The sequence below is a fragment of the Fringilla coelebs genome (genome assembly GCF_963513975.1).
Source record: "Fringilla coelebs genome assembly, chromosome: 4".
NCBI lineage: Eukaryota > Metazoa > Chordata > Aves > Passeriformes > Fringillidae > Fringilla > Fringilla coelebs.
The window spans coordinates 45,166,079-45,238,167 of record NC_140032.1 but is presented as its reverse complement, the minus strand read 5'-3'; positions in this window follow the sequence as shown (position 1 = coordinate 45,238,167).

The window sequence follows — 72,089 nt, the reverse complement described above, 5'->3', positions numbered from 1 at the left end:
GTGACAGGAAGGGGCCCAAGTGTGTTTTCACACTAATTCCCATATACTGGAACTTCCTAGAATTTTCCCTCACAAAGATGCATTAGGAAGCAGATGAGTAGCATGCAGCCCCTAGAGAAGCAATGTTAATTGTGTGGCAAAGTCATGTCTGAAATGGTTTTACAGCAGTGGTTGTAGTCGTGTGTTCCTCAGCAGCCTGCAGCAGACACGTGGCTCTGTGTATCCCTCCCAGCTTCATCCGTGATGAGCTGCAGTTTAACTTGGCAGCCACCTCCTCATCTTGGTGTTCCTCAATAAGTGCAGTGCTGTGGGACCACAGACAGCATGAAAACACAACAAAAATATCACTCTGTGATTTTTGCCTAATGTGTCTTTCTATTTCCTCCTCCTGGCAAGCAGAGGAAACTTAATTGACTATTTCATACCGCTGTCCCTTTCTCCTTGACCCCAGATGTTGCTTGCTGGCATCTCCAGCATCCCTTCATAAATGACAGTAAAAACACCTGATGTGGCAAGTGGGTGCTTTATGAAGAGTGATATGCCATCAATCATAATTAACCCCTGTGTCCCTGTCACTGGCTGGGGCAGGCCCCATCACATCTGGTTTCCTCTTTGAAAATACTTTGGTTTATATAGGTTTCACTGAAAACAACCAAGAGACTTATCTTCAGGCAACAGGAGCTGGTAAAAAATGAATTATTTGTCACTCAGAAGGATGCCCTGGCTGTGGAAACCATTAAGCACATTTGTAAGGTTTCATTAGTCCTGTTTGCCCCCTCCCCATGCTCGGCGTTATTTGCTTTTTGGTTTGGTTAGCAGCCCAGCATCTGCTCTCCGAGCCTTTTGCTAAACACTTCGGGGGGTGCAAAGCACCTGAGTCCCACACCAGCATGATTTTACAGCTGTTCACAAAAGCAGGGTCATTCCCATTGCTTCTTGAATTAAATGCCACACCATGAGCATTTCAGACCTGGCATCTGTTTATGCACAAATAAATATTAGCCCAGTAAGTGCAGAACACATTGATGCTCTGCATTAGTGCAGAGCTGCTGTGGGGTTTGTATCACCAGGCTGGAAAGCACTGGAGACTTTTGCTGCTGATTATTGGCTCTTGAGGCAGAAAATGGCTTGCAGATCCACTGGGTAAGTGGGATTGAGATTGTCCTTTGTGCTCTCTGGTCAGGGTTCTTTTGGCTCCTTTGCTCCTGCTTGCCCAGCAGTACAGCAGCTCCTCCTTTTGTGCCCTTAAGCATTAAATCAGGCCCTGCACATTCTAATTTTCAGCTACAGATTATTGCTTCATTTTTTTTAACAGCATAGCCCCCTACTGTATCCCATTGTTACTATGGTAATAGATGGGCTTGACAGCAGTCACTGATGCTATAGGGGATAGTTAGAGTGTATTGTGGGACGCTTAACTTCACTCGGGAGATACTACATTATATATTGGTATTATGGGGGAGATCAGCTAGAGGGCCACGACACAGCATGTATAGGACAACCAGGGATTCAGGCCCAGCCAGCATGGGAAAGGCTGGTCCTGCTTGACCAACTTGATCTGCTTGTATGGAAAAGTTACCCATTTGGTGGATGAGGGAAATGCTATGAATGTTGTCTGCAGCAAAGTCTTTGACACTGTTTCCCCTGGCATTCTCCTGGAGAAACTGTCTGGTCATGGCTTGGAAAGGTGCATTGTTCCCTGGGTGAAAAAACAGCTGGATGAATGAGCCCAGAGGGTGTCAGTGAATGGATTTAAATCCAGGAGGCAGATAATGACTAGTGGGGTTCCCCAGGGCTCATTTCTGAGGTCAGCCTTGCTTAAAATCTTTACCAATGATTGCAACAAGGGGATTGAGGGCACTCTCAGCCAGTCCACAGATGACACCAAGGTGTGTGAGAGTGTTGATCTGCTGGAGGTCAGTAAGGCTCTGCAGAGGGATCTGCACAGGCTGCATCCATGGGCTGAGACCAGTTGTATGAGGTGCAAAAAGGCAAAGTGCTGCATCCGGCACTTGGGTCACAACAACCCCAGGCATTGCTCCAGGCTAAGGAAATAGTGGCTGGAAAGCTGCCTGGCAGAAAAAGACGTGGGGTGGTGGTTGACTGCCATCTGAACATGAGCCAGCAGTGTGCCCATGTGGCAATGCATCCAAGGCCAGCTGTATCCTGGCTTGTGTCAAAAATAGTGCGGGGCCAGCAGAATCAGGGCAGTGATTGTCCCACTGTACGTGGCACTGGTGGGGACACACCTCAAATCCTGTGTGTAGTTCTGGGCTGCTAACTACAAGAAAGACATTGAGGTGCTGGAGTGTGTCCAGAGAAGAGCAGCAGGGCTGGTGGAGCATTTCAGGCACAAATCCTATGAGGATTGGCTGAGGGAGCTGGGGTTGTTTAGCCTGGAGAAAAGGAGCGACCTTACTGCTCTCCTCAAGCACCTAAAAAGAGGATGTAGCCAGGTAGGAGTCAATATCTTCGCCCAGGTAAAAAGTGACAAGGGGAGAGGAAATTACCTCAAGTTCCACCTGTGTAAGTTTAGGTTGGATGTTAGGAAAAATTTCTTCAAGGAAAGGGTGGTCAGGCATGGGAGCAGGCTGCCCAGGGAAGCAGTAGACTCACCATCTCTGGAGGTATTTAAAAGACACGCAGATGTGGCACTTAGGGCCATGGTTTAGTGATGACCATGGTGGTGCTGAGTTAATGGTTGGACTCAATAGTAGAGGTATTTTTTACCCCTAATGATTCTATGATTGTAGTAACCTCTCTTTTGCTTCTTTCCCTGCCCTTCAGATGGATGAGGAGGCAAGCAGGATACAGTTTTGGGTCTTAGATAGTACTCTGTGAATTATTACAGTGAAATTCATAGAAATGGTGGTGTAAGGGGCTGCTCAGCAGGAGTTATTGATATTGGACTCTGACCTTGAAGCATTTAGAACATAACTGATCCTGGCACAGCTAAGGAATTGCAGTGTGCTTGGGGATTTAAATCCTATTAAATATAGAGCCCAAGCAACCTTTGAAAACACCATGTGGAAGTCCAAATTGCATTGGGCCCCAAACACTTTTGCTTGCTCTCAGGCAAGAAGCAGGAGCCTGTAGCATTATTCTCTTGTAGCATTGAATAATGCTTGTAGCATTATTCTCTTGCTTGACTATATGCAGGTTTCTAAACTGGAATGATGTTTTCTAATCTAGTGTCTCCCTTCAAACTATCAAGACTATTGCATTCTCCTAATCTGCCTTACTAGCTCAAGTCTGTTGGAGTTCTTAATGCATTTTTTTAAAAATTCTTGCCTACTTCAAACGTGTGCACTTCTCTCTGTCCTTCCAAATAGCGTTTTGTCTGTACTGAGAGTTAAACTGGTGGCTCTCGTGGACTTGACATGGTAATAAATCTAAAAATGTCCAGTTAACAGAGCTAAACACCTCATTTGAGGAAAAATGAAGCAACATTTTTCCCTGAGCTGTAAAATATGTTGAGTGGTTTCATTTCCTTTGTATGGAACATTAGGGCTTGGCACAATCCTCACTCACTCCAAAAGAGCATAAAAGTTGCCTCCCATGTGTTAGCTCAGTCGCCTCGCTGCCAGGTAGCCGCTGCACACTCTGCACTGCCTGGCTTGCTTCTAGCAGTAACATGTGTGGTTTTCCTTCTCACTAAAGAGAAAAGAAAACAGGACTGTTCTGGGATTCAGTTGCAGGCTGTAAAATTGAAATTAGCAGTCAAGACACAGCCGTCGCTACCTACAAAGGACCACCTGCACCACTGATGCTTCTCTTTCAGGCATGTCCCTCAGTCTGTCAGGGTCCAAACGTGAAACACACTCTGTGGACAAGTCTTAAAATTATGGATGGATGAATGAAATTTGAGTGGGGACAGTGAAGTGCCAAGAGATCAGATTTTAAAAAATTAAATGGGTTTCCTAATGGCTCTGTCTGGGACTCTTTATTTTTGATACGGATAGCTTTCAGTGGAGACGTGTGGGAAAGAGAGATATTATTTGGGAAGAGTCTTACTCATTTCATAATTATTGTGGCTGAAGTCCCATAAAATAAACTCTTCTTTTCAGGGGCTAAAGGAGAAGGATGCAAGAGGAATGTTGCAGGCCTCAAATATTTCTGCTATCTTTGCTGTTTAATTTCTAAAGACAGCAGTTAAAAATCTCTTAGGATCCAGCTTTTTGAGGTTTACTACATAGAATATCCTAATGAAGTTTGGCTCTCATTTAACTCTATTTCAGCTCTATAAATACACAGATATAGACTACAATAAATTAGAATATTGATTAAATGCATATCTATATTTTTTCACCATTCTGTTAAGGATTTGCAGTCTTTTGAGTCTTATATTGAATCTTTTTCTGCTGGATCTTTTGTAGTCTTAAATGAGCACCTATTTATGTTTTCTAGTCTTTTTCATCTGATTTCTGTAAGTCAGTTCAAGTTTATGGATTTTACTGCATCCCTTTACTTCCATTGGAGACAACAATTGCAAATAAATACAAGAATAAACATATCCAGCCCCTCACATCTGTGTATAAACACGTATCTGTCACAGTTCTCCTAATTCACCTTTTTCAGTTTATTCTTCATGCTCCAAAAACAACTAAATCTTTGCTTCAAACCACTTTCATTCTTCCTGAATGCAATCTCCTTGGTCATTTCCTTTAGGTCACGACCTTCCTTTTCATATCACCAAGATGAAACCAAACGCATAGCTCCTTGTGTATCTCCAAGTTTTTTACATTGACTATATATGGATTACTTGAAGTTGTCAGGTGTGGAGGCACCTAAAGCAACAACATTTTAAGCACTGCTCAGCCTCTGGCACTAAGTACCTGGTCTGTCTGTGAGCAGTCAGCAGTAGAAGATGGTGCCAGGGGCCCTAACAGGCTGCATTTGCTGTTGAGTTACTGCATGAGGTGCTGTGTGTTGCACATTTCCTTAGCAAAGCTGCAGCAGAGCACCAGGAAGGAAAGCTTCCGATTTGTCTTGATTATAGCAATTGATAATAATAATAATAATAATAATAACAAGTGGATTCTAATTATCATGGATGCTATCATTTCCCACCTGTAATGATGGGAGATGCTTAGACACCTGGGAGAAAGTACTGGAAGACAAGTGGGAGAGGTCTTTGAATTGCTTGTTCACGTCTTGCTGCCTGAAGCAAGGAGAGCTGAAAGGTGCCAGCTCATGGACAGGTATGTTGAGAGTATTTTGCATTCAGCCCTTATTCAAATATCTGTGGAAAAATACATCCCTTTAAAATACACAGTGGTTTAAATGTCAGTAATAACCAGCCCCCCTGATTTTTTAACCTTTGCAATAGCAGTTGCTACTTATAAGGAATTTCTGTGTTGATACAATTATTCCAAATGCTCTGAATGCATAATTTTCAACAGAAATGAAAGTAAGAGGAGTATATATTTAAAGTTTGCATGAGACTTAACTCTGTAACAGGTCTCCTACTTTCTACTACCCCGATGGTTCTCTTTAGACAGCAGGTCTATTCTGTTGGTCCTATCCTTGTCCCATCATGGACACTATGTCCTCACTGCCTACTTGCTTGCCTTGCATACCTAGCTCAGAACAGAAAAAAAAGGACTAATTGTTGGGCTTATTACAGTTTCTTAGTGCTGTGGTTGTCCCATGTGCAAATGGAGAAGAAAACACTGAACTCAAGCTGATTAATTTTCCCTGTGACATGAATTAAAATTCTGGGCTAGTCTGGGCTATCAGGGTTAGTAGTAACAGAAGTAGGAGGGACTGATTTGCTCTAAGGTATCAAGACAGTTCCCTGTTTCACTTGTATTTGAGCCTTCCACCCTGGCAAACTGGCAGGAACCTATTTTACAGAGGTGGGAAAACACTAATCCACAAAACATGTAGTGGTCTTTTAGTTCCTGCTTGAAGTCACCTGGGAATTAGTTCAGATCAAGGTGAAAGTGATTTTCCCCACAAATGTCTGGCAACCTGGGGAACCATAGCATCAGTTTCCATTAAGTGGTCTATGACCTTGCATAAATATCACTGCTTGTCCTCAGTTGTGGGTCTGCAGATCCACAGAGCTGGACTGTTACACAATTATGCAGAGAATGACTTCTGCTGAAGGAAATATGCTCCAATATAATCTGTTTTCAAATTAAGCAGAAAAATTCGCAAGTTCTTGTCTCAAAATATGAAGATGAGAAAGCACAGAAAAACCCAAAGACTTCTGGTTTTCAAAAATATTTCTCCCTATTTTTAAACTCTCAGGTGTCATTCATTTAACATTTTCAAATATTGCTTTGCCCTAAGGAGAACTGGCGCCTTAAAAGCAAACTGGCTCTCTGCTGAGAGCTAGTATTTTTCAAAAATTGCATAACTCTGTGAGTAAAATGGTTAAGGCTTGTACCGTGGCCTTGCACAACCCTCTCGTATCCCTCACAAGGGCTGCAAAGCTCTGCTGGACTAAGTGTGCTGAAGACCTGCCATCTGTGGTGTTAGCAGCATTCATTGCAAACCACAGTGCTGATAAGGGCTGCCACTTCTGCTGCTTTCTGGGCAGATCACTAAAATTCACTAAACTTCAGTCCCATTGATTTTTACTAGAAGGGTGCAGGCACCACCTACGTTTTCGTATTAAACCATCTTGGCTACTTCCCACTGCCACAGGTTGCAATAATGTCTTTTCCTGTCTTAAGGCTTTTGCTTCTGTTGACAGGCTGTAATTTAGGTTGGCATGCAATAATTCTGTCACTGAGTCCTTTGGTGAAATAAAGTTATTTTTAATAGTAACTTCTTTGCAAAATAACACAAAGAAAGGATTTATTACCATTTCACTGCTGTGTTCTCAAAATCTTGCCCCTTCTCATCCATTCTGCTAAATTTGTTTGGACTTTGGCTTCTTGAGCAAGTGATGAACTTGGAAGGTACTGGGTTTCCTTTGTAATTATGTTCTCACCCTGCTGATCTCAAGTGCTCAGTAATTGAGTGAAAAATCATAGCTTTGGCATAGCACTCTTTGTTTTCCAGAATAATTTTCTTAGTCTTTGGATGTCTTATTTTAATTTTGCTTCTTCTTCTTCTTTTTTACTTTTTTATTTGTGTTTGAATTTTGATGGCATCTTGTATTTTTCATTTCCAGAGTACCGAGATTTTTATTTTGAACAAAAATTGAGATTCTGACATTTGGAGTTGAGCCACTGAAGAAATCCCCTAAAATTTACTCCTAGGAAAATCAAGGATTGACAGCTGTCCTATCACTGGTGTTGCTGTAGCTTATATTAATGTTTTACCTACATTCTTCTTTAATGTAGTTCATGGGTGATATGTTGCTTTCAATTATTTATATTGCAGACTTCATTCCCCAACTCTTGTTAGTTCACTTTGAGGTAGAGCCCAGTGAAAGGTCTGGAGGTCTTTCTGAGAAATCAATACCTCTGTGATTTAAACTGTAGCAATTAAACAAGGGCAATTAAAAGATCAAGCAGCCAGCTTGGTCCATCTCTACGCAGCGCTCTTTTGTCTTGTAAAAGTGAGGTAGTTCATGCACGCAGTGATTAAAAGTCACAGCAAGGTGTCTCTTACTGGAAAGTGTCCTTTCCAGCTGCAGGGTACCATGGTAGCTCAGACATCTCGATGCAACATGTGGTCTCTCTTAATCTGGACTTGAGCCATTTGGCTTGTGCATGCTCTCCCTTGCTGAGCCGCTGCAAATTTGTCTGGTTTAAATTAAAATGATGTTTGATGTATTCACAGTTGCGTATAACCACTTACTGTAAGCAGACTTGGGAGTGCACAGGTCTGTGACCCTTCTCCATAGTCTCCTTTTGCTTCAAGCAGCACTGAGGTCACATCTTTCCCACCTGTGCTGTGTCACAGGACACATTGCTTGGCCAAGTGGCCCACGTGGGCAGGCAGCTTTGGAGCGGGATACATTGCCAGGAGGGACAGTAATGGTAGAGGAGGGTGTGTTTGCAGGCTGTGATGCGGGATCCACCCTTTGTTGAGGGGCTTGTCACAGGCTTTGGCTTCTCTCTAATTGGGATCATACTGATTGGTTGCTAAAATGATGCTCCCAACAGGCCAGAGTGAGTTTTCCTAAAGAGAAGACTGAATCACGTCTCTCAGCATGGTAGTCTGGCTGATGTGAAATAAAAGGTATGTTTGTCAGTTTAGTGTCACGCTTCCTCCCTCACCTCCTGCTGGGGAGTAGGGCTGATATGATTAGAAGCAGCTCAGACATGCCTTTTGGATTGCCTGCAGCAATACTAGCAGGGACTTTGTTTTTTGTTTTCCATTTTTAAAGCTGGGCTTGGTTTCTTCCAGTTTGGCTTTTCTGTCGCTCTTCTGAAGATTGCTCAGCTCACTGAATACATACAGCTATAAAAGCATTGCTTAAAATAGCCTCAGATTTCTGTCTTAGGTCACAAACCAAGGAGCGAAAATATTTAGTCAGATGTACCCTGTGTGTTTAAGCAAAAGACAGCAATATTTGCAAATAATCCTAAAAAAAAATAAAATAGGGACTTCTCTGGAAAGTCAGAAAATTACTTTCTCTGGAAAGTAATTTTCTGACTTTCAGCTGGGAGCCTGCAGAAGTTGATTAATGGTTGTGATTGCACTGACAGTCAGGAAGGGTGCAGCTTGGAAGGGTAAAATCTGCAGCAACATTTGCAAGTTTGATGCCATGTTTTGTGTCAGTACACACCGTTTATGCTGTGCACACCTTCACTTTCAGATGTGCACAAGGGAAAATTGGTTCAATACTTTCCATATAGATGATATTATGGCCTCTGTGAAACACAGAAAAGTAAAATACTTTAAGCCATGCAAAAGCCTAAATATCTCAGACCTTTGTGGGTGAGCCAGTGATTAGCTGAAAGTTCAGTTATTCTGAAGTTGGCAAATAAATTTTCAACCACCTCTCTGCAGCCTAATTTGGGAAATTCAAGCCATCAGCTCTAGGATATTGAGCCCTGGTATTGTGATTTCTGAAAACTTGGGCTGGGAAAAACATTCCAGGTCTGACTTACTCCAAGCCTGTGTGATCATCAGTCCTGCTATGTGTGCTGGATTGTATCACAAGCACTTCACTAGATGGCAACCAGTCCCTCTGCAGTATCATCTCCTTTTGCCCCTGGAGCTGCATCCCAGCTTAAGAGTTGTCTGGATTTATGAGCACTTTATGCAGACCACACTGAAAATCTCTGTAGCGTCTGAACCTCCATTAGCTTCCTTCAGCAGGCTCCATGGTATAGAGGGAAATTTTGGGTTCCCTGCTTCCCTCTAGAAGTGCTTTATTCTTGCCTGCAAAGCCCCTGTCTAGGCAGTGTGCCATTGTCTTCAGCCTGCAATAAACTGCCACTGGCTGATGGTGCAGTGGGCATCGAGTTTAAAGGTACTGGTATTATGAAAAATGTTGTGTGATGCTAAATTAGCTCTGCCAAGGATTGATATGACTTCTATCCCATTTTTTAAATACATATAAAAGTGTCTGTGCTGTAGAACTGCCTCCTTTGGCAGATTTATGTGCACATTTGGGAATAATGGTGCCGTATGATGATTATAAAACTATATAAAGCATCCTTTATTGTTCATTACCATTGCTCTATATTAACTCACCATTATCTCCTGATGCATCGCGATCGCCCCTCCACATGGGAGTCTGAACAATCTGATCTCGTTTGGACACTAGATGTTTTGGGGAGGAATGTACTCTCACTTGTTTCCATGCAGAGGCAATGGCTTGTCTTCTTTCTATCAGCCTGCAGAGTTTCCCACAAACACTGGAAATGAGTGGTAGGAGGTTTTCTATGGGCTGTGGGCAACTTATCTATAACCCATGTTTGCAGGTATGCTGATGTGCCCCCAGGCAGTCAGCAGGGCAGTGGGATTCCTCAGTACAAGCAGCCTGGTCAGCTCAAAACCTCCTCAGGAACTTGGGACTCAGGGACTGAACAGATGCCAGAGCCAAAGAAAATGCTCTTCCTGAGAGGAATCAGTAATGGTGTAACTTCTAAACCTAAGGGGCTTCAACAACAAACTGTTGCCAAATCTTCAGCACCTCTTAGCATGTTGCATACCAATAGAGGGGCACTTGAAAAAAAAACTGTCAGAATTACATTAGCAGGAGCTGAGCTCTTTTGGATACCTGGCCCAACTGGTGTGAATTAAACAGCCAAAAAATCCAGCCCTGAGAACCCTTTGTTTTTTTTGACATGAGGCTATTCCCAGAGATGGGCCTGAAAATAACTTTCATTGCCTTCAGAAGGATTGGGATAATGCCATTAGCACCCCAGCTGCTTTTCCTCCTGTTGGTGAACACGTATATGTGGGAATTGCCCGCTGATTTTTTGAACATCAAACTTGCATCAATTAAATATCACAGCGTACTGGGATCGCTCCTTCACTGCTTGCGACTTTTGTTTGCATATAAGACATCTGGCTCTGTGAATGCAGCATCAGTTTGATTTTTTTTTTTTTTTAGTTGCTTCTTTCTCTTTGAGGGAAACAACTTCCATCTTCAATGCCTTCCCCCGAAAGCAAGAGCACACATCTATGTCTCATAGCCATGCGTGCAATGGCATTCTGATTGCATTTTGTGTGGCTGGCTGATGATAACATTTTATTGAATTGGTGCATAGATTAAATCCCTCCGACCAGGACAATTAAATACAAAAAAATGTGTATGCCATTTACAAGGACACTATTTAATCAGCAATAGACAAGAAAATGAGTCATCAGCTCAGAAACAAACCCAGTCTTTATATAAATTCAATTGTACTTGTGCCAGCTGTTTGCAGCAAAAAAATATCATTTTTCATAGATATGGCAATTTCAACTGGGCCCAGTTGAATTTGACCGAAAGCAGAACCTTCAGGGCATTTTAGAGACCTCACATCACTGTTTATTGATGGCAGCTGTGGAAAATAACTAAGCAGTGGCAAAGGCCAAGTCACTGTGGGAGCACCGAGGGTGCTAAGCAACATGAGGCTTGAGAATAAGGCACACAAACATCGCATCTCACTATGAATTCAGTTTGCAGGTATGCATGGCTGCCAATAGCTGCCATGCTCTGGTCCTGGCATCCTGAGTACAGTGACCTTGCCCACTCCATGGGGCAGAGACTGTGAGAGACAGATGTTTTAGGTGGAGGTATGGCTGGAGCCCAGTGAAACTAATTTTTTTTTATACATTCTGTTCCCGTTAAGGACGACATAGAGAGCACTGGGCACTCAGCTGCATTTTTGGCAGTCATTAGTATTAATCAAACCCAAGACATAGAGATAAATTATTAAGAGTAGTCAGAAATGAATAGCAGAGGGAGGTCTGCTGGGACAGCAGCAGTCTGGAGATGTTCCAGTTGTTTTCAAGTTTACTATAACCTCTTTGGCAGAGAAAGCAAGATGGATGTTTCAGGCTGACAGGTTTAGTTGCACAAGATGACACTCCAGCCTGGTTGGAGACAAAAGCAGGAGGAAGTTTCTCATTGAAACTTTGCTCCTGTGTTCAGGGTATCTAAGAATTGCAAGTGAGTATGCATACCCATGAACAGCATCTTCCTATCTGCTGGAGATTTTCCCCAAAATCACGACTTGTCAATCAATTCCTTTTAAATCCATTCAATCTGCTCATCTGGTTCCAGACTTCAATGATTGAAGTTCCTCACGGTCCTAAGCACAGAAGTCAGAGCAGGATGCAATCTTTGTGGCAGCAACCTTAGGACTTTTCCAAAATTAGTATTACATTAACTTGACAGGGTCATTTGCCCTCATAAACCCATGTTAACTGAGGTTAATTATTTCAGCCTTTTATTCCTTACTAAACCATTTCCTCTCACCTGCCCAAACTAATTTTGACTGACAGTCCTCTACATACCATTCCCTTTAACAATTTTTAGTTCTTATTCCTGTATTTATTTTATTCTGGCCCCGTGAGATCTGGATGTGTTCCAAGCTGAAAAATCAATGCTGATTTTGCTGAGTGCCCCTTGGCCACCTCTTTCTAAAAATCTTGGCTATGAAGTAGACTACTGCTCTTAATATGTCTGACTTGAGTAAATGAACTGGTTCAGCCTAGATGGGAATGAGTAACATTAGTTTCACCTTCCTAGACATTTGCCTCAATGAATGGCTCAAGGAAGTTTCAGTGTGGATCAGCTAATGACACTGAAATCAGCCACTCTGCTAAAAAGACAGGAAAATGAATTTACGTCCTCAAGGAGACCTTGTGCATCTGTGTACAGCTCAGTAAAGAGGATATGCACACATTTACTTAGAGGAAATGCTCAATCACCGTGCTCTACAAGCAGGAGCACAAATGACAACAGGCAAACAAGTGACACGTGTGAGGGTATTGAGTACAGCAGTGCTTTTCCTGGCATGGTGGCAATGTCTCTTTTTTACCTTTTCAGCCTTCTGAGCAGAGATGCGTTTTCAAAAAGTGCAAGAGGTAACATCCAGGGCAGTTTAATGTGGTGTTGAATCAAAGATAGGGGAGCGTGGGGAGAAAAAAATTTTAAGCACGCTTTTAGGAGAGAAAACTAAAAATGCAGCATGCAGCTCGTGGAGAGAGACATCAGCTGATTCTCTCTCTGAGGGTCTATCTGCAGCCCAGTGTGGGAATGCAATTTGGGTAGATGTGCCTGAGATCCCACTGCATGCACAGTTTGGGAACTCATGGTCACAGAGCTGCAGAGACCAGCACTTAGTGTGCTGGTCAAAACAGAAATGGTCCTTCTTTGGCTTCAGCTATTTGCATGCCAGCTAGACTTGTCTCGTGACCTTGAAACCCGAAGAAAATGTGTTTCTATTGTCATCAATCATTCTTCTGCAAATGCAGGCTCTACTGAACACTAGGACAGCAGCAGGAAGGCAATATTCTCCAGTCTGTAAGAGTGACTTGCCTTGCTTGGCCAGCTGGCACGCTTAGTGTGTGAAGGAGAAATAACAGGTAGATCAGCAGCTCAAAGATGCCCACAGTAGGTGATATAAAATAGGGAAGTACTTTAGCAGTACTGGCTCTACAAAGTCCCCTTGTAACCTGCTGCACAGCAGCAAGCTGCCAGTGCTCTTCTTGTGGTTACAAGAGGCTCATTAAGTAGGGATCTGCCTCTCTCCCACAACCTCAACCTCCCTGGTTGTAGAAAAAGCTGGTTTTTTAAAAGTGATGAGATGTACTCAGTGTCACCTCGCTTTGTCTCCATCCTCACCATTGAAGTCCCCTTGTGTCACAGGGTGCACGCACTGAAAATAGGCTGGAAGGAAGTAGGTGACACAAGGGGGAATGCAGATTTATTTTTTTTTTTTGTCCAAGAAGGACATTTAGATGTGGTTTTTCTTAATGACTTTATTTGATGGCTGGCACACTCAGTTGTTATCCAAAAATCAGTGGAGCCTTGGTTTAAAGCTGGGGAAAAACTATGGCAAATCAAATCCCTTCTACAGAAGTTGTGTTATAAGTTCAGTCATAGCCTAGCTACAGCTGTCTGCAGGTACTCAAAATATTACAGGTGTAGCTGTTGCAAAAGAATATCTCTGACATCAGGCTTTGATTGGGGGTGAATGTTACATTATTTTTTTCCACAATACTAGTAGCATATTTCAGAGAATGGAGGTGCTCTCTCTAGGAAAAAAAAAAGAGACACAAAGAAAAGTAGCAGACAGAGCAATGTATGTTCCTGTCTGAGGGCAAATAGGTCGCATTTGAGACGTCAAGGGGGACTTGGGAGATTTATGTTCAAGCTTCCCTGAGAGCAACTTTTTGTGTGTCCGGGAGCGGCTCCTTTAACCTCCCTGTGTTGCAGTGACCTGTTTGTAAACCGCAGACATTTTTTGCTTAATTTGGGCTTGATGATGCCAGCAGATTTTTTTCATGTGACCTTGGCAGGAATTGCTCGTATCCTCAGGCTGTGGGGTCTTCAGGAAGGACTGGAAATGTACAATTGACTTAAGTATGTCCTACACGTATTTGCACAGTATCTTGTAAGGTGTGATCCTGATGCTACTATGTGGGCTTTTTAAGTACTGCCAGAACACGTGTCATGGTTAGTAAAACATGATAGATAAGCTCTCCTGCCTCAGTTTTAGTGTTGCTGGAAAACTGAAGTATGAATTGGTAAGTAACATGTCTCTCTGTATATGTATGAATGCAGGTGTAGCTCTGTGCTAAGTGAGTAGAAAGCTGTCACTGTCCTGGGAAGTTAGGAAGCAGGAAGCTGTTCACAGGACAACTATTATAAGACACAGAAATGTTTGTGTTGGAAGTAGCCAGGCATTTCCTAATAGGCTGTGCTAAATTCCTAGGCAGGGGAATGATAATGTGTACTTGCTTTGACAAGTTCATGCGTGCCTATGCAATAACTGCCAGAATAGTATTTTATCCCCATCTAAAAGATAAAAGCTTTGCTTTTGTTGTTGGAGAAGGCCTGGTTGAAAATTGTGTAGGAGCTTTTCTTTTTCCTCTTGCTCTGCCCGTGAGTGTGTGTGAGAGAGAGAGTTGCTATGGTGAACAAAGGCTAGGAAGAAGTCTGATTTTTGCCCACAAAACTATAATCTTATTCCTCCTGATACTGTCTCTTTTCTGAAATATATATATACATATGTATATATTTATATGAAATATATATATGCATGCAGTCACGCACCTTCATGTGCACAGAGCTGCTTTGGAAAAAGGGATATGGGACTTGTCACCGTGTAAAGCGACAGGCTTCTAGAGCCACAGAGATATTTTTTTGTGAATGGCTCAGCTGGTGACATTACTTGGCTATGTTTCCAATTTAAGCAAAGCAATCTTGGGAGGACTGGATGAATCAGAAAAAGACTTCCAGATTATTAGCATTTTAATAGCAAAATGAGGCCGATGGTCCCCCTCCCCCTGCAATGCTCATGTGGAGGTGCAGTAGAAACATGTATGAAGAACTGGAAGCTGTAATATTAAACCCATCCTCCTTAGCCACTGCAAACTGAAAAATGAGCAGGGACAGTTTTCTATTTAATAACCTGTATTTCTTTGCTTAATGTTTTGTTAAAGTAGAAACAGTGAGAAAAGTTTGAGCTCAATGATTTTATTAAGGACAGAGAAGGTTTCAGCTTTGTGTTAATTTTGCCACAGCCAAATTTATTTTAGGGCTTAAGCCTGTGGACTGCAGCACATTGCTGCCTTTGCAGTGAGCTTGTGGGAATGTTTTAACCCAACTTCATATCAGGGCTGGAGAAGTTAATATGAGTGCATATTGTTTTCCACTGGGGACTGACAGTAAGATGAAAGGAAAAGGGGAGCATTTCAATGGCATTTTAAAACTTCATTTTGAAATACAGGTGACTTCAGAATATACTGTCTCTAGTTTAAGTGGTGTTTTTCAATGCACTGCTTCAAAATGACTTCTTGTTTCAATCTGTGTCTCTCAAACAGTATCATTTGGCTCTATAAACTCAGAACTGACATAACTTCGTTTTCACAGAATAAATTGTCACCAGATAGACCAGATAAATGTGGTTTAAGTAAGGAATTCCTGCACATCTGTCTCTCCATTGCCTGGGTTATTCCCCGTTTTTTTAGGATGCACATCCAATTTCTCTTCTCACATGATGTTTAGACATTTAAAAAAATATTGGAGTGCCTGGCCCCTTTTGACCAAAATACTCAAAAGTGGTGACACTGGCATCAGAATAGGGCAGATACTTGCTAAAATCCCAACATTTTCCAGCACTTTCTGACACGGGTAACACAGGTCCATATGGAGAGCCTGGCTGGCAAATCTCTTCATCTATACTGTCACAGTATATCTTACTCTTGAATACAACAGGGCGAAGTGTTCTCAGTGGTCATTAAACATTATTGCTGTAATCTTTGTTCTATGGTTTTGTGGCTTTATTATTTTACAAAGGTCAGCATTAATTTAGCAATTTTCTTGCCTTTGTTCCAGTAAAAACATTACAATATCCATTTGTTCCTTACAGTTTATTATTCCAAGCCTGGTGTCTGCTGATCAATGCTTAATGGAAATACTGCAAAATATGATTTCCCACCTGTCTGTGTGAGTTTAGTACTTACAGCAGTTTTGACTAATTTCTTAATCTGCTCTCTCCATAATTACAGCTGTGCCTAAGTGTAATGTGTAGTCAAGGTAAAAACAAAGGAGCTCTTCTGATATCCTGCTAGTTTTCACTTTTAAAGCGAAGGACAACCGGAAGATGAGGATTTTTTACTTTTGCAAGCATTTCAAATTATATTTCCTCAAAATATATTTAGTTAGCTGGGCTTAGCTCTGAGCTCAGTCATTGCCTAAGTATCCTTGAGCAAATCAGTGATGCTGAGGTCTCCACCTGGTGAGGACAGAATCCTTTTTTAAGGGCTGGCAGTGGGATAAATACCACTGATGAGTGCTGCATACTGAACACTGTGGTGACAGAGTCCAGCAGAAGTGCTCAAGTACTGAGGCATCTGTCTCTTTCTTTGTCATGCCAGGTTCACCCTGCTTTGGCACCCGGAGTCTTAGCAGGGCTTTCAGAATTAGCTTTGACCTTTTAGGTGGCTTGCTTCCATCTAATGAGCATGGCAGCTTCTTTAATGAACATCAGAGCCGGGTGCCGACTCAGCTAATTTGATTGCGTTTTATGCATTAATCAAAACCCTCACAGTAATCTGACCTTGACTAGGACATAATGATACTGAGTGCTGGTCTGCACTTCCCTTTCAGTGCTGTGCTGGGGTGTTGCAGGGAAGAAGGTCCTCTGGGCCAAAGCCCAACCTGCCCTCTGACCCTTTCTGTAACATATATTCCCTGGGAGTCTTTGCCCCCTGCTTTATTCACAAAGGCACAGTGCCTCTTTCTTCTTCACCTGCAGGTGTCAGACCCCAATAGTCTATCTATCTCCCACCCCATCTTTTAGGTCACCATGTTGTGAAACTTAAAAAAAAAATCCCATGGAAAACAAAGTTCTCTTGGAAACTATAGGAGTGCTCCAAAGGGAGGGTTGCTCCCTCATTTGTGACATTAATAATGGAGAAAATTGCCCACAGGCTTCTAGCAAGGCAGCTAGATACCTTTCATAAAATATGAACTCCAGAAAGGACTTTAGAAGATGATGACAGACAGTAATTAATGTAACAATTACCAAGGTATCGATTCATGATGTCTTAAAGTTTTTGTTGCCATTGAACCAACTAATAACTTATCTTGACAGAAGTAATGTTGGTTCAGCGTTTCCATCAAGCATCCAGGCTCTGCTCAATCTATCAATCAACTGGCCTTGGACCTCAACCATCTCCCACCTGGCAAAAAGTGCACAAGTGCTTCTCTTTGGCTTTCCCACATCCAAAGAGGGCTTCAATGGCTTTATTACAGTAACAGCCAACATGGAACAGAGGTGGAAAGCTCAGCACCTCTTTACATGACCCCATCAAGGGCAGAGACCACCAGAAGTCTAAAGGATGTCTTGTAGATTGCTGTGCATTATCCACATAAAGAAATCCATCATAAAAAATGCTTTTGGGGTGAAGCCACATACCCATGAACATACCCACACATCAGCCTAGCAAATAATTTTCAAATCAATCCTGCTGTTTATTGTCAGATGACCTCACCACAAGGTAGTCGCGAGTTCAGATGAATTAGATCCTAAAAGGAGCCGGTTTTGTTTTCTTGATTATGAAAGAAGATGGACTTTAGTCCATCTACAGCTGTTGGTGCTGTGACTGTCAGAATTTTGTTGCAATTCTGTCCATATCAGTCCACCAGTCTCATGTGTTTCCCATTCGTGGAGGTCGACAGTGGATTTAGGGCTCCCAACATTCGTGTAATTTTTTTTTTTTTTGGTGTGTGTATAATTTCTAACCAGGAGGGCAAAGCCAGGGGTAAGTTTAGTGACCTGCCTAAAACTGCATAGTGACTTAAACCTGAATTGTACCCATCTTTCCATTTTGAATAAAGAATTTAAGGCTGGGCTCAGAAAAAAACAAGAACTCGGTGGACTTGGAGGAAGCTCTTTGACCTTGGGGAAAACTTTGATTTTGGATAGCTGTGTTTAGAGTCCTGAAAGCTTCCCATCAGAGCTAGGGACTTCAGCTTTAATCCCAGGTTTGTGTCTGATCCGATGAATCACCTTGTGTAAATAATTTCTATTACCTGTTTGTATTTCCCTTTCCTCAATCTGTCTTTCGTATCTGATTAGAAAGGAACAGCTCCCTTTCACTTTAGCACTATGGGGCCTGTGGTGTCTGTTGAAGCTGCTAGTTGCTACTGAAATGTAAATATTGATTATGTAGAGAATATATTAAAAAGCTGTTAAAGCGGCAGATGGGACAGTCTGAAGGACAAACAGGTCAGCTTTGGAATGCCTCTGAGGTGAAGAAAAATATTTTGATGCCTTTAAAAAAAGACATGTCAAAATGTCCACATTTCTTTTAAACAAAACTGAAGTTTTCTGTATTATTTTCCTTTGCTTTTTGTTTCTATTTCTGGGGGAAAAAAGTCACCAAAAGAAATTGCTGTTTGTTATACTTCTTTACCTTAAAAATTCCAGCTGCATTCTCAACCTTAGCACTCTTTCTAACTGTATAGTATTTTGGGCAGGTTATTTCATTCAAAGCAAAGTGAACCCTTCTTGGTTTTGCTCAATCCCCTTTAATGTGAAAACTGCAAAAGCAGTCCTAGCTCAGACATCCCTCCTTCAGACAGCCCTGTCATGTGTTACATGTCATATATCACATGGCATATTGATGCTGTTGCAGTCTGTCCTACTGTACCTATCCCACCAGCTCATCTCTGTCTGTCCATCCCTGAATGTCCCTCTCCCTCCTTCCCCCATCTGTCCTTCCCTATGCCCTGTATATCCCCGATGTTTAGGGCTTACAGCTGTCTTGTTGAGAACACAATGTAGTAGGGTCATGCTGCCTGTGCATGGGGGCAAAGTCCCCATGATTTGCCTCTGGCCTTTGTTCTTACACACGTTTTATTCTCATCCTGCTGCCAGATGCCTTTGCTCCTGTCTCACCCCAGAGGGGTGCTAGCAGCTCTGAAACTGCAGCTGCAAAGAAGAGCAAGGGCAGGAGTAATTCCATAGTCTGCAATGGAATAGCTGGCTTGACAGACTGAGGCAGCTATTGATCTTTGAGAGCTCACTGCCACAGAGATCGTCAGCACTTCTGCAATTAGCAGCTGATCAGGGTGAGAAAAGATTGGCAGGCTGACTTCTGCACAGATAAGCCACATTAGTTTTTTTTTAGTGCCACAATCTCTTTTCCAGCAAGAATAATTTTCTTCTGCCTTTGAAGGTCTGCATGTTTTTCAGTCAGTTTGTTCTTCCTAGTTCCTGGTTGGCACTATGCAGTTGAACAATATTCCCAGGGGACAAATATTAAGAGTGTTTGTGAGAGGAGAAATAGAGATGTCTGAAAATTGACAGGATTCTGGCACACATGAAATTAAAATATTTCCCTTCCATGGTGGTGCTTTTGTCAATTCAAGACTGACATCCAAGCATAACCTGGAAATTGAGACCTCATTAGCACTTCTCTAAATTGCTGTGTTGGGGTATATCTCTTTTGAGTGTAGGCACATCCTTATTGGTGTGACTGGAGAGGATTCTGTGTGCTACTGACTGGTTCATCAATGGGTCCATCTCTCCACATCTATACACAGGACTACAGATACTGTTCTACTGCCATTGCTGCTTCATGAAGGAGCATTTGCTCTACTGTTTTACACTTTACTGCTTGAATTCCATCTCAAAAGTTATTTGTATTTTAATCCTGAACCACTTCAAGGAAGATGTGAGCTTTCTTTACTGTAATGAGAGAAAAATACTTCAACCTGTTTGTCATGGGATAAGGTTTTAAAAATGCCCCCTTTCACAATTTGGATTTCATCTCAGAATTCTTTATTCTTTTCCGGCTTAAATAAAAAGCCCCAAAAAACTATTCACAAGCTTGAGATATTTTTAACGTATCTGGAACTAGGCTGGGACGGGAAGCTGTAGGACTGGCAAGAAAGCTGGTGACTCTTCTTAGGGTAGAAAGGCAAAATAACCTGGATATCAGACAGCCAAGGAGCAGAAAATTAACTATGATTGCTTGTGTGAGAAGCAAATCTTGTATGAGAAAGAATAGTCAGGCTGAGAGAGTCATGCAGGCCATGTCGGAGACAAGCTGCTTTGTTATAAATTATTGAATCTGCAGTCAAATTAAAAAAAAATTGACAAAGATTTATTATATTAATTACAAATTATCAAAAATCCGCCACAGCCAAGGCAGCGTCAACTCTGGAATTTGGCGCTGGGTGAACCTGGATCCGACTGACAGAGTGCCAGTGGTTCACCCTGACCATCTCGTGAAGTCTGCTTATATCCCCAATATTCTCCCCGAGGCCTGAATAACACAGGATGTCCCTTGTGTTTGTTCATATGTAGAGTTAGAACATAGGGATGCAAAAGTCAGTCCTGGTACTTCCACAAGGTCCTTCCTGGATGTTCTTTTCACATGGATAACCAAGTCCATAGGATGCAAAAGGCTTGCCTCGATGTCTGTATATCTTTCTTTCACATGTACTCAGGGGATACTGGTGCTTCAGGGACAACTGATGTAATCTGTTCCTGGCTTCTCCTGAATGGCTTAATCATCCAAGGAAGACAACTTTCATGGCCCGGGAAGGCTTCATTCTTAAGCTAAGGACTTGATATTATCTTTAGCGTGTTCCGGGAACTGATTGAATAGAAATAGGACTATGCTCCCGGCTGGAGTGGTCAAGGGCATGTGGTGGATTCATGTAACATTTTATACATACACATATTTACTTATAGCATGAATTAACCATACAGCTATAACAGCTTGTTGTAGCCTGCCCTTTGCAGGTAGTTTGTGCCTTTCCCCTGTGGACTTGTTAGCTCACCTCTGCCTTGAGCTTCCTCCACTGTTGGCCATCTTGTAGCAGCGTCGGGCACAAAACAGTTCCATTGTGTGCCCTTCAGCAAGAGGTAGCTCCTGTTCTGAGGGAATTACCATCTCAAATCGGCAGGAGCTCAGAGGAGAAGAAGGCAGAGGGATGCCCTGCTGTGTCAGCCGCAGGTCAGCAGCGCAGCCGGGCGCACAGCTCGGGGCGCAGCTCCCCCCGGCGCTGCCTTCGCGGGCCAACAGGGTCACTGATAAAACCAATTTGGAAAATTAAGCTGTTAAATATAAATGTGATTTGGCTTTAACAGCAGTGGAAGGCTGGGAAACAGGTCGTGTCCGAGAGGGCTCTGTATGGCTATGCTTGAAAATAAATTGTTTCTCTGTGAACAGAAATGATGGGAGATTGCGAATATTGAAGAAAACCCCATCAAATCTACCAAAAATATTACAGAAAAATCCTGTATAAACATATACCAAGCCTGCTGGCTTGTCTTTTCATGCAGACTGTGTTTTATGCAAATAAAACTGAAAAAAAAAATGAAAGCAAATCACCTCAGAGAGAATGAGCAGCTAATGCACATTGAATATAAAAATCCATATGAGTTCTTTTATTTTTCAGAAGTTAGCAAAGGTCATTGAATCCTTTGAAGATTAATTCCCTTTTTAAAAATCCCAATTCCCCCAGATGCAATCAAATTGTTTCTTCCAATGACCACAGATACAATCTCAGAGCCAAATGCTGTATTGTGCATCTGTCAGAGCTGCAAATCACTGTCCTAGTATCCTGTTTCTGAAAACGGATGCAACCTTGTGGCGTGTTCTTGTTTGTTGTCTGCACTCGCTGCTTGTGTTTAATAGTGTTGGCTCCTTCCCTGTTATCTTTGCTAAGAATATCTTTGAGTGAATTGCACGGCTTACCAGTGGGAGCCTCGACTCAATTTCTGCGCCAAATGTACCTTTTTCAAGTCTGGGTGGAAACTAGAGTACACTTTTTGTTACTCCTCCAAATAAACCAGTGTAAATCCTGCTCCTTTTTCCCTGCTGTTTCATTTGGCTGCAGGTTTCTTTGTATTGCAGATGGAGTCCAGCTGACAGGTACCAAGAAATGTCCCTCTGTTCACCTCTCTCTCTTCCCTGACTAGCCAAATTGACCTGCACTATTTTATGTAGCTTGGAGGAATGGTGATTGCGAGGGGAGAGCATATCTGAGGGTTAAAAGCTCCCTAAGTCATGTCTTTTTCTCTTTTTGCTGTCTTCCCTTCCCTTCCCTTTGAGTGCACTGATTTTGCAAGCTTTTCTGCATAGCCTGTAGTGCTGATTGCATTTGAGATTCCTCTGTGATCACATAGAGAGCCAGTGTTTTAAGAAAGACAACAAATATTGTTTGAGTCATGAGAGCTGGGGCACGGTGTTGTCTTAAATCTCTTTGCAGTGAAATCGATATAAATTTCCATATGGACAGAGATAAGCCACTGCTAAGAGCTTTGTAGGGTGTACAAGATACTGGACTATTCATCTTATTCCATCCAGCACTGCCTTTTATGGAGTAAGAAAATTCTGGTCCTAGTCTGGCCTTGATAATGCTAAACTTCTACAGTTAGTCTTTCCCTGGTTCAATGACAAGAAAGGATTCCTGTGGAGCAAAATCAAAGGCTGTAAGAATGGAAAGGTCTATATGTCAAAAATCCCCACCATCCACTCAAAAGCAGTTGAAGCTACGATCTCCTTCAGCAGGTGTTCTCCAAGGGAGAGCCACTTCTCTGTTAAATGCTGCATCTCTTATTTTATTCTGAATATATCCAGCTTCAGCTACCTCAGCCTCAGTTTAGGGCACTGTAGAAAGGCTTGGCCTATATATTAGTCTCTCAAGTTCAGCCTACTAAGAAGAAAAGACCTAAACATGCCAGTCACTTTGAAATATCAGTAAAATTTATATAGTCAGAAATGTAACAATAAAAAGAGGGAGTGCTTGCTCACTTTTTTCTTCTTGCTGAATTTTATTTCTACTTGATTGTGACTTTTAAAAATAATTCCTTCACCCCTGTAAATTTTATTCATTCTGTGTCCTTAACCGAGTTCTCTAGTTTTTTCTCACTCTAAGATAGCAAGCTGATTATGTGACCTACATATTTGACATAACATCAATGAAGAAATAATGAATGGAGACCTTCTTTAGTGATAAAGCCCATTTTTTAGAATGGACAATCGGAATGTGTTGGCTCTGATTGCTACATCAGGTGATAGCAGGTGCTTTGTCATCTCTAACTTTTATTTTCAGTAACATTCTCTTCTGCCTTATGGGATCATTTGTCTTGTGTTGGTAAATTCCCATCTGCACTCAAAATGACTTTTCAGTGCTGTATCGATGGATGGATATAGTCAGCCTCTGTCCCTTTAGTCTTCATCTGTGTTGTTTCCCACGTTCTTTTGTATCACAAATTACAGAATGGGTCTGTTTACAAAAACACTTCTGTTGTCATTTTTATGCATGTCAATTTATCAATATTTTTTGCTTCTAGAGTGATGTTATATTTGTAGAAAAAGAAAATACCATTTAAAGCCCATTTAATGAACTGCAAGAAATAAAATATTAGTAAAGAATTTTGATGCAAAATCACTTTGATTTCCCTGAAAGTCAGAAGTCCATATTTTAAATTTTATTAATTAAAATGTTATAGCATTTTGGGGTCCTTTTTTTCAGGTATGAAAGCAATCCTAACAATCTTCTTGGGTACTTTTGGTCCTGCAGTCCAAATCCACAAAGCTGCCTACAGTATAATATAGCTTTCCCTGATGCTGAGCTTCTGTGAGAAGACTGAATCAGTGATTACATTTGTCTTTTCATTCCTCTTCAGGAATGAAGAGTCCATAGGAGTATTCAGCAGGAAACAGTGCTTGTGCACTCAAATAGCAGTGCAAGGCTGCAAGAGCTGGAGGAATTCTGGCACAGCTCTTGGTATTGCTCATGATTACGTGGCTGTCCATCATGGAGACTGAGTGATCCCTGCTTGATGGTGGGGTTGTCCCTGTCCTGCTAAATTTTACTTCGGTAACCCCTTCCAAAATAGCTTTCACCTTAAAGGCACTGCATAGCCAGACTGAAATGCGAGAGGGCAATATGACAAAGAAAAATATACAGCCTATATTCTCACTGGTAAAGCACAGTAGTTTCACTTTTCAGTCTAAAGCACGTGCCACAAGCAAATGCCACTTCTGTGTACCACAGGCAGATTTCCTTTTAGCTCAGTTTTATCTCTTTTGGAAAAGTTTGCTTTTCTTTAGCCTTTTAAATGTCATGTTTTAACAGTGTTACTGTAGACAGCACTACTGGTTGCAGAATTTTTAAGGCCATGTGTGTATGTACTTCTTATCTCTGTGTCACAAGTCCAGACCCTAGATCCCAGGCTAATTTCAGCCACTGTCAGGACTAATTCCCTAAAAGGTTTTCAAGTGCTTTGTCTTTTCTGAAGTAAGCATCCTCTATGAACTCTGCTCCCCTAACACCATCCATTTCCATCCTACTCCTGTTTGCAAGGGTCTAACTCATGCTACCATTCCTATTCACCAAACCTCACAACATACAAAACTTTGAAATTATTTTTTTCTAATCATTTGATGGTAAGCTACAGAAGGAGTAATTTTTTCCCGCTGGTATCTGGTTACTAACTCTCTAGTAAATACTAAGTGCTGTGATATTAAGTGACTGTTCTTTAGGATGTTTAATTATCCCCAAAAAGGCCCCAAAGAGCTACTAATGGATCCTCTGGCTCATGACACACATTACTGTCAGCTTCCTTTGCTTCTGATTCTTATTCCAGTAACACCAAAAAATGGCACAGGTCCTGCAAACAGAGGAATTTTTTGCAACATGATCTCAGCCTGCTTCTGTTTCAAAACACAACATTTTTGTAGTTCACTGATCTCACACATTCTATATAGGTCTCTTTTGGGGCTTGCTTTGCAGCGCAGTGAAACTGCAGGTCCTTTCCATTCTTTTGTGTCGTGGGAAATCAGGTTAATGTTTCAAACCCATTTCCCTGTGGCTGTTTTAGGTGATTTGGCTATTCATCCCAGTCCTTACATACATTATTATCCTGCCTTTCTCTGCAGGGAGGAAACAAACCCCTGACAGTGACAGGCTACTGATGAAGACTTCTCTCCTTGGAGTAGCCAAGTCCCTTGGACAGGCATATCCTTTGGCCTCATGGAAAAATCGAGGAAAAGCCTGAATCAAAAGGCAGCAGAGCAGTCTCAAAAAGCCAATCAGGACAAAAGCAGAAACAAACACACAGGTACCTTTTCTGAACAACCTTGGCAAAGATGGCCAGTTGTCTCAAAGCTGGTTTTTATTTCATTTTCACATCTCTATGGATTTTCATTGCTGTAGCTTGAAATACATCTAGTCTGATTCCTGGTGACGTGGTGTGTCTGGTGAAAAATGGGGATGATAACTTCCCAGGGAATGGCCAATGCTTCAGACTAACTGCTCTGTTAAACGTCTTGGCTGCCAGATGTATTTCAGACCTGCACTGCTGCATTTCATAAGCCATGGAATACAGTTTGTAAGAGCAATCATCTTCCCAAATTGGTCATTACCAAAGTTAATGACCTGTTTATTAGAACATCAACCTTGGCTTTGCCTCATGCTGTTAATTAACAAATCTGTCATTAGCTGCTGGTAGCCATGACTTTGTGCATGTGTGTGTTTATGGGGGAAGAGGATAAAAATCCTTTATTAGGCATATTTAGGGTGATACCCCTGCATATTGGTAAGACCTCATTCTTCTGTGATTCTCAGAGAGTGTACCATTCACATGTTGTCCATGAATTTGTCTAATCCCTTTAGGGACCTGCTTTGTTTACTGTTTTAATCAAATTCTGCATCAGTTTCTGCAGGTGCCGCCTAGTTCTCATATACAATATATTCTCAACAAATGACAGCTTTGCACTGACTTTACCCCTGCCATAGCTGTGATTTGTGATCACTGTGCATTTGGAAATGCACCCAGAGGGGCAAAGGGTTAGCCTCAGAGCAAAGGAATTGTTTATTATCAAAACTTCTCCCTGCAATAAAATCGTTTGTTATGCAAGAGGTACCGATAACTAATTAGCTATTTGTTATTTTCAAGAAGAATGAAATCTATAATTGTGAGGTCTGGCATAACATCTGTCTCCTTAGAGAGGGTTTTGAAAACCATAATTCAGGTGAGAATTACAGGTTTTATCCACCTTTGTCGAGATAAATGTATTTTGCCACTCCTCTTAGCCTCTAGTGCTAATTACACTAACATAAAATGCCCTGGATTAATGAGGTTTCGAAACACACATCCATTTTGTCCCCTTCCTTGGTTCTGCCATGAGCTGTTCCTCCTCTCTGCAGGTGAGTCTGTTCGTATGACTGTGCAGGTGGAGACCCCAGCTGAGAGTGACTTCCATAGGGTCCTTTGAGTTACACCCAGCGTGACCAAATTTGAGAGGAAAGCCCACCCAAGAAGTTTGCAGACGGGGGGCAACCTTCTGAGAGGTGACTGAGTTGGTGCCATGATGGTTCTGCCAACAGGAAGATCCTCCTGTCCCAGCTCTTATCCATTCATTTCTTTACCTGCCTTGGCATCCATCACACATGGCACCGACCCAGTTCATCTCACTGCCCCACCATGAAAGGAGCTGTATTTTCCATGCTTAGTTTTGCTAAGCAGCACTGACTTGAGGAGGGTCTAGCAAACATCCTGTCTGGGTGGAGACCACAGAGCTCATGGCATGGGAAGGACAAAAAGAGGTGCAGGGACCTGGTGATGTTGAAGCACCTGGGTAGCTTGAGCCAGCCTGTTGTACAGCTCTCTGTAACAATGAACTCTAAGACAAAATAACTAACTCAGAAAAAATAGCTCCTTGGGCAGATACCCCATTTTCAATCTGATGAGAATCTGTTAGCAGGACTGCTTTTGGATCTGAGCTGGTTTTTTGTATGTGCTAAGGCAGTTTGGTATCCAAAACTCTCTCAAATCACCTGAAAATTAAGTCCCCTGAGTACAATTAAAAATTTCTACCTTAGAGCTGTATTGGCTGAAGGTGTAGATAACCTTTTCAAGGTCACAGAGAAAGGCAGGAGTTAAACCTTCCCCCGTGCCGCTCTGAGCAGGGTGTCCTGCCATCCTGGCACAAGATAAAGGGAGGTGACACTGAGGTTACCATACAGGCTGTCGCTGTTTTCAGGCTCTAAGGATTGTCAGCACCCAAAGCATAATGTATTCTACAGAGAATAGCTGAGCAGTCCTTTTCCTTCATTGGTCATTTTACCTGGTGACTGGATTAGCCAGGAGTTAACTGTTTGCAAATAGCAGCTCCCTCACACTGCAGACTCTCCTTTTCTTCTTCTTTTTTTTTTTCCCCTTGGAATTTTGGTGTTTTAAAATAATCTGTCTATATTTCATCAGTGGACAAAGGAGAGAGAGGAGGAATGGATTGATGAGACCAAGGTGTTTCATACATCATGGACAGATACAAAGCAAAATAAAATGTAAATTTTAAGAGTCACTCAGACGAAACCTCAATCCCTGAGCTCACTCAGCTGGCAAAAGACAAACCCTTTGTTTTCCATCAACTCTTACTTCACACCTGGAAAAACAAAATAAATAGGGTATTTCAGAATAGGGGCTTCAAAGCTATTTTTACTTTTGAAATGTATCACTGAAAACAACATCTTCTAAATAAAATACAAAGAAGAGAACAAATGTTACCCTATTCACCAAGTTTTCAAGGAAGGAATGTAACGAAAGACTCAAATCTTGAAAGGTGTCTTGGTTTAACCTCAGACAGCAAAATAGGTACCATGCAGCTGGTTGTTCACTCTCCCACCAGAGGGGCTGGGGAGAGAATCAGGAGAGTAAAGCTCTGGAAACTTGTGGGTTGAGATAATGCTAGTTTAATGGGCAAAGCAAAACACACACACACACACACACACACACACACACAAAAAAAAAAAAAAAAAAAAAAAAAAAAAAGAGGCAAAGCAAAAGAAGGAATTATTTCACAGCTTCCCATGGGCAGGAAGGTGTTCAGCCTTCCCCAGGAGAGCAGGGCCCCATCACACATAACAGTGACTTGGGAAGACAAATGCCAACACTCCAAATGCCCCTCACTTCCTTGCTCTTCCCCCCTCCTTATCTAGTGAGCATGATGCCTCATGGGCTGCAATAGCCCTTGGGTCAGTTGGGGTCAGCTGTCCCAGCTGTGTCTCCTCCCAATTTCCCATGCACCCCAAGACTTCTTGCCAACTTCTTGTCTGTACAAGAAGCAGAAAATGGCATTGTGCAAACACTGCCCAGCAATAACAAACAGTGTCCATATCATCTCCCCTGTTTGCAGCACAAGTCCAAATCACAGCCTCATATTAGCCACTGTGAAGAAAATTAACTCTGCCCCTGTCAAAACCAGCAGGGACAGCAGGTCCAGTTTTAGGGTGAAAACATTTAAATCTGATTTTTTTTGTGACTTTGGTTGGCAGGTGTCTCAGTAAGTCTGAACTCACCAGTTCTTTGTAGGCTCCAGACTGCTCTACCACCTAATCAGAGCCCTGGTCCCTTTGGAGGTCTAGTGTGATGCCTTGTATATATACATAAATTAAAAAAGCCATCAAAACAACCTGAAACTTTGACTGGACACTGGAGCATTCATATAAATGTCAAACAAGTAAATGTTTCTCCCATTTGTGGCAAAAATCCTACCTTTTAAATTCAGTGTTTGATGTGCTAATTATAATTAGGCTGCTTACTGAATGCATTTAGAGCAGGAACAGGGACAGAATGGAACTGGAAACATCATGTTTTCAGCAAATAACTTCTTATCAACAGCAGTCTCCTTACCAGCTAAAGGTGCTCTCAAGTGCAACTGGCATTGTCAACAAATCCTGTGTCTTTTTGCTTGATTGATCATGGAGTTTAAAGAAGTGGTTATTTCCCTGATAAATGAGATATCATATATATTCATCTATTACAGAACTCCTGTAGATAATTAATCACTGCCATCAGCTTATTACAGCTTTTAAGGGTATGTGTGAATACTCTAAGTTAACAGAATGAAAACTCCAGGTGGAAGGTTAATAGTACTTTTAAAATCAAAGTGACACTGTAGAATAGGTCAGCCACAGCCTTTGTAGATTTGGTGCTTGCCCCACAGGATCCCTCACAAGACACCATTCCCACTAATGACAGGCCAAGGTGGCACCTAGTGGGAAGCAGAGCAGTTGTGCTGAAATCTGGAGAACCATCCCTGCTGCAGATGCCAAGCTCTGTGGGTACTGCCAGCTGAGAAAGAACCCTGCCTTGTCCCTGGGAAGTGGGACACAAGGCTAAAAGCAAACACCAAATGTGTCAAACACACAACATCCCATGGGCAAACTGCCTCTGGGCCTCGGCAGTCAACAGCTGGTGTGATCATTTTCTGCCTCCCTTCATTCTTCCTAGCAGTGGTAAGAGTGGACCTGCTCAACAGTGATGATAAGTGCTCACTTTAGGAGAGGTGATTGTCATTCTACATGTTAGCCCGGTGTCTGCATTGTTTTCTTTCAAAGGCTTGTCTTTAAAAGCAGCAGCATAAGATCAACTCTCTCTTGCTGAGCTGTTGGGAAAGATTATAAGGAAATTTTTTATTTCTGCCAGCAGTGGCCATGTCAGATAGCATGAAATCTCTCACCTGTATGTGCACAGCTCCTCGGGAAGTCACGGACCTCACACCTTGCTAACTGATGCCGTTCATCTTGATATATTACCTCCTACTGAATCTCTTTCTTTCAAAGCCTTTGGGAAAAAGTGCAGATAAATGGTGAAAGATTTGTTTTCTTTACCCACACAGTTCACTCATTGGTTTGTACAAATACCTGTGGGGTGTCTTGAGTCAGGTTGGGCTGTGTTCACGCAGGAAAAAATGTTTTGGAGGGACCAGTAGCAATGACCAAACATGCTTCCTAAAGGATTTTTTTCATAATCAACTTCGAGGCTCTTGCTTGCAGGATCTGTTCAAGATGTGGTAATAATAACTGCAACAGAAAAAGAAGTTTGAACATGAAACAGTCAGGAGAGCATTCTAGGAGAATAATTTTCAAAAATAAAGACTTGTTTTGCATGCTTCTCCAGATTTCCGAGTAGGATTAGCACTGTGTTTGTGGATAGAAAGGCTTTCTGTAGGGTAACAGTTTTGTGGGGAACATTTACTTTTAGCAATCTATTTTAGAGTTTTAACAAATTTGAAAATCATCTTGTTCTGAAATAAGAGTGCTCTAGTTTTTGATTTAGAATTGTCGCAGCAGAAAGAATAAAAGGAATAAAAGCTTGGGGGAATAAAAAGCAAGAGCTATCCCCCAGTCTTTCCAACAAAGACTGTTGAAATAGATGAGTTTAAACATATGCATAATAAGTGGTTGAAGAGGGCAAAAGTTTATGGAAACAAGAAGATGGTGACAGTGGGACAAATGGGACATTTGAGACAAGTTCTTCTCTGAATTACAAAAGGAGATTTGCTTGTGGGTTTCTTCATCAACTGTAATAATCCTTCCACTAGTGAAACAGGGAAGAGTTCTGGCAGGGACTTCAGGCTGGAGCTACTTCTCAGGAGAGCTCTGAAAAGGCAATTCAGGCCTTGATCAAGTGAAGAATCTCAGCTCATCTTTAAATTGACATTAATGAGCGATCACATCTTCAAACAAGAACAGTTTGCTCAAGTTTGCCCTTCAAGATGGTCTTAAAGTGCCAAATGTCCTTCTTTAACCTTGCTAAAAATTCAGACATGTTTTCAAAGGGAGCCCATTCACAGAGCAGAGAGAAATCATGAGAGAACAAAGATTTTGGCTCCACTGCAGCTGAAGCCAGAGAAGGAATGCACAGAGCTACAAGGAAGAAGAAACAATGCAGGCAGCTCTGCTGGCCAATGATGTACCAAAAGCCCCAAGGAATTGGATTTGCTTGAAAGCTGTTGAGGGATATGAACCCATGCACTTAAAAGGAGTTGCCTTTTGAACAAAAAAACAAAAACAAGCCAGCCCTGTCAAACGAAGGAATAAAAGCAACTTGATGAATTCTGACAGTGAAATTAGAAAGCAGGCACATACAAAAGCCAATGAGCAAACTGTGCCAGTCAAGCCATGTGATGTGCCCCGTATTCTTTTATTAGTTTATTACTTAGAAGATTACATGATATTGACACTGGTGCTTGAAAAGTCTCCTACTGTTTAACAGTACTCTGCAATAAAGTGCTGTAATCTATTAATGCACCATACTGCCACTATAACCCAGAGTTTGTAGGGGAATTCTTCCCTTCCTTTAAGTATGTTGGTTCTTTTGCTTAAAGAGAGAGAAGAAAGTGTGATTTCTCTCCACCCTCTTTTCACTGATTACATGGCCCCAGCCCTGACTGCTGCTCCCTGAGAGCTTCCTTCTGCCTGGGTTTTCCTTGCAGGCAGCCTGTCCTGGTGTTGCTCAGAGACTGCAGAGGGAATGCCAAGAATACACAGCAAATTGAAGCAGTAGGTGGAGGGAAATTGCCATTTCCCACATTCAGGGAAAGAGGTTCTGCCACAGCAAAGGGCCCTCAGGCATGGGGAAAGGCTCCTGTGCATGGGATTAGGGCTCCAGCTGAAGGGTGCTGCAGGGGGAATGACTTGCTTCCAACAATAGGCTGGAATGATCATCCCTTGGCAGCATTTGGAATTGGCAGTAAGGGATTTTGCTCCAGCAAAAGATGAACTCACCAGGCAGACAGGAAAGGCCAGATCTTAGAAATGTTATGTAGTAAATGTCCAAGATAGGGATGTGGCTTTGGCTGGAGAGAAGACCACATTAAGGAACAAGAATGAAATGAAGATAAAGAGTTTGGTGGGTTTTTCTAAGTATCTGGATGCAGAACTGAATGGAAACATGGAGCAGAACTCTTATTTTTTCATCATAACAGTGTAAGCAATCCCTGACAGTGCATTTCTTTAATATTTCTCTCCTTCAATAGTTATAGCAGTAGCTGCTGGAATTAATTATGATTAATTTAATTATAGGTATAAACCAGGTCCTTTTCAAAGTGAATTATAGTTTCCTTCAATAGTATGTGGTGGTTAAGTGCTGGTAATTAAAGGTTTGAACGAGGGTTTGACAGTGCATTTCCCATAATTGAAATTCCACTGCAAACCCCATAGTGTTTGCAATCCAGCACACAGCAATGAGCTTTCTCTGGGTGTTTTTTTTCTTTGGTGGTATTATATATATATATATAAAAAGTAGGTTATAATGAAGGACTGCCTTTATGAACCTACTGCTGAATGCATAAGCTCTCTAATAATTCTTTTAATGTGTTTATCTCTGTAGTTCAGTCTTAGTAGGGCAGGTAGGGAAATGCTAGTGCTGTGAGTTTGAAATTCCAGTGTCAGTTCCATTACTCCAGGGAGAGGATTTGCACTGAGCCTGAAGTCTTTGACCCTCCAAGGGGAAATAGCTTTTTGAAGACTACTGGGAGACTATTTCTCAGGGAAACCCAGTTATTTCACAGTAGATATGTTTGTGGACTGTGCACTTGTAAAAGTTCACGTGCCAATAACACATTCTGCTCAAAGCACAAACCCACCTCAGCACATGCCTCCCAGGAATTCCTGTCCTTCTTGGACTGGCTGCAGCCATGCCCGGCCAAACCAGGTGGGTGTCTGTGGCTTTTTAATCCCATGTGAAAATGAGCAGGTTGACCAGCTGTTTAAGGAGCCATTAGTTTATTCAGCTTGAAGTTATCTATGATTTCCAAGTGTCTCCTGTTGTAGGTTTAAGGGCTACTCTACATTCATGTTCTATTCAGTAAAATTTGTCACAGGGTGCAACAAGGAGAAGAAGGCGGCGTCTGGGGTTGTGACAGGAGGAGGGTGTTAGTGGAGGCTCAGTGCCCAGCAGGGGATGGCTCAGGTCTCTCCTGCTTCCATGTGACAATTCCATAATCCACAGAACTAGGGGAGGTTTGCACACCACACTATTGGCTTTGTACTGGGCCAAGCAATCTGTTGTATAAAAATATGCATCCCTTCCCTCCCATGGGATAGAATGCCACCACTGGAAGTGTGTGAAGAACCACCAGGGATTCAGTTCAGCTGATCACAAAGGTGCTGTCGATTAAGTATGAACTCAAAGGTGCAGGATCATGGGGGAGGCAGCAAATGCCAATTCCTTCTCAAGTCTTCTCCATTCTTTCCCCTCAGCCACGGAGGGAGGAAAAGTTTTCACACTGAATTTGTGGTATTTTGTCAGGTTGTCACAACCTTAACATTATTTAAATGTAATTTTTTAGTCTATGAATTTGAATTATCCATGGATTTGATTCATTACCAACACATGCCTAGTAGCCAGTTTCTAAATTATGTAGCTGCTGACTTGAATTATTATAAATAAGACTGTGCCAAATGTCAATTGATTATTCAGGAGTAATCAATAGAGAGAGAGAAAAGACAGCTTTTGTTGACTAACAGCAAATGATTTTTATTCCGCAGTCCTGGAATTTAGAGTAGAGGTGGTAAGCCAGGCTGCATGCCAGACCCCCAGCAAACAGAAAAAGTAAAGGGATGTAAAATGTAAAAGAAAAGGGATGCTGGCCTTCTTACAAGCAGACCCAGCAAGGCTGCAGTGGGGCCACAAGCATAAATGTCACTGAGAAAAGCTTGCAACTGGTGAATCTCCAGATGTAGTCACAGACTTTTGCTTAGACTGGTTTTGGGTTGGTTTTTTGTTTTGTTTTATTTTGGTTTTTGTTGGGTTTTTGTTTGGTTGTTTTTGTTGTTTTGTTTTGGTTTGTTTTTTGGGTTTTTTCTTTTTCCAAAACCAGAGAGCTCCTTCTGAATCTTGTGTGGCAAGTTGGCAATGATCAGCTGCCAGGTACTCATCTGGACACTCACTCCTCTCCCCAAAAGGTTGGGGGGGGGTGGTGAAATGAAGTGAAAAATAGGCTCATGGGTCAAGATGAAGAGAGAAAGATCATTTACAGTTAGCATCACTGACAAAACAGTCTTGACCTGGGAAAGTTTATGTGTTTTCCCAGAGGTGGCATTACCTTGGCTGAAGAGCTCAGGGAAAAAAGGCAAGGAAAAGTACCTCAGCATAACTCAAAGTGAAGTTTTGCTGCCAGAATTTGTTCTTCTTTGCAAAAGACTTTCCACTTGCTCACAGAGAAGAGGCCATCACCTCAAAACCTGCCTGTCCTTTTATCACCCTTCTCAGCATGAAAATCTGAATCCAAAGGGGAAAGCAAATATATATGTATTTTGTGTGATTGGAAGGAAGGGTGCTTTAGTTGTGTCCTCTTATATTTGCATACACTTGCCAAAGGGAATGTTTGCCACAGGTCATAGTCGTGTGTCTGGTTGGAAAGATGTGTTTGCAGTGCTTGGAACAGACAGAGCTTTTATACTCAGGGACTGAGGTCTTGGAGCAGATTTTCTTGTGCTCCTGGGGCTACATGGGTTTGCCTCCAAGACTGAAGGTATTTGAACTGCAGAATCAAAATTCACCAGAGAAATTCATCAGAACCTTCAGAGAAGTAATAGCCTTGAAGTAATAGCCAAAACCAGGGCAGATGAAGTTCTCTTGTGGAAAGAGCTGTCCTGTGCTCAATAGGTCTCACTGCTCATGCAGCAGTGATGGAAAAGTGCAGCAACCCTGCCCCAGAGACATATCCAGCCCCTATGTCGACATACAACCAAATGTCCAGGCTTATTTTTAATGAGCAAATTAAGTACAGCAGTAAAGTTCATCCCTTGTGTAACTTTATTGCAATCATAGAAGAAAAACCTGTTTATTGCTCTGACAGATCGGCAGTCTTATCAGTTCTCATTCTCACACTGTCATGGTGCTTTCTGATTTCTGGAAGACTGTTGGAGTCCTACAACTGCAGGGTTCCCTGCAGAGGAATGAAGCAAATAAACTCAAAATAAGCAAATAAACAGGAGACATAGTTCTAGATACTGTAGCTGCAAAGGGAAGCTTTAAAAATATGAACACAAAAGGCAAATTTTAGGGAATCCTTGAGAATTCTTTAACAGAGATGATATTCAGCCAGGGTAGGGTTTTTTAATTTGTTTGGGGTTGTTTTTATTTTTGCTTGTTGGGTTTGGTTTGGTATTTTGTTGTTTTGGTTGGCCGGTTTGTTGTTTTGGAGTTTTATTTAAGTAAAAAAGCCCCTCAGTGAGAAAATGCTAGAGGTTTTTAGGTACTTAGGTGGGAAACATGAAAATCATGGTCTGAAGAAGCATTGCTAGGTCTGAGATTTTTGACACTTGTCTCAAACCATACCATAGTCATTGACAAAAAGTAAGCTTTGTGATTTTAAACTTGGGGCTGGTTTGAAGTTTTAGCCTTGGTGAACTTTGGGTTTCCAGGTGCTTTGATGTTGGTAAGGGCTATAAAATCACCTCCATCGGTGTCAAAGGTCTTGGAGTAATTAGGTGTAATGAGCTACACCTGTGAAATGCAGAGCTTGTTCACACCAGCAGAGAGTGGGAGCTCGGGAAAAGGCTGTGAGGAGCTACGGAAAAATAATATTGGATTGGTGCGTTGGCTGTAAAGGAATAACCTGGATGTTCCACTTTGAAGTGAAACAGGTATGTGCTTCCTGTGGGTGTCTACCAGTTGCTGGTTGTGTTAGGAAAGGAATTAGACCTTCTTTGTTACTGTAGGTTGTTGGGGAAAACTGTGTTTTGCTGTGTTTGGTGTGGAATGGGGCAGCAGCCCAGCCACAGCAGCCTGTCTTGCCCTTGCTTCAGCCTTCAGTGGGGCATTGGGGGAACTCTGCAAATAAGTCTGGAGCTGTGCTCTAGTGCCATGGGAGCTGCCCATGGCGTGTGAGATATGGGGAATTGCTTAGTTGGGGGGATGTGAAGAGACTGCAGAGGTTTTGGGGAGTTGTTTTCTCTTGTACCACCATCCCTGTGCAGGGCAGGTGTGGAGCTGTACTCCCTATGCCCTGAGTTCCTCCTTTATCCAGGAGGGCTATGTGAGTAGACTCCTCCTCTTTTTTGGCAACATCCCTGGGTTACTGTAGCTTTGGCTTTACCCTGAAGTGATCACAAAAAAACTGCTCCAGCATCCCGAGCAAACCTGCAGAACATGGCATGGCTGGGCTGAAACCTCATCAGAAAAATATTGTTTTCTTTGTGCTGGTCCAGCCCGGGCCACTCCAAGCATGCTGCTGTCTTTTATGGCCAAGTCCTCATATCCAGCCTCTGGTAAAGAATGTACCTGGCAAAAAAGTTAAGGGGTGCTTTTGAACAAGGTGAGGGTGCTTCTATTTTGTGCTGCTGGTGGTGATTTAAGCATGGATTGAAGAGGTGGAAAAAGCTCCTTGTAGTATTTAAAGAAAGATACAGACTGGGATGTTTAGTAGGGAAAATTTTTGCAGATGGTGATGGGGAGAATGGCAGCCAAACCATTACAGAGAGCTGCAGGTTTCCTCCAGGCTACCAGCACACGCAAGCATCAGTATTTCAGCTGCTAAAATAGATTGCCTTTAATTCTTCTTTTCTGTAAAATTTTAACTGAATGGGGAAGAATGATGTTCCTGTGCCTATGTGATCAAACAACTCCCTCTTATCTGGGCTACCTCTACACCCAGAGTGCTTATGGAACAGGTGAATAGGATGTGCTTTCAAACTGACTGCCAGCAAGTCTTTTGTGCTAGACATCCAAACACCAGCGAAGTGACAAAATGTTCCAGACGTGTCGTAATTATGCGCACATGTGCTACAAAGGCTGCTAATATCAGAGCAGTTCAATCTGTGAAATATGTTGGCATGTGAATGCTTAGCATCTTTCTGAGAGACTCATTTCTATAATGCTGTGTGTTGTACCAAAAAGTTTTCATGAGCTGGAAAGTTTTTTTAAAAAAAACAAGAATTAATTGCTTGGCTTGAAATATAGTGGAATAACTCAAGAGAACTAGGCTTTTAAAAGTGACATAAATCAATGGAAGCCCTAACTTGGGATTTTCTGCAAGCAAGAAACAATCAATGTACTTGGAAGGGTTGTTTTCAAAAAGCACCTTACTTCAAATTCTTGGAACAGCATCCGTGACAAAACTAGTGGTTTTTAAAATTTTCTTTTCTTGTTCTTTGTGCCACACTTTCACTGAAGGTCTGTGGTGTGTTTCCAGAAAGACTACCTGCTGATTATTCTGTTTTGTGGGCTTAAAGCAGCAAATGCTTGTTAAATTAACAGTGGCTTTCAGGAGAAAAACTGTAGTGGAATTTTTGTGCTTACCAGTCCTGCAGGGTAAGGCATGGTTTCATTTCACATGAATTGCTGGCTGGGAATATGGTACTGGAGGCTTCTGCAACCAGGGTGCAAGGACTCCCTGGTCCCAGGTGCCCCACCAGCAGCAATGCAAGTTTGCACTTCTGTAGCAGAGTCTAGACAGAGCATCAGGTGGCTTGGGGCAAAGCTTCCCCGAAAGGCTGCTGGACATTAACTGGCCTGTGGGATGCCAGGCAATTCTGTTCTCCAAGCTGTGCATCTGGCACTGGATGTTGCAGCTTACAAGTTGGGTGGGTTGAGTGAGCTGAGCATGTTTGCCCCAAGAAGGTGCAGGGTGGGTGCCTCTCTTGCGTGTGTCGCGTAAGGAATGTTGGGGAATACAGTAACTTCATTCAGTGGCTTATGGAAGTGAGTACTGTGACATGGGTCCAGATAGAATTTGTTTGGCAGCTTGAACCTCTTCTTGCATCTTGATGGCTGCTTAAAGAAGTCATTGCAGTGATTGGGGCCCCCAAAGACACCCACTTCTGTGGCAAGTCTCACAGGGTGGCTACAAATAGTTGTTCTCTGCCTGCTGTTCTTTCTCATCACAGGATGATAGTTTTATCCTGAGTTGTGCTTTTATCCTTCGAGGCATTTTGATGTTGCAGTGGGGAGCATTCTGTGTAAGCAAGGCTGGTAAAGCCCCAGTGTCTGTGCTGATGAACAGTGGGGGTAAATGCTTTTTCAAGAAACTGAAATTTTCCCGGATGCTTTTCCCCTCTTCCCTCAGTTTGTAAGTGCAGGGAGCACTGGCAGTACGAGCACACATTCTCTGCTTTGAGCAGCACAGGCAAATCCTACGTGGAGAAGATGAAATTAAATCTGTGCTGTCATGGCTGGGCAGTAAGAGCAGCACATGCAGCACACCATCCCTCCTGAGCTGCCTGATGAAGTCTGTGTGCACTCATTACCGGTACCGGGAGCTGGGCTGCTCGGCATTGCTGCAATTTGTAAATGGCTTCATTTAGATGTCACCAATGAACTAATTTATGGAAGCTGTAATTAGCGATGATGGGACTGCAGGTGGAAAACAGTAAGTGGTGACATTACTTAGTGACTTCATGAGGGATTTTGAATGTCCAGCAGTTGGCTGCTGCATATAGGGAAAGAATGACAACAAGTGAGGGAAAACAAAACAGCAACAACAACAACAAAAAAAAAAAGGCAAGCAACAACAAAATACACAAACAAATGGAATACATCTGGGAAGATGGATGGAAAATTAAAATCACCTGAGTGTTGAATAACCTGATTTTAGGCAGTTACTTTCCAAGCAGAGTCACAATGCAGCCCTATACATCCTGTCACAAATGAACTGAGTCAAATGACTCCCTAGTGGTGCTATGTTTGTTGTTCCCTTGAGGATGCTGGTTAATCTCTGGGAAAATGGGCACAGTGGGAAGGTGTGTGCCCTAATCTAAAGCATTGCAGTGCCAATGGCCTGTCCTGAGCACCCCCAATTAAAGAAGTTCTGTGTGTGAAGCAGGGACACAGGTTAGCCTGACTTTAAAAGCAGTGCTTGAAGTGGCTGTTCCACCAGCAGATGCTTACCCTCTCACACCTTCAACTCTGAGTGCTGTGTTTCCTTGCTGTACGATGTGCCCTGGGAGTGTACAGGAAAACGCTCAACTTTGGTGAAAAATGAGGGGTAAAATGTTCACAACTGTGCTATCTGATCCTCGCTGGAGGGTGTATTCAAAGGAACATAATTACTTGTATGTGGGTGCCAGGTTGGATCCCTGCAGAGATATTGTACTGTGGCTGCTGCACCATTCCCGTTAGAAACTGTTGGATCTAGTCCTTGCTTGTGCTGCAGCACAATGAGGGGAAAAGAAACCCCCAAAACAAAGGGAAAAAATAGACCAGAATTGCAGTCACTGTCTGCCAGTGGGGAGCTTTTTCAGCTTTCCAAGTTTGTGTAAAATGAGTTTCTGCCCGTGAGTTGAGGTTCCTGTGACCCCCACAGAAATATGTAAGAAATAGCTCTGTGTAGTGAGATAAGCATGAGAGGGAAGCTGCCCAAAGGCAGCGTTCTGGGCTGCTGCTGCTGTCACTTGTCTCCTCATGCCTGCCCCAAGAGCCATGTGGTGAGCACCAATGCTATGCACACAGCAGTAGTGGGAAGAGGCAGTCTAAAAAAAGTGATTCTGCAGTTGCTGTAGTTTTGTTTTTTTTGTTTTTTTGTTTTTTTTCCTGTGTTCTCTTGTGCTACTGGCCTTCTAATGAACTCTTGCCATATCCACAGTGTGGGAATGCATGAGAGAGGGAACAAACGAGCACTAATAACGCGCTCTTTGCACTTAGTGAAATAAAAGGAGTGCTCGAAGCAGAGTAAGACAAGCACCTTGAGGGGGCTGAGGCAGAGGTGGTTTTTCACATGAAGGCCACCCACCATGAAATATCCATTGCAAGCGACTGTTGGCCACTTTCATGAGCTGTTTTCTCTGGGTGAAAAGAGGGAATTGCAGCACAAGTCCGATGGGAAGCTCACATGGGTCAGGCCAGAGGGAGGGAGGGAACCAAGCACAACGTGTGTTCTTTTACCTGGGAGAATAGAACTATCTCAAATGCACAAGGTTTGCTTTCTGGAGGTGCTTTCTCCTCTCTGGGCCTGCCCTGTTTGGCACTGTCAGTGACTTTTGCTTTGCCAGCTGGAGCCAATAGCTCTCCAGGGCTGCCTCCATTCCTTATCCCACTGGCAGGGCGGTGCCTCTGGGGGCTGGGCTGAGTCACACTGTTCTTCTGGCATCAAGGGGATGGAAAAGCAAAATGCACAGCTTGAGGTACTTTCATTGTGACTCCAAAGCTTGAGAAGCACCTCTGTAGCCTCCCGACTGCTGAGCTTGGCTGGAGGAAGCTGATTTCTAAGTTGGCTCTGCAGTCTCAAGCAATAATAATTTCCCCCTTTCTTGCATGCTAAATCAGCTTTTTTTTTTTTCCATAATGCTCCATTCCCTGCACTTGTGATTGATACTGAAATTGCTTTTCTGTTCAATTAAAGAACTACCTTTTAAGAAAAAATGGTAGGAAGAAAGAAATGAAATAACTATATCAGTCTTTTCTTGTTAATTAGGGAAAATTTCTGAGCTACCACTAATGTTTAAAATGCTGTGAATAGAGGAAACTCTATTTCAGCATATCTTTTGCCCTAATTGCAGATTGAAAATAATTGAATATTTTTCAATTAAATATTGAAATGCAGCTTTCTGATTCTTTAAATCAAATTTCATACTTAGTTTTCCTTCACAAGTATGAAATGTCACATTTTTGATGAGTTAAAAATTAAATCAACATTCATTTAAAGTGCTACTCTACCACAAAAATTAAACCAAGAAAACACATTTTGCTCCATATTTTCCTGAGCAAAAGCATTTTTACTTTTGTTTTGTTGAAATAATTGAATAACTGTACCAGAAGTCCATCATGAGTTGTCATGTTAGTGGCTTTTATTCAAGGCTGCACATTGGGCTCTTAACACAGTGAAATTACCCAAAGTGGGAAAATCAGACTTAACAAGGAGCTGATACAATTTAATCACGCGCTGACTATGAAGGAGTCGGTATTTGTGCAGCCTAGGCAGCCTGAGAACTGCAAATCCTTCAAAATGAAGCTGGATGTGGGGTAGCCACAAAAAGGAGCAGAGCAGAACGAGCTGGCCAAAGGATCATTGAGAAACAATGCTGATTGCTCAAAAGCTCTGTCCTCAGAGGAAAGGGAGCAGGGCTGGTGGTTTGCAACCTGGCACTGCCATGCCTGTGCCCTGTCAGAGAGTGAGAGAGAGCCCAGCACAGGCAAAATCAGTTTAGTATTCCCCTTGGGTTGTTATAAACAAAATCAATATGTACTAATGACTGCAGCAATAAATTTCATCATGCTTCACGTGGTAACATTGTGCACTTACCCAGTTGTTGGGTTGACAGAGAGCAATAGAGTTTACCCTTTTAAAGTTGTAAATTACTATAAAAATGCTGAGCCTCATGATAAAATACATTCGTGGATGATTTTTAAGCTTAGGAAATATTGTAATACTTTCACTAAGCATACTATTAATATAAATAAATAGTATTTATTGCTTGGTTTCCTAGCTGCAGCTGGGTGAAGAAACATGGCATGCATGTTTATCATGCCACTTGTGGTTTCATAATGTTTATCTAAAATTGATTCTCAAAGAAGCTATCTGAGAAGCTTATTTTTCCACATATTTGTCCAAAGAAAAATCTTCCCTTAACAGATTTCTAGCAAGTAAAATCTTATTTTTTTAAAGTGCTATTTAGTTTAGGAGATGCTTTTCTATTTAGATATTTCTTCTTGCCTGCATTTTTTATTTTTTTCTTTCTGGCAAATAAACATTTGGAAGCTGGATTAAATATTTCAGCCCCAAATGAAACATTGCAGACTTTTTGCTCATATTATATTCCAAGCTTCAACACTCAATCCTTTCTTCTGTGATACAAATGGAGTGCTGAAATTGCAGGAGTGTTCCACAATGCAGAAATACAGATTTGCTTTTGTCTACGTGTCTGCTGCCATATCTTTTTCTCTCTTAAAATTTGGAGCTTGTGGGGCAATGGAAAATCGAGGGGCTTTGAATTATACACTTATTGTTAAAATCAGTCCACCTGAGAAATCCTGAGTGTCAATTTTGGGTAGCCCTCAGCTGTTTTGCAGTCACCTTCACAAACTCCACTGAACTGTGCACTCTGTTGGCTCTTGACAGCAACTTTTAAGCCACAGGTCTCAAAAATGCTTTCAGAAAGGATCCAGATGAAGCACAGGAGAAACAAAAGATAACGCTTCTTTTCATTTTTGAAGTTAAATGTCATTATTTGGTTGCACTTGTGTATCCAGGTGGGACTCTGAGGTGTGTGGTGCTATCTGCACCATCCTCAGGGAGGGGCAGGTCCATCTGAGTGAACCCTTGCAAGAGGCTCAGCTTCTGCATTAGTTTATGAAGTTCTCCTAAAGTTCGTCCACTGCATTCTTAACACAACTCAGAGGGAATTGTCTGCGTGTGACTAATCTGAATAATCCAGGCTTCCCATCCCTGAGGGCAAATGACATCTACTCCCCAAGTCTGCTTCTCCAGAATGATTTCTCATTGATCTGGAAATAAAGCAAGCTGCCAGAAGCCACAGTCTGAGTGTGTGTTATAGCTGAGGATAAATCAAGCCTGCCATAGTATTGGCAAAGATCAAGCCTGCCCTGCTGACTTAAATTCTGTGCAGTATGGTTGCACAGCATTTGGTCAAAGAAAGCAATAACAAGTGCAGATTAATTCTTTGGCAGCTGCACCTCTGTGCAGGGCAGGGGGGAAGTCTGGACTTGCTGCTGTGCTTCACAGCCAGCTGCTGCTGGAGTTTGGCTCCACCAAGCCAGACCTGTGCTACCCCAATGCAGCGGGTTTGCTGTAGCAGGGGGTTCCTTTCTGCAACTCCTCACAATACCTGGTAAAAGGAAATATCAGTCTGCAACTGCACTGCAAGTGTCCCACACTGAGAGGAACTCTGCAGTGCTCAGCAGTGAACCTTGTGGATTTGAATCTCTCCATCCTGGAGAAGAGCAGTCATGAGGTTGCAGCAGAGCCTGCAGGATCACATTTAAGGGGCTGCTCCATGCACATGCTTCAGACAGCTGAAGGCTGACACCTGCATTGCAATACATTGTTCTGAGTTTTTGCAAGTTAAGTTCGCTGGTCATACAGAAGACCAAGCATGTACACACAAAAATGTCTGTTTTGTCTTAGAGTGTCGTAGCTCTGAAATAATTACTATCTTGGGTGATATACCATGCTCCAGTATCCCAAAAGAGAGGCAGTTCATCAGTACCACTCATCTTGTCCCTCTTTTCCTCCCTATTTCTTTTGGGTGCTCTACAGAGTGTACAGCTTGTGACATGCTGCTACCCCTGATCTATTTCCAGCACTACCCAGTGCCATTCTAGGAAGGCTGTGGGGTTTTCCACCTGAGTTCACTGTTGTACTAGACAGAGGCAGCAGATCTGCATTCTACAGGATGATCTCCGTATCTTCCATGTGCCCACTTTTCTTTTGTAAAAGTAACAATTACTGCATTTGAAAGAACTACATATGTGTGCAGAGGGAAAACATGTTGAAAGCGCTGCTGTCCTGAAACATTACAGTGGCCCTGCACCATGCACTTAATGACAAATCCCTCCAGTGCTGCAGCTGCTGAGATTGGAACTTGGAGGCAGAAAGGGTGCAATGGATGCAACTGTATAAACCTGAGATTTGCGCAAAGCCAGGCTCTGCTCTGAGCCTTTCCCCTTGTCTGGGGCTGCGCTGCAGTGAGGTGCTTTCTTCCTTGGATTGCCCAGGGGTATTGGGGTAGGAAGGTGCTGGGGTGCCTTTCCTTGCTGTAGCTTGCCCTGCCATCCCTTTTTGGGGACATGAGCTCAGCTTCAAAGAAGGGAGGCAAGTGAGCAGCATTTGTGCTGCCACCCTCTGCTTAGAGGGCAAAGGCTGCTTCTTCCCAAAATATGTTCCCTGCTTCCATCACTGTACTCCGCCCCTATTGGGCTGGGGTGCCACAAGGTGCTATTAATGACAGGTGAATCTTGTTTAAGGTAGGGCTGGAGGGCTGTCATTTCTCTTTTGAGGGGATGGAGGCATCCTCTGTGCTGTGATTTACACCGCACAACGCGTGCTGACATCTCAGCGCTGCCCTTGAGCCGAGCTGTGCTGTTCCACATGCAAATTAATCACACACAGCAAGATGGTGCCTTTTCACAGGCCTGTGGGCAAGCTGTCCATCTTCCATGTGAGCTGAGGCTCAGGCATGTGCAGGGAGTCAGGTATTGCCCGGTGTGCTGGCAGAGCAGCGCCCCTTGCCAGAGCACAGGGGCTGTCTGGGTCAGACTGGTGCAGTCAGGCTGCTGGGGTGGGTGTGAGGCTCCTCTGCTGCTCTGCAGCTGAGGGATTTCCTGAGCCACAGGTTGCATTGCTGTCCTTCCTACCTTGAGAAGGGTTTTTCTATTCATTAATTTCTCCAATTCCCAGAAAGGTTTTGCCATTTATAGTATCCCATGGCTCAGCTGCACAGCTCAACCATACATCTCGTGAAAAAGTATCTCTTTTGGTCTGCTCTTGAGCTAAATTTGTTTTTATTTCATTGATAACCTTGAGGTTTTGCATCAGAAAATTATGAGCAGTCATTCCCTACGCTCTGCCATGCTGTTTGTGACTGTAAAAGGCTTTTACCATATTATATTTTCTATGCTGGAGTCTTATTCTTTTTAAGTCCCTCTCTGCATAAAAGCAATTTCATTCCCTTAACTCTTTTTGCTTCCCTTCTTTATACCTTGTCCAGATCTACTGTAATTTTTGGCAGGTGAGATGGGTTCTACTTGCAGCGTTCAAGGCACCATGGATTTCTATGGTAATACCAGGATGTCTCCTGTTTCATTTTCTGGCACTGTCAAACTGGGAGGACTGTGGGATTAAATAAAATGGTGCTGCAGGGTGTTAATGAGCTGGCCCCAATCCCAGGCTGTTGCTTTCAGTGTCCTCTGCTGCAAGGTATGTTTTCTTGTATCAGAGTCCTGCTATTTCGGAATGCCCAGCCATGGGGCAGACCTGCCTGGGACCTCAGCAGATTTCTTGGCATTGTGTTTTGGAATCAGCAAAAAACATTCCTCTACTTTTCGTATGTAAAATTAGGACCAGCAGTGATTTCCTGCTATACCAGGGGCTTCAGTGGAGAAAAGAGCTGGTGTAAGGGCATAAAACAGAAACATGATCTGTCCTGCCACTTTGTCTGTCCCTGCTGTCAGGGCCTGAGCGGGTATTTCCCCAGGAGGCAGGGAGCAGCTTGAATCTTTGCTCTTGTTCCCTACCTCCCAAACCTCTTGTTCCCTCCTCACCACCCTGCAGCTGCAGCAATTCAAAGGCAAATTGCCATCTTCCACCCTGCTTCTTCAGCTAAAAATGTCCTTTGCTGGTGCAGTGTCAGCCCTGCTATATTTTATGTTGAAAAGCTACATTGGGAAGGGACAGGATCAGACAGCACATTACATTTCTAGTTTGTCAACTGTCTCAAGGCTGTCTACAAAAATTAGTGTAATATCATAACTTGTCTGTATAGCATTACATCCCACAAAAGAATAAATTGCATCTGAGTTGGGACATGAAGCTGCTATTAATGCCTATGTTAATTTTCCATGGTTTATTAAGAAAATCATAACAATGCATGCTATTTATGCAGGATGCATTCAGAGATTTATCTCCCTAGTTGGGTATTGAATTAGAACGGTAACATTAGAGACATACAGTAGAAATGCTAATACATTAATCTATCTTAGAGCCAGGATTATATCACAAAAGGAATTAGTTCTGCGATCTCTTCATAGATCCATTTTCAGGGCTATCTTTCACCAGCTCATTGACAATCACAGTCACCTGGACAGATTTGTGTTTGTGTCACTTTTCTTCTTGTAATTCTCTTTGCTATAAACAATGGGACACTGGGAATTTGAATGCTTAACAGGGTCTGGGAAAATAGCTCGTTCTACTGCTTTAGTCCTTCCTTTTGGGAGTTACTCAGCCCACAGTCCATGTTTCTTCCACATCTGTTGCAATAATCCTGATGGCGACATCACAGGGCATTGCAAAGGCCACATTCTCCTGCTATGGCTGTCATTCACTGAATACATATGATAGAACAAAAACTACCTTTTTTTGAACAGAGGTTCATATTTAAATAGTTACATTACCTGTGATCTCAAGAAAGAAATTGAACTTTTTTTAAGGAGTGATGTTGTGAAATTACATAGAGAGGAACTTAGGCTGTGTGTCTTTTGGGCTGGTTGTAAGATAGGCTGCAATGTCAGCACTTTAAGGCTGCCTCTTGTCTGTTTTGTTGCTAGAAAATCAGGAGATGGTTCCCACTGTGTTAGTCCTGACACAGTTTTGGTGTAGGGAGTAACATATTGGCAAAGTGCTTTGGAGTGTGCTTCATGAGCCCTACTTCTGGGTTGAGGTTTCAGTTTTCACACCATAAGCTGGGACTGCAAGTGAAATTCAGTTCTTTGATGAAAAACAGTGAGAGAAATCACCACGTGTTTTCCCCCTCCAGAGAATACATAGCATTTTCCAAAAATTAGTCTGAGATCAGGGAAATCTCTACAGCTGCTTTTTGGTTACCATATGGGTAAAAAATTTTGTTTACTCTTCTTCCAAGACAAACTCAAATTGCTCATTTCCATCACTGAAGCACCAGTCCTCAGAAAATTGGCTTTTCTTTAGTACCAGCTGAACTCTGTGAAAGTGGCCTTCTCCTTTGCTCTGCTCTGTCCCTGGGGAGACCTGGGCATGTGGGCTGAACTGAGAGCCAGAAAAATTGCCAAGGCTTTTCTGCATATGCATTTACAGCCTTTCCTGTCATTTTCTGGACACCTTAGCTGTCCTGAATATAAAGATGTTGAGGCAATGACTGTCCTTTGTGATGTTTACCTACTGCTGATAGCAGTGGTGTCCACTGAACCCCCCATAGCAAAAATAATATGAATTTAAATGAGATTACTTCTTTCTCTGTTTTTCTTTTTTTTCCCTCTTTACACAATGAAATGCTGCCAGTGTGAAAGGATCTGATAGAAGCAGGAGACGAATGATTTGACTTTGAAGCTCAGTGGCATTTTTTTTGATTCTGTAATTTCAATGCAGTTTGAATGTTTAAATTAAAAGAGAAATTAATTATTCCGTTAGACATCATTAGGATTTTTCTTTCTTCATCTGTTTTCCAAACAAATCCAATTAAACCAGACTAATCGTATGGAATATTTTATAATCTCCTCTTCAAAATAGAAATATCTACTAAGAAAATGTTCTTGATCATCTTGTATATTCTGTCTTAAGTCACTTAATATTTCAGGCATTTTCACCCACAAAAACTTTTCCTTTCAATGAAATTCTATAGGAATGTGAAAAGTTAGTAATTAGCAAATATTATTGTGTGTGCTGAAAAGATGAGTACATGCCTTAGATGTAAAGACAGTTGAAGCTCATATGTAAAGACAGTTGGAGCTCATATTTTCTTTTAAGAAAGAAAACCACTTAAAGTATTAATCCTCATTTGACATTTCTTGGGATGCAAATGTGCATATTAGACAATTCATGTGTGGGTGGGCTGGCCCTGGCTGGATGCCAGGTGCCAACAGAGCTGCTCTATCACTCCTCTTGTCAGCTGGACAGGGAAGAGAAGATATTTTGAAAGGCTCCTGGGTTGAAATAAGGTTGAGGAAGAGACTGCTCAGCAATTACCATCATGGGAAACCCAGGCTTGACGTGGGGAAAATGGATTAAATTTATTACTAATCAAATCAAAGTAGGATGTAGAGAAATGAAAATGAGACCTTAACACACCTTCCCCCTACCTGTCCCTTCTTCCTCACCTCAGTTTCACTCCTGGTTTTCCCTACTTTCTCCCTGCACTGGCACAAGGGAGCAGGAATGAGGGTTGTGGTCAGTTCATGACATGTTGTGATTCTAAAACAGCCTTTTGAAATAAGTGAACAAATATTCTAACAACTCACGAATTCCTGGAATTTTTCAGTCTTTCAGAGAGGCCAGTCTCATTTGTGCAGTAATGCAGTTAGAGGTTACAAAATAGCCCTGCACAGAGCAAGTTGTGTTTTCAGTCGTGCTGCTCTTACTTCTGGGTCTTGGTGAAGCTGGTCCCTGCACCTCTGACTGTCTGCTCTGCAAGCACACAGCCTTCTCTCTGCCCCTGCTGTTGGGCCAGGGCAGGTATTCTGTTTGGGCAGCCAAGTGAGACATGTTTGCTGCTTGCACCCAGCAAGCTGGAGCTGGAGGATGTAAAAGTAGCTGCCAGTGCTGTTTTATACTGGTTTGAGCTCCGTTTACCTGAGCTCTCTGGCTTGGCAGTGCCCACAGAGGCTTTCAGCAAGGCTTGGGGCTCACCTGTGCTGCAATTCTTTCTATGCTGTGTTGCAATTCTTTCTAAACTGCTGTGAAGGAGTGGCAGTAGATGTTACCAGCAGCACCTGGAGAGATGGAGAAAAGGGTATGAAGCCTTCAGAGTGCTTTCCCCAGGTAGTGGATCTCAATGAGGATGGGTACACATCATTGCAGTAACTTTAGCAGCGCTGTGAGGTGTTATTTATCCTAGTGTTTGACATTGCAGGAGACTTCAAACTGAGAGCTGGCTTCCTGTGGTCCTGTGATTTTCAGATTTTGCTCTCTGCCGGAAGCTGATCCTTTGGAAAAGTTATAGATTAAAATTATTCAACCCTTTCTAGAATCATGGCTAAGGAAAAAAGTAAATTTATTTTCCTCCCCTTTCTTGGACCCAAATATATTATGGGAATTTTAATTTAAAAAAAAAAGTAAAATCAGAAAGAAGCTCTGTCCTCTACCTGTCTGTCATTTCATCTCTCCTTGGCAAGACAAGACAGCCTTAAGGTGAGAGTAAAAGTTTCTCACAGTCATTATCAGGTTTTCTTTTCACATTATGCAGTGCCACTCTCTGTGAAACTGTTTTGGGCTCAGGGCTTGCATGAAAGAAGCTGAAAAAGAGCACCTAGGAATGTGAAAGGGCCCTTCTGCATTAAATATCCTTAGTACAGCAAGGAGCAGTGGGCAGAGGCATGTCTGAAGTGGGGCAGCTTGGTGTAAGCCACGTTCTTCTCCCCACACATCAGTATTTTGGGACCTATCACACCCAGTCACCGTTGTTTGATATCACTCACTTGTCTCCAAACTCAGCCACGTATTTCTGGAGTCAGATGCCAATCATTCCCAGACGCTGCGGTCGCCCTGCATACTCTATGTTGATGATCCTCGGGGGGTTTTGCCACTGTGATTTCTCTCTCTGTCTTGAAAAAAACCATGGCTTCATTCACATATGTCTCGATGTGTTCAAGCTTGATCAGAACATTCTTTTGGAAGACTTGTCAACCGTATATCTCCATAAATTACTGCTTGTTTCATCACTTATCTCTTCTGGCTAAGCATCTCGGATTTTTCAAAGGTTCACACTTGACTAGAATTGGTTTGCAATTTAAATGGTTCTTACTTTAACTTAAATATCACCGGACTCAGGTGAATTTTTTTAGTGTGCGTGAAATAGTGATCAAGCCAACATGTCAAGTAGCTCATCTCAGACACCCTAGAGAGATGGTGCTTCTGGCTGAGGGTTTATCTCATCTGTGTTGGTTCAAGTTAGTGGTTGTTTTTTTTTTTTTTTTTGTATCAGAGAAATTTGTTGATCAAAAATGCTGATTCATCTTGGTCTTTACTTTTCCTCATGCTTCAGAAGACCTCTGATTCAATGTAAAGGGGATTTTTAGTTTACCTGGAGAGAACCAGGGAAAATAATGGATTGATTTATCCCTGCATTGGATAGTGCTGGTAGAAAAGGCTTGAGTTTTCAATGTTAACTCGTTATTTTTGGATGTCTGAATCAGCACGCTAAGAGAAGTCTGATCCTTATCACAGGTGCCCCTAAATTTGGGCCTTCTGAATTGGCATTCATATTTGAGGACTCTGTAAGTGCTAATTCCTGTATTAATTAGGAATCTGCTTCTAAAATTGGGTGTCAACCAGACAGTTTTTGTTACTTTGAGCAGATTAAAGATGCTGAAAATGATGCTTGTAAACTATGGACCCTGTTGACACTGGTGAATAGGTTAAATTGTAACACAGATTAGGGAGAATTTTTTTGATTTTGTTATCCAGAAGTAGATTGATCCTCTTTAAAGTTTATATTTTTATTTAAACCTCTTCAGGCAATAAAGGCTGAAGTGCAATCCCACGTAGTCCAAGGAAGGAAGCATGAGATTTGACTCATGAGGCAGGGCAAGGAAGGAAGCAAATTGATTGACTCTTCTGGCTCTCTGAGTGATCTCCTGAATGGGATGTCATTGTCTGTTTGGACCTTTGGATTGTGTAAGAACATAAAAGCCGCAGGCTCAGAGTTTATTTAGGAGGGGTTTCTAATATGGGCATAAACAACCTGCAGATCACACAAATCAAATACGTGTATTTCTGAAGAGACTTAGGATGAGTCCAAATAATGTTGGGGTCTTGAGTGACATGTGCACAAGATGTGTGATTAAACCTCAAGACAAGGTTGGTAAAGCTGGAGTGGTGTATCTGTAACAGCAATTAGAGGACTGTGTGCTTGGCAGCTGCAAGATAAATGGATAGTTTACCATACTTAAGGGACCTATGAGCATAATGTTTATTTTTTGAGGTTTCAGCAGTGCCTGATGCTCATCAGCAGGAAAACCTCATTGTTAAAATGAAGACGCTCTTTGAGGCTACAGGTTCTGACCTTTTGAGTCGGCATGAATAAAAGCCAGGTTAATGAAATGTGTTGCTCCTGTAGCAAGTTAGGAAAAAAAAAACAACTTGTCTGCTGCTTGGAAAGACAATAAATGCCACAGAGATTTATGCAGAGCTTTTGGTGTAGCTCCAAAGTTATGTGAGCTATCTGTACATAATATACTGGGGAAAAGAAGCCTCTGCTTGGATCTAGTGAAGCACACAGCTCCCGGTGTCTCAAGGTGACAGATAACAATAGTCATAGTGATTGTGACTTGCTTGACAGGATCCATGATTTAGCATTCTTGCCCTTATCGCTTGCCACTTTCAAATCCACAATCCTGAAGTGCAGTCAGGAAAACTGTATTTGGCTTGTGGAAGAACAGCATAAATCTCCCAGCCCTAAGCACGTACGTGTGTGTTAGGCTGACCAGGAGGACCCACTCTCTGAGGAGCACCCAGAAGAGTTGGCTGCTAATGAAAACCCTGGAGCTGGCACTGGACTGATAAGACTGTTGGGTCCCTGTTTTTGTTTTCTGGGCTCATGCCAGTTTAACTACACAGCCTCTTGCAAGCAGTAATTTTTAAGCTCAAAAAATTAATGTTAAGTGGGTATAAAACTGGCTGGGGACTTCAATGTCAGTGCTTAACAAAGGAAGCAATTTCTTGCTAAGCATGGCTGTTGTGTGCTGGATTACTTGCTCCGTGGTAGCGCTGAGGTGTTGGCTCTGCAGCAGCTGGGTGTCTCTCTAGCAGGCAGCGGGAGGTGGCTCCTGCAGAGCTGCCAGGCTGTGTGTGCGAGGCAGCAGGGCCCCGTGTGTCTCAGCACTGTGCCAGCTGTGTGCCAACCGCGGCCGGCCAGACAGACATCCATCAGCGCTGTGCCAGCTGTGTGCCAACCGCGGCCGGACAGACAGACAGACATCCATCAGCACTGTGCCAGCTGTGTGCCAACTGTGGCCAGACAGACAGACATCAGCACTGTGCCAGCTGTGTGCCAACCGCGGCCGGCCAGACAGACAGACATCCATCAGAGCTGTGCCAGCTGTGTGCCAACCGCAGCCGGCCAGACAGACAGACATCCATCAGCGCTGTGCCAGCTGTGTGCCAACCGCGACCGGACAGACAGACAGACATCCATCAGCGCTGTGCCAGCTGTGTGCCAACCACGGCCGGCCAGACAGACAGACATCCATCAGCGCTGTGCCAGCTGTGTGCCAACCACGGCCGGCCAGACAGACAGACATCCATCAGCGCTGTGCCAGCTGTGTGCCAACCGCGGCCGGCCAGACAGACAGACATCCATCAGCGCTGTGCCAGCTGTGTGCCAACCGCGGCCGGCCAGACAGACAGACATCCATCAGCGCTGTGCCAGCTGTGTGCCAACCACGGCCGGCCAGACAGACAGACATCCATCAGCGCTGTGCCAGCTGTGTGCCAACCGCGGCTGGCCAGACAGACATCCATCAGCGCTGTGCCAGCTGTGTGCCAACCACGGCTGGCCAGACAGACAGACATCCATCAGCGCTGTGCCAGCCTAGGGCTTTGCTGCTGCTGCAAGCACAGCCTGAGATACAGGACTTGAGTTGCTGCTACACCTCTTTGCTCTCCCCGTTGCTGGTAGGGATAAAATCCCTTTGGAGGAGCTAGTGGTCCCGGCAGGGAGCGGGACAGCTGGGATGCAACACACCGACTGTCTTCAGGGTGACGTGGTGGGCTCCTGCTTTTGGTGCAGAGCAAGAACTCCCAGTGCTTTAGGATTGGGTGGTTTCTGGATGGGATCTGGAATTGAGGGGATCGTCCTTGTCAGGCTCTCCAGCCCAGAAACCGAAACTGGCTTTGTAGTTAATTGATGTACTGCTGTATGGGATGGAAGGAAAATTATGGGGGAATTTCATACTTCTTTCCTTGTGCCTTTCCATGTCCCTCCTAAACACAGGGAGCAGAAATGCTGTGGCAAGGCCCATTTTAAAATCAAATCTGGTTGTTTTATTTCTAGCCTCACTTTCCCTGGAGCAAAGTAAAATACATTTAATTGGCTCAATTCAGTCTGAAATAAGCCTCTAGTCCCAATAGTGTTGCCCTGGGGCACCACTCCTGGCCTCCAGCTGCTGTCCAAAAAAAGCAAAGCTTATCCATAGCTCCTTTTTGTCTCTGTTGGCCCCACAGGAAAGTTTTGCCTCCGCTGCAGCATCTTGAATGGCACTGGGTGCCCAGGCAGTGGCACAGAATCTGCCCTCATGTCTCTCTCCAGACTCAGCTGCTTGGAAGGGCCATGGAATGAATGAAAGCCTGTAGATAAAATTTGATAGTGGGTGACTTCTTTTCAGGGCCATTAGTGAGACTGAAAAATCAGACTTTATATTATAAAGCAATCTTCCACCTGAACTCAGGATAGCTACTCTAGTTCCACAATATGTTATTTAAAGCCTGTTTTATAATAGAATTTGGTATTGCAGTATGTATAATTTATAATTTATTAAAACCCATTTCATAATATATTTTAATCTCTGATGATGAATAGCTGGGACAGTCTTGCAGGTTCTGTAATATCACTATGGCAACATCCTTTAAAAAAAGAAGAGCAGGACAATTGAGAGATACCAAGGACTGGTCAAGGAAAGAATAATGACACTTGTCAATTTGCATTTTTTCCTATAGTTTATTTTCTTCTTGGAAATGGCATCTATTCTGATATTTTTGTGTGTGTTTTCAAGAAATCACTTGCAACATTACTGAAACGTTGCATCTCCTTTAACCTTTGAGGGCTCAATTCTGAAAAGATTTGTTTTCCATCTCAGTGCTAAATGACTTAGCCCACCTATGAAGATGAGCAGAGCTCAGCATCTATTGGTGGACTGGAAATATATCTTCCATCAGATTTCCAATGTTTCTCAAAAATCAAAATAGTACTTTATGAGTCAAACCTAACATGCTTAATTTAGAAAAATTGGACTTGTCTCCTTTACTAAATGATTGGCCGTTTTTAAAAATCAAGGTGCTTGCTTTGAAGACATACATTTTAACTAAAACTCTAAATAGCAGTTATTCTTTTCCTGAACAGTACCCAGCAAAGCATATTCATCATACATTTTCAGGGAAAGAAGAAATCTCAATTGCCTGCCTTTCCAAGCAGCAGTGGTGCATCTCTAAAAATGTCACTGCAGTGTCTCAAGTGATAGGGATCAAAAAGCCTGGAGATCTGTAGAGCACTATTTGCTTATCAGGTGACACAGTGCTCATTCATGGAAGACTGATTTTTGTCGTTTGCCCTAAATCAGGCAGTCTCTTCCTGAAGGGCAGACTTTTGAAGGTCCCAGATCTGAGGACCAAACACCAACAGTGCACCAGGCAGCCTTTTGAGATGTTTCTATTGCTGGGTGTTATTCTTAGTCTCATGCTTTAAAGCTTGGGAAAGATAGTTTTTGAGGATGAAAGTTAATGGCTATGGTGGTTTGTTTTCTGAGTGGCTCTTCTGTCAAATGCTCCAGGCCTGAGCTCCCTGTCCACGGAAAACGCAGTAGTTGGACCTGAGCTTTGTAGGAGGTCCCGTGCCCTTAGTGCTTCCTACTTGGTTTTCTCAAATACCTCAGTTCTCTGCTGTTTCAGTCAATTCAACAAATAATTCTACTCTCTCCATTCTTTGTGATTCTCAGCACAATTGGTCTCCTTCAGCCTCCAAACTCTTCTTTTTCAGGGCTAGCCCTTGCCATCACAGGTTTTAACACTCCCTTGTCCTTCTCCACCTTTTACAGAACAGACTCTGTTTGACTGTTCCTTCTTTGTGAGCTAAAGTTTCTCTAGTTTCACCCAGCCATGTTTTGACTAGTGGCAGGTCCTGCAAACCAAAGGCAGGTATTCAATAGCCCTAGTTACATCAGCTGATATGAGGCTGAGGGTAAGAATGTGCCTAAAATGTCTGGGGACACCTGGGCATTCATTTTTTCCCCTGTTTATCCCAAAGCAGAACACAGATGTTGACCTTTACCTTACTAATCCACCTGCTTACTCAGGCTTTTTGCTTGAGGGGTGACAGCAAGTGAATTTCTGCCTATAGGGTAAATTCCAGGATGTATCCATTACTGTGCCATTGACATTTGCCAGCCGATTCTTATGTTTTCAAAGTAATTTTGTTCATGTGCCCAGGGAAATTAGCAGTGAGCTGTTACTGCGGTTTAAAAAGCATTTCTGGAATAAAATTTCTTTTAACTCTTCCTATTTAAGTCATTGCTTGCATAAAGCTACTGATTAGAGAAGAGCTGGAATCCTCATGAGAAATAGGAATAGTGAACTTGGTGAGTTTTTATTCTGACTTTTTATTTTTTTGTTCTGCAGTTACAGGAAGTCTTTTGCCATGGGCACCTCATCCGTGACATGGATCACATTCTACAAATAATTCTAGGGTTTAATTTTTCCAGTTCCACCACTCTTGCAACTTATCTTGTAATTGTGCAGCTCAAATCCTGTAACTAGATGTCTAAATGGTGAGGAGACAGGCATTTTCCAGTGAAGGAAAAACTTCTATAATGGTGGGAGTGGTGGCATAAAGATCCGGCTTTACATTACATCTGATGCTCACACTGAAGCTCTTGTCTGTTATCTAGAAGAAAATGCAACTTATACAAGTCATGAGAGTGTATGAAAGTGGGCACATTGAGTCTCTTAGCAAACAAGATTATAAGGCAGGAATCCTTCTGATTTGGATAACACTGTTAGGGCTGATGGGATTTCTTGGGGTTTCCTCTTCTAACGTATATTGAACTTGAGAATGAAAACCAGCTGAGAGCAGTATCACATAACCTATTTTCCTGTTCTTTATGGAAGATGAGTACTTTCTTATCCCAGAACCACTGGGCCCATTCATAACTGAAACCTTTAAAGTTTATGAACTGTGAAATTAGGTGACTAATAGACAGGTGAATCATTAGGCTGAATGCATTCAGAGACCTCCTTGTTCCTGTTTCTTATATCTCCCTGTAGACAAACACATTTGCTTCAGCACAGAAGAAAACCAACATCAAAAACTCCTCATGACACTGAGGTCCTACCTAATTGCAAGAGAATGGGATTTTTGCCAGGACACAGTGAATGCCTGCTGTATCTGTCCATTTATTTTCTCAGGGTGTCATGCCTTGTGCCACGCTGGGTCATCCACAGGCATGTAGGAGGTTTTACTGGTTTATTGGTTTGTTTTCTTAGTATTGATGGATTTTTTGGTTTTGTTTGGGGGATGGGTTTGTTTTTTGGGAGGGTTGTTGGGGCTTTTTTGCAATATATAGGAGAAAACCCTTGTAACCTCTATCTGCTGGAGATCTATTTCTTTCTTTTTTATACCAGTCCTGTGCAAAGAGGTCTGAACAAGTAGAGAGCCAGGAGCAGATTTGTTTCAGGTACTCCTGCCACAGCAATGTTCTGATCATAAAATCCTCCCAGCTGTTTGGAAAAGCTTCAGCATTCCCTGGGAGCAAGAAATGTCTGACACACTCCCAGGAACAAAACAACTCAAACCAACCCAATCAATAGCACTTCATTTGCTTACTGGAATGAAATCTCCACAAGTGATTTTGGAGTGAAGAGGGGACTTCACATTGCAGTTTTGCACGTGTCCTGGCTTTTAGATTTTACATAGGATGTGATTCAGGAGCATTGAAGTGGTCCCCATCTTTATCAGAACTCCCCTCCAACTTAGTGTCACCAGTTATTTATTGTCACATCTGGAAGAGGAGCTTTAGCCAGGCTGTATATCTTAGTTAATTAAAAGGAACATCTGCTGAATATAATGCATTATATAAATGGTATTTCCTTTGTATACCAGGCTGCATGAAATAATCTGTTGGCTACTGACCCAAGTTCCTGCGTGCCTATCAGATAACCCACAAAAAGCATAGGGTCTGACATCATGCATGTCCCCTCCAGGCAACATAGAGAATAAATACTGTAAGCTTACATGGAAGCAGGTGAGTCCAAAAGAGCAGAAAGGGATCTACACATTCCCAATGTACAAATTTAAGTGGTAACAGATGAATCCAGAAAGTGATTATAAACCCTGGAGCTGATTCATAAACTTCTCAGGCTGCAATCTCCAGAGTCTGAGGGCAAAACTGTCTGTGATAGGCTTTTTTCATGTCTTTATGGAAGGAATAAGTTCAGTTCTTTGTATACTTAGGGAATATGGATGAAGGTACTGTTGTTGTTGAGTGGTCTGAATGCTCAATAGCAGTGAAATCAAAATAGCACTGTTGAATGGTGAAATCATTAATGAATTAGATAAATTTCTCTGGTTTTATGCAGGCAGAGCAATCTCATCTCACCTGCCATATTTTGCAGATCTTGTTTGCATAAGAAATATTTCAGTACTTTTTTGTTTTTGTTTATCGGGCCTAAATTTTGAGTAGGACTTTGTGGGGGGAAGAGTTGGATCTACAGTCAATAGTCCAGGGAATTTTGGCTGTTGATTTGCCTGTTCCTTGCTGGAAGTGACTGCCAGAGGTCTTGTGTTGTTGGGTAAATGCTGGGGGCAGGAGGAGTGTTGGGTGCTTTCTGTTCTGCGCTGGTACTTGGTGCATAGCTTGCAAGCTGAGAAGAGGATGCTCTGCAGTGCTCTGGCACTTCAGTACCTGATCCATGCTGTTAGAAATGGAAACAGGGGTGGACCTCACTTTGCTGATTCCTAATCCACCTTCATCATGTCTCTTCCCTGTCTTTTCCCTTTGCTTTGGCTGCCAAAATGGAGATGTGCTAGAGCTAGACATGGCTAGAGGCAAGCCATGCTGACACTGTGAGGGCTTTTGGAATGCAAAAGAGAGGCCAAGACTACAGAGGAGTTTATTTGCAAACCTCTCTGTCTAGATAGCTGATATAATTATTTTCTGTGCTTATCCCACTACTCAACACACAGCTCAGAAGAGCAGCCAAACCATTTTAGATGCCTTTGTTGCCTCAGATGCGGGAGCACAGGATGCTACCTCAGTAGGCTGGGCTGTGTTTGCTGTTCTGATGCTGGAAACAATCATCTTTGCTCTCAGGACAAAACGTTCCCAACTGCCTGACTTTGGGGTTCCACTTTAATCCTACGTGCTAATGCGCTGGTTTCCTGTATTAATGCAGATTAGCTGAAAATAACTTGGCACGTCAGGATTTTCTGCTCTTCTTATGCTTTATAATCTCTTTGCTGTGGATAATGTTTATCACATACTGAAATAATGGGTTTAGTGCTTTCATGACCTCTGTAGCATGTTCTTTTTGTGATTCCACTCAGAGCTGCTCTTGCTGAGCAAACCTCCCAGCCAGGAGTCCGTCCAGCACAGTTACCCTGGGCACGCTCGCAGCCATTCTGGGGATTCTCTTGGGTTGAGTCCCACTGCAGATCTGCTGCAAACAAAACAGGCATTTCAGCTTATTAAATCTGGCTTATTAATTTCTTTCATTGCAGCTGCAACCAAACAAGAGCCTTCTTCAGCCCTCACCCTGGCTTCCTTCTCATCTGCCTTGTTTAGGATGCAGCGTAAGATGTTTGGAGGCTCACCAGGCAAGGTTGACAGAGAGCCTTCTTGGCTGCCAAAGCATTTAAGACCACCTCAGAAGGGCTGTTGGGGAGATTCTACAAGCACAGAACATATGGGCAGGATGGCCTGTGTTTATTTTGGTTGCTAACAGACTGCTTCTGCTTCATCCATATACGTTCATATTGAGCTTTGTGTATCTCAGTAATCTCTCTAATCTTCAGGCCAGATGTTTGATGGTATTGGGAGGCCAGAGGTGTAAAAACTTCAGAGGTCTACACAGACTCCACTTGCTTAAATGCTACGTGTTAACAGATTTCTGGGGCCTTCTTCTGGTCACCATCTGTGCTCTTTCCAACTCTTTGAGTCTGCTAATGCTGCTGTTTGCTCCCATCTTTGTTTTTTTTTCCCTTGACCCCCCTCCTTTCTGTATCTTCCCAAGGATGTGTTTCTCACAGCCTCTATTATCTTTTCTTCTTTGCAGAAGGGATCTGAACTTGCACAGCCGCAGCTGGCACTTTTCTTATTTTTGGCAGAGTTTTGCCTGCCCTGTGTTTTGGGTGGCAGAAGCTCTGTGGGAGCCTTGCTAGGCAGCTGGGGATGGTAAGCATTGCTGCTGTGCCCTGTGTCGTGCCTGGCTGTGGTTAAGACCCTTTTCCCTAAAGAGCTGCTGCTTCTGCTGGCCTAACACAGAGCAATTTCCTCAGCTCTTTGCAAAAATTCCAGTCTTTCAGAGTGGAAGCTGGACATGTGTCTTTAATACAGAGCAGGAGCAAAGAGGAGGGAGTCAGCCTTACTGAGGGCAATTAATTTTGCTACTGACAGTGAGCCTGTGTGCTCCCTATTCTAACTTTCTTTTCTTTGAAGGTGACTTTTACAAATGGATGGAGATTGTCAAAGCCTGTAGCTTCAGGTACTATGCCACCTTTAATATTGAAGTGAAATGAGTCTCCACCATCTGTCATTGCTGGGAAAATGACAACATTACCATTGCCTCTGTCTTCACAGAATTAAAACATGACATCAGAGACTGTCTACATCTTCTCTCTGGTTTTTGTGCAAAGATTTTTGCCTCCTTTTTCAGTTTGCTCCTGTTTGGAAGATAATGAGGGCTACTGTCTTCCATGTGCTTTTTATCAGGGAACAGTGCTCTTCAGCAGACTCATTAAAATAATGAATGGCCTCAGATGGTTAATTATCTCTGAAACTTTCTTGCTGTCCAGCAGCAGGGAAGCTTTCTTACATGGGGTATGGATAAGAGGTACACTCTTACAATGACAGTCTTTCTATGATATCCTTTAAGACATCTGACAAAAATAGTACACTGATCCCACCAAACCAAGATGAAATTATTTCTGTCATTTGGGTGTGTGGCATGATCAGTTTCACAATTGGGAGTGGATGGATTTTGGATTGGGAGGGCAACAATAATTCACCTGGCGGTTGGGAGTGGCAGTGGAGTTTGGGAGGCATGTTGTAAAGAAGGAAGAGAGAATTAGAAAAATATCTCTTCTGGAGACAATCAGGATTGAGGGGAAAAGAACTTGGCTTCACCAAGCCTTCTAAGCTGTCAAAGAAATGCATGTTCTGGTTAATCCATCTCTTTAGATAACAGGTTGCATATGGAGAATTGAGTGAAATGTGCTTCCTTCATCTAGATTCTCATCCCTTAAAAGCCAGCTTTGAACAGTATTCATAATAGCAGAGAGTTCTGCTTTTTCAAAAATTAAAAAAACACAAGTCTATGAGATACATCTGTTTTGCTTAAGGGAGTTCACTTTGCCTTGTGTAACCTGGGACTGAATTCTAGATAAATTTGGTGGTTCTGACAGCATCTGGCCACTAGGGAGCTCAGGTCTCATTTAGACACAGATATTAGCACTGCTGTTGGGTCTTTGGACTTCTCTGGGGTTAGTGCTACTGTTGAGCAGTTGCATAAACTCAGCTGTTTTGTTACCTTGCTAAATGAGTACTTAGTCAGGAACCATACAGTGGCTGGCACCCAGGTATGTTGTGTGATATCCAGTATAATTAAAATCAGGACTTGTCTTCAAATATGCAGTAGTAATAGAGAATCACATTCAGATGGCACAGCAGGATGTGTGTGAACCAGGTGCTTTGGGAAATCTTATGCAGAGTTTTGGGATTTTTTTTGCCTTTTAGTTGACTTGACTATTTCATTGGAGATGAGGTCCTCTGAACTTGTTTAGGGTGAGCCTGTGACATATGAGATGAAGTCCATTTTGCTGTGGAAATGGAAGGGAAAAAAGAACAAACTCCTGTAGCTCACAGCTCTTGAAATTCCCCTTTTTTTTTTTTTGTATGTGTATAGGTGTCTTATATATACCTCAGCAGAGGTGAGTCCCAGTCTCTATCTGGCATCTGTATGTGGTGTTTTAATTCAAATAACAACAGGTGTCTGTTTGTAGGTTGCATTATAAGTATCTGGAATTACTCACCTGGGTAACATTAGAGATCAAAGCTGTAAGGAAGTGCATCTATGACTGGGGACCTAACATTTGATGGGTGCTTATGAGCTGTGAGGAACATCTGCTCTGAGTGGGCAGCAATTGGTTTTCTATATTGAATATTGAAGTGGGTTAGCACACCGTGGAATAGGTTTCTTTCTTCCTTTCATCTCCATGGTATTTTTTTTTCTTCATGTTGTGATTTCATAAAGATTGAATAGTCACAATGAAAGAACAGTAGACAAATGCATACAGAAACAATTTAGCTTTCTCTGGTGTCAGATGCTGCTATAAAAAATAAAGTTCTGCAGGTTTCTACTTAAAATCATAACCAAAGAGCTCTGACCTGGCAAGTGTGAGGAGCTGCATAAGGTCTTCTGTCAAAAATGTCATCCAGCTGTCCTCTCAGATAAACATGGCCTGCTTGATGTGCTGATGTGGCCAGCATAAAAAATTCAGATATTTTTAGGAATTAACCTCTAACAGTAATTTATTCTTAGGAACATTAAGTTCCTGGGCCTCATGGTTGCAAGGAATGCCTTTAAGATGTGGCCCAAGAATAAAGGATGTCTCTCCAAAAGCAAGTCCCCTCCTCTGACCCTTGGAGGACTCAGAGTTGGTGATTATACCTTAGGTTTAATTCTAAAAATTTCAAAACTTTAAAAAACCACCTCTGGAGGCTCCAGGGCTAGGAAGGGGGAAGTGCAGGATCCAGTGCAGGATTGAGAAGAATGACTCAAATTTCACTTGACACTTTACAGGTCATCTGTTGATGGCCAGGAGCCGTGTGCAGGTCTGTGGTGTCAGTAGGCACCTTGTGTGCAATGCCACCTTTATTGGAGGTCAGTCCAACCCCATAGGTTCAAACTCATCTCCTGGATGGTCCACTTCCATTGACCCCTTGCCATCTTTGATGTGACAACTGGCACACTTAGGCCTTGTGGCACACCATCTGATGTTTGAGAACACCTGGTGCACTGTTCCTGCCTGTGCTTCCCTGCACCAACTCTGCTCCAGATGTTGGCAACCCGGGAGCAAGAGACTTTTGTGAGTTGCAGGGCAGCCTGAAATAAGCCTGCAGGAGAGTGAGACAGAAAGTGTTTCTCTGGATCAGAGGGTGACATGTTCCTGTATTTTGTGCAGTGAATATTTCCAGTAAATTTTCAGTAAATAAATTTTCAGTAAATAAGAATTTAGTGTAGATGAGACCTGCCTCTGATGTTCTCCCCCTGAAAAACTGACTGAAGGCAGGAAGGGATCTAGGTAGTTTCTGGAAGAACGTGGTGAGAAATACCCAGCTGTTCTTCCAGAAGAGAGGGTGTGTGGGGAACTGACTAAAGCAAGGAGAATGAAGCACTACTTAGCTTGACAACTGCATTTAGTTCCTATTCTGCATAGTACCAAGTGCAAAGATAAGAAACCATTGTTTTTTCAGGACGCTCACTGCTGACAGCTCTTGCCAGGAAGGGCTGGATTGACTTTTTACTGGCACCTTAGCATTTTTGATCAATAGCTTCACAAATGGGAGGGAATTAATACTCTGCCAACTAAGCCGTCTTCTTTTTTTTTTTTAAATGCTTTCTTTTAATCAATTTTTTCTTATTAAGAAAAAGAGTAGTATAAATGATCAAGGATTAAAGCAACTTTCTCAGTCCAACAAATGTGAATTTGTCACTTCAAACCCAGTTTCCTTTGAGGAACACAAACACTGGATTAAAGCTTTAACCCAGACTTTTAATTAAAAGGCTAAATCCCATATATAGCATTACAGCTGTAATGCAACTGGAAGAGGATTGCTCATTACAGCCCACAGGGATTTCAATTATGGCTTTGGGGACTGATAGCCACCCATCTTGCCATGAATCCTCTTAGGGCAGACACCAAACCCCAGAACATTGTGTTACAGCTCTTCATTGTCAAGGTTTTATGCAGACACCACCTTGCACAGAGGATCTGTGGATTCCCATTTTTCCCCAGCCAGACAAATGCACATGAGGATGCACCCGCAATAAGTCCAAAAGACATGCCCATCTGCCACAGAGCCATTATTCCTGTCTGTAGATCAGGTTCAGCATATGCATTTGGAGGAGGAAAACCATACCAGGGCCCATGACAGCTTTTGGAGTGGGATCAAATTGCTCATTTCTCAGAACAGGCCAGCAAGGACCCTAATTGCCAATGGGGTCTTGCTGCTGACTAGTGCCTCGGAGTCAAGGAAAACCTGCTTGCTTTCCATTTGTTTGCTTAAAGACCTTGGGAGTTCACTGGGTGTGATTTGTGAGGACAGGGCTCCCGTGGTTTGGAGGTATATGTACCAGAGACACGTCTATCTCCAGATTATAATATTCATATTAAAATAATAGGAGCTTTAGGTATGTATTGTGCATGCCTGTATATTGATTAGAGACCACCAGCACCCACTCTTGTATCACACAGGGTCCAGCTTTAGGGCAAAAATAGAAATGGACCCAAGAGCTGGGACCCACTAGCATGTTTACTACCTAAAGTGGCAAGGCACCTTTGTATAAAAGGAAGAAAGAAATAAAATCAGCAAAACAGCGAAAAACTGGTAACAATGGCAAGCCCTTGGTAAATGCTTTCCACCACTGCATTTTGAGAAAAGTTATTTTTACCTATTCCCTTCTGAGTGGACTCAGGCTCCAACCCTTCCTACCTTTTCCTGCTGCAATAATTACAGTTCTGCATCTACCTTCCTGGGGTAATTATCAGTTAAAGCCAGGTGACATCCCCTCTAAGGGCAACAGGCAGGCTTTGACTAAACTTGATTTTTATTTACTAGACATGGAAATAACTAGTTGCACAAAACACAGGAGCATGTAATCCACCTATCCAAAGCAGTTTTTAAAAAACTCAAACGTGTGTTTTGTGTGATGTCGATACCACACATCACTGCAGTGTGTGAGTACGGGTGTTCCTAAATGGATTTTTCTGGTTTAAGTCTGGTTTTGTTAACTTCATTGTTCAGAATTTTATGGCTTTGGTGTGTCTGTAGGAATTGAATTTTCAAGGCAGCTTGACTTCAATGATTATACTTGACCACATTTTCAAGGAATTTAAATATCTATTTTACAGCAAGAAAAGTTACCTTATTGGAAAAGCTGATTTGGGTACAATAGAAATGGTAATTTGAGAAAATTTCAGCAGTTTTCTTTTTTTACATGTTGCTTAAAGGAATCAGACACCCAGACATTTCTGGAAGAACTTTAGTCCCTCTGAAGCCAGAGTTTATCTACATGAAATCTGCTCTGCCTCAACTTGAACTGATTCAGATGAGACTCTGCCTTGCTAAAAGAGACAGGGCTCCAGTCCAACAAGGCTAGGACAGAATGGCTGACAGGGTGGCACTCTGTGCCAGTATATCTGAAATACATCTGTGCCTGGTTTTGGTGGCATGGGGATGCAGTTATTTGGAGCTACTGCTGCCTTCTGCTTTTTGTGATTTTAATGTGGCCAATCAGTGGGTTTGAAATAAAAGCTGAATATAAGCATTCTGAAACATAGAAATCTATCATATTAATAAAGGGCCCCGTCCTCTCTCTGTTTCTATTATTTATTGCTTCTTGTGCCTTCATTTCCCTGAGGTACTGAAAATATATACACAGGACCCTTGCCCCTGTGAACTAACAGAACTGGAAACACATTGTATAGCAAGCAAGTACGTTGCAACAGCAGGTGAGGGGACAGCTTAAGGAGTGGAATTTTGGGGCCACTGTTGCATTATCATACTGAGATTTTCACTAATTTGAGACTTTTATGGAGAAAATTGCTGAAATTTCCAAGTCGTAATAGCGATATAAAGAGTCTGAAATATTTGGAGCCATCAAAAGTACTGCTGTTCTCCTGAACATGGCAGCTAAAAGCTCTGGTTACTGTGTCTGGCAACTGTCATGCCAAGGGGACTCCACAGGCACTAGGTCTGTGTTTCAGCACTCACATAGCAGGGCAGAAGAGCTCCCTCTGGACTGGCTCTGTCTTGCCCCCACTCAAGCAGCGTGTATCAGTAGGAGCCCTGCATCCTGCTTGGCTCTTGACCACAAAGTGACTTTTCAGTGCTGGTCACCTTAGGTCTATAAACGTCCTTGGGAACTTGCCATGTCAAACGATTGTAGGAAAAGGTCATGTCAGACTGACCAAATCATCTGACTCTTCATCTCATCTTTCTCCTGTGTTTATCAGGTCAGTTGAAGCCATCTGTCTACTTAGTTGTCACTACATTGACTCTTTGCTATTAAGGATCATTAATATTGTAAGAGCCGTGCGCTGTCTGTGCAGCCCAGCAAATTATAAAAGACAAAAGCAGGTACCTCACAAGTCCTGCACTCGGGAGGGAATAGACCAGAAGCTGGAATTTAAGACCAGAAGCTGGAATTTAAAGTCAAGCACTAACAAAGCTCGTGTGTGGCTGTTGTGGGCACGATCTGCTAAGTCACACTCAAAAAGGGCTTTTAAATCAAAAGTGTAAATTCTGCACAGCCAGATTTGACTATGATTTCCCTATAATTTTTGGATATACAGATGGGCCTGAAAATGCGCTTGCAGTTTTATAGTCCTTCTTCTGCTCTCTTAGAAATAAATACTGCAGCCCATTGATGTGGTGGAGTTGCTGGACTCCAGCTAGTGCATACTCCTTCTGGATAGGTATCCTGAGCCCAATGGGCAACTCTGACATTCTCAGGGATGAAGAAACTGCACTGTCCCAAAAGTGGGTGGCAGAAGTCATCTCTGTCCCTCTGGCTTCCAGGAAGCCAGCTCTGTCCTTCAGGCAGGAAGTCAAGGACTGCGGGAAGTGTTGACTCTTTGGTCTGTAATTAAAAGAAAGGTACTTACAAGGACCTATTCATATCCTTTATGATCTCCCCCAGGATCATTTAACTGACTAATTTGGACAGCCTAGACAACAAATGAGGATCGGTCTCCTCTCTTTCTACAACTCTGTAAACATAATCCTTGATTGATTGGCCTCTAATACATCAGACCTAAATGAAAAATTAATTAGATTGGCTGCAACCCTGAAGTGAGCATTTTGCCACTTTGTTGTTTTGTACATTTGATCCTTTCTTCTTTGATTTATGGGCAAATGAGAAAGGGGAGAGGAAAAAGAGGTTTGTTCTTGATGTTCCTTGAAGTCAGATGAGTTTATTGAAAACAGAGCTCTGCTTGGCCAAGAAGCAAAATGAGCAGCAGCAGCAGTTCCCTACTGGCACATACCATACAAGTAAGAAGGTCCAAAGGGAGCTGCTCTTCTCCCAAAAGCTATGCCTTTAAGGAAAGCCCCCACATTGGTTTTAGCAATCTAGATTTTCCCTGGCTGTCCATGTCCCAGTTTGCATGGCCCTTCCCTGCAATGAATTTTTTTCTCCCTGAAATAATGGGACCATTATTTGGATCTGCCTTTGGAAAGGCCAGTAAAAATATGTTTTGTTGGAGATGGTAAGAATCACCACTGCTGATTTTCACAAGAAGTGCGGGAGGCTTGTGAGAGCCAGCTAATATGATGCTGGTCTGTCTTGGAAAAATCTTCTGACTCTGTTGAATACTGCCACATCAAAAACTCTAGCTAAACCCATGACAGTCACCATGTTTCACAATCTCAAAGGGTGAAGCATTCCTCACAGTGAAAAATAAACCAAATGCTTTCTAGGTTTGTAAAGTAATGTAGCATTCAGAGCAGAGTTAGATGATGCAAAATAAATTTAAAAAAAAACCAAAGAGTGGAAACAAAAAATTTGACACAGCCTAGGTGAATAGCAAGGGCAAGTGAAGAGCATGTTGTTAATCAGAGCTGAATTTTTGCCAAAGCCTGAGGCCCAGAAAGGCAACTGAAAAGTAGCAGTATATTAAACACAAACCAGTCTCATGGCCAGGAGGAAATAATGCGACTCTAAAGTGAGGCACAGTTGAAATAAGAAACTTTTATGTTATTTAAAAAATTAAATTGAATTCCAGAGAGCAGTTATATGGGCAGATATATGGAATTTTTTGCCTTAGTGTGGCTTTATCCTGAAAAGGAAAACATTTGCTCCAGGTTTGAAAAATAATTTAAAAAAAATTTTTTTTTTGTAAATAGCAGAAAAACCCCTCCTATTTGAAAGAAAATACTTTGCTATAAACAGTGGCTGATTTCAAGAAAGCTTTTATTAAAGTAGCAAAAGCAAAATTAAGAAAAAATAAGAAAAAGCAAAGTTAAAGTATCATGTGGATGTGATGTTTCTTTGTTGCTTCCAGAGAGCTCTTCATCAGCTGTCCAGATGCAGGAGACTGATAAATAGGACACCCATGTCCTTGACTTTCTTGACTTAACCCCCTTGACTTCCTGCTCAGAACATGCTTTCTTTACAAACCATCTCTTCTGCTTTCTTCCTCTCTCTCTTTCCTTTCTTGATTTGACAGGATTCAGCCCCAAAGAACTACCCTGAAAACTAGTCTGTGTGGTTTTGAGGTAGAAACTGCATTGTGCGTCCGTGTGCAACATTTTAAAATATACTTAAAAAGGCTTATTGTTCCATTTTCACCTGACTGGATGGGGAACCAACAGAATTCAGACTTTTTCCATTTCCAAGTCAAAATCTCCAGGATTAAGTCAGAGGAAGGACTTCTGCTAGGACTTCAACAATCCTTGCACTGATTCATTAGAAGAATAGTGCCAGCTTGGGGGACTCTACCTCACATCTTGTAATGAAACCTTCAAAAGAAACCTCTTTTTTTAACTGCCACAAAAGCAAATTCACAGCCGTGGTGCTTTTGAATGCGCAGGTTTATCTCCAGCTGGTGCATCGTGCAAGCCAGGCTCGCTCTCCAGACAAGCTGGAAAAAGCTCAGACTTCAGGCAGTGGTAATGTGCATGGGGCAGGTCTGCAACTGCAGGAAGAGAGGCTGCTTTAGCACGCCCTGGCTCAGGGAATGTGCATCCAGGGGCTTGGGAAGCATTCATGCTATGGCTTGGACGATGAAGCCTGAGATTTCTAGTCCTAAAAGGGATTTTCCTGTGGGTGCAGGCCCATGGTGCTGTGTTTCACGTGTAACATAGCCTGCCTGATAGCTAGTTTGGTCATCTCTGAAAAGGATAATTTCTGCTCCTCTTACCCTAGTGAGGTTCTTCCTTCCACTCCGGCGAAAAAAACCAACCATGACACAACCAGAGCCCTGACCCAGCTTCACCGGGGATTTTTTTTTTTGCCCTACAATGCCGTGGTGAATTTCTTGGGACTATTTACGGGTTTTCTATGGGCTTCTTCACTTTATTATCCTAATAGTGATCTTTGACAGTTGTGAATGAGACCAAACTGGGAAAAGGTGGCTGTTTTGCCCAAAGCCACTTTTGTGCTCGACAAAGATGATACCTTACCTGAAATGGTACAGTATGAACATGCTCCGTATGACCATAAGCCCATAAAAAGCATAGGCATGGGCATTACTGTGTATTTTCTCATTACAGATTTTAGATTCATATCCCCTTTCCTTTTATAAAAAATTCTACTATTTCCAAGGAAACAGTATCTGAGAAATTAATTATAGCAGGTTCTGCCCTGGAAAGGAAAGGCCTGCCTGTGGTAAGGTTGTCAAATCCACAGCATGACTGGATCAGGAAAGCAAAATATGTACAGCACTTTGGGCACTAGAGGTTTGGTGGCTGTGGGCCTGAGCTTATAACTGCTGTTGTGTTGGGTGGGATTTCCCAAGGAACTTATGAGCCATGTGCCTATGACACCTGGCTGCTGAACACCCCTTCATCTTCTCTGTGGCTGCAGTAACAATTCTGAAATTTGGCTGTATCGCAAACAAGCAAAGGCAATAGCACATTTCCTTAAGAGGATATATGTGCACCATATACAGACTTTGCCACTTATATATCTCTGATCAGCTTTTCTCCTAAGATCTTAATCAGTTTCTGACCCAACCTTTCAGAATTCCTTTTAGGTGTAAATTAATGATATCTCAGTTGTTTGGAGCATAGTGTTTATAATGTGGAAGTCATGGGTTTATCCTCATATGGATTATTCACTTAATGTCTTGACTTGTTGATCATTGAGGGTCCCTTCCAACTCAAAATATTCTCTGATGCTGTAATTTTGGTGATTTTTTCCTAAGAAAAGTCCATGGGAGATACTCTTTGGAGCAGAACAGAGAGCCCAACTAGCAGTATCCATGACTCCTGCTCCCCTGTTGCAGACTGTTACCACTGTGTTGCTGAGACAGGAAGAGCTGCTGCTAAAAAACTCACTGAGTGAATAGCTTTAAACTTTAAATTTTCAGTGAAAACCACTGACATTTTAATTTTCTGCAGATGCTTATTTTCTTTAAGCTTTCATTTTCTGCAGATTGTCTTGGGGGAAAAATGTTTTACATAATCTCTTTTTCTGCTTTTGGATGCTTGACCCTATCTCTGGAGCAAATACAGGTAGGGAGAAGAAATTGTGATGTGACTTTTAAATATGTACATTTAAGAATCTACCACCGAGAGTTCTTTTATAAGTTTTTGGATACCATCAAAAAAAGCCATTAATTTCTGAAAAGGATTAAACTGAAAAATCTTTGAAGTCAGAAAATTGTCCTGGTGAGTTAGCTCTGTGAGAATGGAATGGCGTGGGTTTTTTCTTTTTTTTCCTCTCCTTACAAATAGGAAAATGATATGTTGTAACTTTAACCTGATCAGATCAGTGTCTGAAAACTCAGGGTGAAATATTATCCCTCTTAAAGTCAGTGTGAAAGTCCCCACTGATTTCAGTAGAGTTATGATAAATCCTTGTGGAAAATGACACATCGCATTACAGTATTCTCAACTTCTTTTTTTTTTTTTTTTTTTTTCTTAAGTAATATATCTTGTGAGCCATATACCTGGTGCTTTCTCTCTTCTCAAAAAATTACAGCTTTCCTTGAGAAAACCAGATATGGTGATCCTTTATGTCTTGTACTTGAAAGTACTTCTATAATTTTTAACATAACTACTATGCAGTACAAGGTGAGGGAACAATTTCCTCACTTCCATCTCAGAAATATGTTGGCATCAGGAATGTTTGTTCAAGTAATAATAATCAAAGGGCTGATTATTCAGCTGGTATTCCTGTTGGTGTTATTAAGTCAATTTCTGAGCCGGTGGTTTATTTCTTGCTGAATGGAGCAAATGAAGTTGCTGCTTCCGGCTTAGAAAGGTCAGGTGGAATAGTCCATAGATTTGGGTTAGAGGCACAAATGAGACAGGGTCACATTAGTGGTGACAGCCTTCAAGAGGAACTTTCTTCTTTCCTATTAGCTCCAACACAAACAAATTATGACTGCCTCTCTGCCTTCTGTGCAGGGTGATACTGTACCCAAAGGACAGAGGGGAAACTATTAGTAGTCTGCCATTTCAGACCTCTTTGGGTCTTCAGAGGAGCTCAGCATCAATCAGTCACCATGATGAGCACCAGGAACTGTAAGGACCCAGTATTATGATACACAAGGTTCAAAATGGAGATTGAGCTCATTTAAGAACCCTTCTCTGACTCCTGTTTTGACCTGGTTTAGAAAGCTGTCCCTTTAACTGCAAATTTTTTTGGCTTGCACATTGATCTGGTTATTTCAACCTGTAAATAGCTTCTGTGATGCAGCTCAGTTACATTACTTGTTCCAGGTTTCCATTTTGCTTCTCTCTGAGTTTATTTTATTACAGGGAATGATATAGCCCAGAGGATTTTTCTTCATATCGAAGTTGCCAGTATTTTCCTCATAAAATGTAGTCTGTATGTGAGGGAAGTAGGCTCAGCCTACAAGGGAAATATTCTGAAGCAATATCAGCATTACAATCTCTCATTGGTCCGGAATTATGTAGGACCCAATGGTGAAAACATCCTCATGAATAGTTCACACTGAATTTACCAAATTCTTTTCAATGTCAATGAAGCTGCTGTAATGTAATATGCCTAAGAATTTGCAGAATGGGATTTTAGGCTTTTATTTGGCATAGTACTTGAGCATGTGCTTAAAATTAGGAATAGGTTTGTGTTCAAGGTGAAGCATGTACTTTTTGTTGCCAAACCAGGATGCTTTTTAGTTGCTTTCCTGTTTCAGAGGCCTCTTTCTCAATTAAGGCCAGGTAGCTGGGCTTTTCTGCCTGCTGAAGCCTGTCTAAATTTAATAAGTCTCCTGGCAAGTGGGGCTTTAAGCTCAGATTGTAGAAATGTGAATTGCAGCTTGGAATTTGCAAATAACAACTGATGACAGTTATGAGAATGGAGTAAATAGTCAGTGCATTAACTTACTATTAGCTCATTTCATCAGTTTCAAGTCACTTTGTGTGACAGTGCTGAGGGCTGACTTTGACAAGCTGTGTTTCTGCTCAGTGCCCAATGTGCTGCTTAAAATGGATTTTGGTTTTCCATCCTGATTTTCCTCACCCTGCTAGTGGATTGGGGCTATTTGGAGCCTTACTGTTAATTTCTTGAAAAGTCAAAGAACGGAAGAGTTGAATTAGTAGCCTGACCTGCCAGTCAGATACTCCACGCTTTTTGCAGACTAGTCATGTATATGCACCCTTAACTCTCTTGCTTTTACTAAAAATAAGGAGCTGGGGGTGCCAGTCTTGTAAAATGAAGTAATTTTGCCTTCTAAAGAAGCCAATAATGAGGGGAGGGAAAGTAATCACTGAGGGACTGCGAATACTTAATCTACAAAACGTCCTGCTTCATTTTGATATCTTACCTGTTTTTAAAATGCTTAAATAATATCCCAGGTAATTTTCAGACAGGATTTTTTAAGTTGTAAAAAGTCAATTGCCTTGACCTACTGTTGCTCTTGCTTATTGCCAATAATTCTACGAGGAACTTCACCTGGATTATTTTTTAAATTGTTGCCAAGATGCCACGAATTGAATATCTTGCTGAATTACTTCATACCCCGATCACTTGTCTTGTTCTGATAACTCCTGTTCCTGGTTCAGAGCAACTATCTTATGTTACATGTGAAGAAATTTGATTTTTATTTCTAGGGTGGAAGATATTTTGGGTGATGCAATCTTTTGAAGGAGAGGGGCAGAAATGGGGAGCACTTCCCTTGAGGGATGGCTAGCAGATGGTTTCTCTCCAGCACGCCTCCTTGGGGCCCATATGCTGGAACAAGATGCCATCAGTCAACCAGCCTTGTTCTGTCCCCTGTTTTTACAATGTGAGGTTGCAGCCTTCCATCAGATAATGCTCAGTGTATCCCCCATTCTTGATCCCAATTTTTTAAGACTGGATTTTTTTAAAAAGCAGTTTGGCCATTTTGCTGGGCTTGGTGCCTGGCCCTTGTCCTGTGTGACAGCCAGAGGTGATGTGATGCACCTGGGAGAGGAAATGGAAGTGCTGGGCTGGCCCTGTGCCTTGGTTGGTGAGCGTTTCTGTGGGCCTGCTGTGCTCAGCCCATGTGTGTGAGAGCACGTGGCAGCTTGCACAGATGTAGTGCAGCACCAGTGCCAGGAGTTTGGGGCACCCAAAATATGGGTGAGGGGAAGGCAGCCAGTGCAAGCTGCATACCAGTCCATTGGCTCACCTAGAAGGACTAACAGTGGAAAATAAATGCAAATTCTATGTGCAATCACTGACCTGATCTGTCATGTTTACTTAGTGGATAAGAAGAGGAGAATATAGCACTTAGGACAACTGCAATA